This window comes from Papio anubis, chromosome 12 (genome assembly GCF_008728515.1).
Source record: "Papio anubis isolate 15944 chromosome 12, Panubis1.0, whole genome shotgun sequence".
Taxonomy (NCBI): domain Eukaryota; kingdom Metazoa; phylum Chordata; class Mammalia; order Primates; family Cercopithecidae; genus Papio; species Papio anubis.
This window is the reverse complement of record NC_044987.1, coordinates 102,048,473-102,116,486: the sequence shown is the minus strand read 5'-3', so window position 1 is coordinate 102,116,486 and position 68,014 is coordinate 102,048,473. Positions and strand designations below refer to the sequence as shown.

The 68,014-nt window shown below is 54.1% G+C and overlaps 3 protein-coding genes across 13 annotated transcripts; 1 reads left to right on the top strand and 2 right to left on the bottom strand.

Annotated features, from left to right (window-relative positions):
- The first annotated feature begins 24,844 nt into the window (after positions 1-24,844).
- SLC39A13 (solute carrier family 39 member 13) lies at positions 24,845-32,841 on the top strand. Of its 7 annotated transcripts, XM_021925805.2 has the most exons (11): positions 25,057-25,460; positions 25,555-25,651; positions 26,422-26,730; positions 28,222-28,335; positions 28,631-28,752; positions 29,700-29,807; positions 29,897-29,986; positions 30,711-30,761; positions 31,056-31,188; positions 31,276-31,438; positions 31,571-32,841. In XM_021925805.2, exons 3-11 carry the CDS (start codon positions 26,430-26,432, stop codon positions 31,644-31,646), a joined length of 1,158 nt encoding a protein of 385 aa, XP_021781497.1. In that variant the 5' UTR covers positions 25,057-25,460; positions 25,555-25,651; positions 26,422-26,429; the 3' UTR covers positions 31,647-32,841. The 7 variants fall into 7 exon arrangements, with proteins under 7 accessions (XP_009184371.1, XP_031509309.1, XP_021781501.1 ...); XM_009186107.3 differs by lacking the exons at positions 25,057-25,460; positions 25,555-25,651 and adding an exon at positions 24,845-25,003 and having other exon boundaries at positions 31,056-31,184; positions 31,339-31,438; XM_031653449.1 differs by lacking the exons at positions 25,057-25,460; positions 25,555-25,651 and adding an exon at positions 24,845-25,003 and having other exon boundaries at positions 31,339-31,438.
- A 2,182-nt stretch (positions 32,842-35,023) lies between these two features.
- On the bottom strand, positions 35,024-42,442 carry PSMC3 (proteasome 26S subunit, ATPase 3). 2 transcript variants are annotated; one of them, XM_003909925.3, is made up of 12 exons: positions 42,177-42,442; positions 41,837-41,920; positions 41,088-41,213; positions 40,575-40,679; positions 40,397-40,459; positions 40,015-40,152; positions 39,107-39,250; positions 38,851-38,999; positions 36,640-36,736; positions 36,270-36,415; positions 35,366-35,447; positions 35,024-35,195 (listed from the first exon to the last, which is right to left on the bottom strand). In XM_003909925.3, exons 1-12 carry the CDS (start codon positions 42,249-42,251, stop codon positions 35,085-35,087), a joined length of 1,320 nt encoding a protein of 439 aa, XP_003909974.1. In that variant the 5' UTR covers positions 42,252-42,442; the 3' UTR covers positions 35,024-35,084. The 2 variants fall into 2 exon arrangements, with proteins under 2 accessions (XP_003909974.1, XP_009184365.1); XM_009186101.1 differs by lacking the exon at positions 42,177-42,442 and adding an exon at positions 42,090-42,165 and having other exon boundaries at positions 35,025-35,195.
- Positions 42,443-56,028: 13,586 nt separating this feature from the next.
- Positions 56,029-67,348, bottom strand: RAPSN (receptor associated protein of the synapse). 4 transcript variants are annotated; one of them, XM_003909923.4, is made up of 8 exons: positions 67,057-67,348; positions 66,101-66,439; positions 60,322-60,480; positions 59,663-59,761; positions 59,451-59,573; positions 58,981-59,034; positions 57,302-57,501; positions 56,029-56,312 (listed from the first exon to the last, which is right to left on the bottom strand). In XM_003909923.4, exons 1-8 carry the CDS (start codon positions 67,246-67,248, stop codon positions 56,240-56,242), a joined length of 1,239 nt encoding a protein of 412 aa, XP_003909972.1. In that variant the 5' UTR covers positions 67,249-67,348; the 3' UTR covers positions 56,029-56,239. The 4 variants fall into 4 exon arrangements, with proteins under 4 accessions (XP_003909972.1, XP_017803903.1, XP_009184362.1 ...); XM_017948414.3 differs by having other exon boundaries at positions 57,302-57,637; positions 67,057-67,347; XM_009186098.4 differs by having other exon boundaries at positions 57,302-57,454; positions 67,057-67,347.
- Between the last annotated feature and the right edge of the window lie 666 nt (positions 67,349-68,014).

Here is a 68,014-nt window from a genome sequence, read left to right as displayed (position 1 = left end):
CCGGGCGTGGTGGCGGGCGCCTGTAGTCCCAGCTACTCGGAGGCTGAGGCGGGAGAATGGCGTGAACCCGGGAGGCGGAGCTTGCAGTGAGCCGAGATCGCGCCACTGCACTCCAGCCTGGGCAACAGAGCGAGACTCCGTCTCAAAAAAAAAAAAAAAAAAAAAAGAGATCCAGAGTCAATAACCTCTGGAAATAGGCAGAATGTCCTCTGCCCTCTGGGCAATGCTAGAGTGTCCTCCCAGCTCCTCTTCCCGCTCCTCCCCCTCCCCAAGGACACCAGAAGCCTCATCCCCTTACATCCCCAGGGACCCGTGGTAATTCAAATTCTTGGGAATAGTAGGACCCAGATTCCAAGAACAGGAAGGGTTTGGTAATCCACAACCTCACAGTTAGTAGTTCCTTAAAAAGGAAAAGAAAAAAAGTTTTGAGCGCCTGGCACCATGCTGGGTGCTTCCACCCTATGATCTCACATCACCAAGAGAGCCATCCATTCAACTGAGGCCCAAGAGACGAGTGACTGGCCCAGGGTTGCACAGCATGTGCGGTAGAGAGCTGGGGCATGAACCCTGGCTGCTGGGGCTCTAGGAAGGGCTGGGTCTTCTGGAGAAGGAAGGAAGCTAGAGGAAGAATGGAGAGACTGAGAAGCTGAGGCAGGGAGCAGGGAGGAAGGGGAGGGGGAAAAGAGAGGAAAGGAAAGAGAAGCAAAATAACAAGATAAAAGGAGGGAGCAGAGAGAAGGGAGAAACTGGACAAGAGGTGAGGAGGCAGCATGAACCTCAGGCAAAAAAGAGGAGAGCAGGGCGAGGGAGGATGGAGGAGGAGGACAGAGGAGGGACAACGAGGAGGTTTTGGGAAGACAGGGACAGTGGCTGGCTGGAGGTGGCAGGACCCCAAAGCAGCACATTCCCAGCTTCCCCCTTCTGCAGCGGAGCAAAAGAGGGGCGGAGAAGGTCCCGTATTTGCAGGAGGTCACCAGGTGCATTGTGCTGGAATGTGGCTCCCTTTCATCCTGGTCACCAGGGAACTGGTTTGAAACCAAAAATCTTGGAAGCTCTAGGGACTGAAAAACAAAAACAAAAACAAAAATCATTTTTAATTATTTTATTTTTTGAACAGATAACATGTGCACATGGTACAAAATTCAAAAGGTAAAAAAAGGTAAACCACTGCCCAGCTCCCCTTCCACAGACTAGCCCACCTGTTACCTGATCTTGTGTTTTGGTCTAGAAATCGTCTACACAGCATGTAGCAGATATATTTTTAAAATTTTTACACGGAGGGGGGCACACTAAACATATTGTAGTAGCTCCCTTGTTTTTTTCCCCAATGTCCATGTCACACCCATGCAGAACTGTCTTGTCCTTTTGAGATTTTTGCATTTTCAGTTTTTGTGGGTACATAGTAGGTGTGTTTATTTATGGGGTACATGAGATATTTTGGTACAGGCATAAATTATGTAATAATCACATCAGTAGAGGCCGGGCGCGGTGGCTCAAGCCTGTAATCCCAGCACTTTGGGAGGCCGAGATGGGCGGATCACGAGGTCAGGAGATCGAGACCATCCTGGCTAACACGGTGAAACCCCGTCTCTACTAAAAAATACAAAAAACTAGCCGGGCGAGGTGGCGGGCGCCTGTAGTCCCAGCTACTCGGGAGGCTGAGGCAGGAGAATGGCGTGAACCCGGGAGGCGGAGCTTGCAGTGAGCTGAGATCCAGCCACTGTATTCCAGCCTGGGCGGCAGAGCAAGACTCCGTCTCAAAAAAAAAAAAAAAAAAAAAAAAATCACATCAGTAAATGGAGTATCCACCACCTCAAGCATTTTTCATTTCCTTGTGTTACCAACATTCCAATTATACTCTTAGTTATTTTTAAATACGCTATAAATTATCGTCGACTGAATGGCCGTATAGTATTCCACTATTTGGATGTACTAGGATATTTTTAAGTCATGAGAGACATCGTTCATTTAGAAGAGTAAATAATATTTATGTGCAGTTTAAAGAATAATTATAAAGCAGTCTGGCGCGGTGGCTCACGCCTGTAATCCCAGCACTTTGGCAGGCCGAGGCGGGCAGATCACAAAGTCAAGATATTAAGACCATCCTGGCTAACACGGTGAAACCCCGTCTCTACTAAAAATACAAAAATAAATTAGCCGGGCATGGTGGTGGCGCCTGTAGTCCCAGCTACTCGGGAGGCTGAGGCAGGAGAATGGCGTGAACCCAGGAGGCGGAGCCAAGATCGCGCCACTGCACTCCAGCCTGGGCGACAGAGTGAGACTCCGCCTCAAAACAAAAACAAAAACAAAAAAACGTTGCCGGAACCCCAGAAGAATCCCCAAATGTCCCTTACTTCCCTCTAGAAGTAACACTGTCCTAACTTTCTCGGTAATTTTCTACTTGCTGCTTTTCTTTTCTTTTCCTTTCTTTCTTTTCTTTTTTTTCTTTTGTTTTCTTTTCTTCTTTTTTTTCTTCAGACAGAGTCTCACCCTGTCGCCCAGGTTGGAGTGCAATGGCATGATCTTGACCCACTGCAACCTCTGCCCCCCAAGTTCAAGTGATTCTCCTGCCTCACCCTCCCATGTAGCTGGAATTACAGCTGTGTGCCACCACACCCAGCTAATTGTTTGTATCTTTAGTAGAGACAGGGTTTCACCATGTTGGTCAGGTCTCAAACTCCTGACCTCATGATCTGCCCACCTCAGCCTTCCAAAGTGCTGGGATTACAGGCGTGAGCCTCTTGCTTTCCTTTATAAGTATCCCTTATAGTTCACTATTTATTTTAATGGGTTTTAATCTTTATATTAAAAGAATCACAATGTAAATATCCTTTTGGGTCTTTCTTCTTTTCCCCACCATGTTATTACATGTCGCTATGGTCCATTTTCATTGCTGGATAGTATTCCAGTGTTATTTACTTACTTATTTTTTTGAGATGGAGTCTCACTTTATCACCCAGGCTGGAGTGCAGTGGCATGATCTCGGCTCACTGCAGCCTCCGCCTCCTGGGTTCAAGCAATTCTCCAGCCTCAGCCTCTCCAGTAGCTGGGATTATAGGCATGCGCAACCACTCCTAGCTAATTTTTGTATTTTTGGTAGAGACAGGGTTTCACCATGTTGGCCAGGCTGGTCTCAAACTCCTGACCTCTAGTGATCCACCTGCCTCAGCCTCCCAAAGTGCTGGGAATACAGGCGTGAGCCACCACACCCAGCGTTCCATTGTTATTTAACCAGTCTCTTATCAGTATATATATATTTTTGAGACAGGGTCTCGTTCTGCACACACAACTGGAGTGCAGTGGTTCTATCATGGCTCACTGTAGCCTGGACCCCCTGGGCTCAAGCGATCCTCCCACCTCAGCCCCGCCAAGTAGCTTTAACTACTTATTGATGGACATTTGAGTTGTTTCGAGTCTTTTGCTATTACAAATAAATGCAGTAATCAATAATATACGCTAATTTACATATATGCAGGAGGATGTCTAGGAGAGATTCCCGAAAGTTGAATTACCAGGTCAAAGGGCAGTGCATTTTTCATTTTTTAATTTTATGTATGTATGTATGTATTTTATTTTATTTTATTGAGATGGAGTCTTGCCCTGTCACCCAGGCTGGAGTGCAGTGAAGCAATCTTGGCTCACTGCAGCCTCCACCTTCAGGGTTCAAGTGATTCTCCTGCCTCAGCCTCCTGTAGTAGCTGGCATTACGGGTGCACACCACTATGCCCGGCTAATGTTTTTTGTGTTTTTAGTAGAGACGGGGTTTTGCCATGTTGCCCAGGCTGGTCTCGAACTCCTGGGCTCAAGCGATCCACCCACCTTGACCTCCCAAAGTACTGGGATTACAGGCATGAGCAACCACGCCCGGCCTGTATTTATTTTTTAGAGATGGAGTCTCCCTTTGCTGCCCAGGTGGTCTCAAACTTCTGTCCTCCAGCCATCCTCCTGCCTTGGCCTCCCAAAGTGCTGAGATTACACTTGTGAGCCACTATGCCCTCTGTGCATTGTTAATTTTGAGACAGATGATGGATAGACAGACAAGGTGGGTGCAGTGGCTCATGCCTGTAATTCCAACACTTTGAGAGGCCAAGGTGGGAGAATCACTTGAACCTAGGAGCTCGAGACCAGCCTGGGCAACACAGGGAGACCCTACCTCTAAAGAAAATTTCAAAATTAGCTTGGTGTGGTGGTGGTGGTGTGTGCCTGTGGTGCCAGCTACTCAGGAGGCTGAAATGGGAGGATTGGTTGAGCCCTGGAGGATGAGGGTGCAGTGAACCATGATCATGCCACTGCACTGCAGCCTGGGTGACAGTAGAAGACCCTCTCTTAAAAAAATAATAAGACTGGAAACAGATATTGTCACATTGCCATTAATAAAAGTTGTATCAGCCGGGCATGATGGCTCAGGTCTGTAATCCCAGCACTCCCCAAGGCGAGTGGATCTCCTGAGGTCAGGAGTTTGAGACCAGCCTGGCCAACATGGTGAAACCCTGTCTCTACTAAAAATACAAAAATTAGCTGGGTGTGGTGGTGCACACCTGTAGTCCCAGCTACTCAGGAGGCTGAGGCAGAAGAATAGCTTGAACCTGGGAGGCAGAGGTTGCAGTGAGCCAAGATGGGGCCACTGCACTCCAACCTGGGTGACAAGAGGGAAACTCCGTCTCAAAAATAAATAAATAATAATAAGAATAAAAGTTATACCTATTCACTGTCCTACCAGCCCTGCTAGACAGTGCAGCTTCCCAACCTACTAGACAAGTGGGAGACCCTGTAGGGGCTGGGCCCTGCAGAGTGACAGGGAGGCTGGGCAGGTCTAGGGTAGTGTGACCCTTTGCCCCTGCTGGCTGGGTTGCTGATAGGGGCAGGCCGGGTGCTAATGCAATCGCAAGGCAGGCGGGCAACAGGAAACTTGAGCAGGTGTCCTCGAAGCTGAGTCCACAGAGGGGAGCACGACCCCTGACCTCATAGATCCCTCAGCCTTGGCCCAAACGAGCTAGAAAATGAGGAAATGTCCCCCCACCCACTTTCCTAGCAACCTGTCCCCACAGGGTGTGACAGGGCATGTGAGAACACACAGGCCTCAGACCAAGAACTGGGAAAGTTGACCAAAAAGAGCTGAGCCTGTGGACAGAAATGGCAGTCTTGCAACTTCCTCTCATGGTTGAGACACTGGGAGAGGCTCCTTGGGCCCCAGCCAGGGTCACCTGGGCCCCTCTGAGCTCCCCAAGTTTTGCTGACAGCACTGGGCTGGCTCTTCGGTGTATTAAGGCCTTCAACAATGATTGACTTGGGGCCTCTGCGTGACAGGCAGCCCAAACAGGCAGGGCCCTTTATTCCCGCCCTCATGGGCCTGCTCTTCAGCAGGGGAAGACCATGATGAACTCATGACAGTGAGTGTCCCATTGCATGTTGGAAGGTGACACTCGCCATAGGAACAAGGGCACGCAGCTGGGTAAGGGGCTTGTGGTAGGGGACAGAGTGGGTGGGGACAGTTTGCAGCATTCATGAGAGTGGGCAGGGCAGGCTTCACCAAGAGAGGTGCATCCAGCAAACCCCGGAAGCAAGTGAGGGAGCGAGCCAGAGAGAATAATTCCGGGCAGAGGGACTAGTCAGTGCCAATGCCCCAGGCAGGAGCGTGAGCCGGGGATGCTAAGGAGGCCTATGGGGGCCCAGTCAGTGGCAGAAGCTCAGACAGGGCCAGTCAGGTCAGGTCATGGTATGGAATTTGGCTTTGACTCTAGGAAACGTGGAGTGTGTCGCAGGGTGTGGCCTCTCTTATTCGAATCTGAAGCTGGTGCCGTGGTACAGATGAAGAAACTGAGGCTCAGAAGTGGCCGTGACTTGGCACAGCGTGGCTTGGCCAATCCAGGGTGTAGGTGATGAGGCTCTCGCCCAGGTCTGCCTGAGACCTAGACCCCAGCCGTGCACCATGGCAGTGCTTCAGTGCCTGTGGGTGGTGACAGGCAAGCACTGGAGGGTGCCCGTGCTGGGCACTCACTCATCCCACCCTCATGTAAGCCTATGAGGCAGGCATTGTCAGTGCCATTTTGCAGATGACAAGTGCAGTTCCCGGAGGTGAGGGGCACGGCCAAGGGCACAGAGCCGGGAGGCAGGGCAGGAGGCCATCGTGGTTCTCAGGGCCCCTCGGGCCTGTGCCTCCGTGGCTGTCCCTATCTCGAGGTTCTCTGATGGATATTGCCCCACCTAAAAGTCTTCCTGAGCTCTCGCCTGTCCTCAAGCTGAAGCCCAAACCTCCAAGGCCTGTGCGGGAACCTCCAATGCCCGGAGTCCGGCCAGCCATTCTGCCTGTCCCCAGCCCAAGTGGACAGCCCCACCTCCGCCTCCAGCCAGAGGACAGCGCTCAGCATTCCCAGAACCTTTCTCAGTCTCCCCAGCCTTTGCGCGCAAGCCCACCCACTTCCGCACCCTCAGACCTCTGTCTTTTAAGAGCTTGCCTCCTCCAGGCTGCCACCCAAGACCACCTTTCCCCTAGATTCCCCCCACCGCTTCCCAGCTCTGCCTCAGTCTCTCATCCCACTCTGCCCCAGCCCCAGTGGCCAGGGGCAGCTAGACCTCCTCTGAACCCCAAATCCTGGCCAGCCCCCCACACCCTTGTCCCTGCTGACCAGTTCTACAGATGGGGCGCTCACCTCCCAGCCACATCACTCAGGCTTCGGCACCTCAAACCCACCGCCACCCACAGCGACTTCCTTCTGCTCACCACGGGCAGCACCACACCCCCCTGCGCGCTCACTGAGGACAGGAGCTGCCTCCCCAGCCCAGACCCTTCCCCTGTGGGGCCCCCTCCGCCATGCCCTGGCTCTGGGTTCCCCTGAGTCTTTCCCTGAGGATTGGCTGTGTGGCCTTTGGGTTAGTTCCTTCCCCTCTGCAGAGCTCAGATGCTCCAATTTTACAGCGCAGTCAACAGTACCCACTTCCCAGCATTGTCCTGAGGACTGAAAGAGATGGTCTGTGAAAGCCTTTGCTTGGTATACAGTAGGGGTTCAATAAGTGCACATTTCCTCCATTGACCTCCACAGATGCAGAGGTTAGGAGTGTGGCTTCGGAGACCCTGATTAGAATCCTATTCCTGCTCCTCATTCACTGTGTGGCTGACGGCAAGTCACTGATTTCTCAGAGCCTCAGTGTCCTCATCTGCAAAAAGGGAACATTAATAGAACATACCTCACGGAGCTGCATGAACTAGATGAGGTAGCACGTGGCTATCCGTGTGTGACAGGCCCTGCATCCCACCACAGGGAGCAAGTTCAGCCCTGTCCTCAGCCCTCCAAGCTCCCACCCTGGGCCTCTCCACCGGCGCCTCGGAGAAACAGAAATGTAGGGAGAAGCTCTGGAAGCTGGCAGAGGAGGCCCTGAGGCAGTGGCATCTTAGCCTCTGCCCCTGGACGATTCCCCACCTGCCTGGGGCCCCCGGGCTGCACTTTGCTCTCACCCTCCCTGTCTGAGAAACCAGCTCTTGGGCGAAAAAGCCAGCCTGGGAGAAAGGGCCTAGCTCTGGAGTAGGGACCCTGTGATAGGATGAGCGGGGCCCTCTGAAAAGACAAGGAAACTAATCATGACAGTTCCCACCATGGGCCCAGCACACAAGATCTTTACAATCGGGTTATCCATTTTACAGATGAGAAATGGGGCTCAGAGTGGACGCTTACACCTCCTCCAGGAAGAAGGGCCAGAATCAGGATTTCCACCCAGGCTCGAATTCCTCCCAAGCCTGTGCTCTCAGCCCAAGGCTGCCTGAGTGTGTGCCTTGAGCCCTTGGAACCAACAAGGGAGAGTGGGCCCGGAGGGGCCAGTGAGTGAGGAGCTGAATTCAGCTTTGAGGCTCTGGGGCCCCAGGCCAGTGCAGGGCTGCCCAGGGGTCCCGGGCTAGGGGTCGGGGGCAGCGCAGGGTGAAGGAGCAGGAGGCCTGGGCCTGGAAGGAGTTAACTGCGTGAGGGGCCCGAGTGAATCAGAGGCTCCGCAGGCTATGATGGAAATTCCCTGTGCATGGCGTGTGGTCACCCAGAAAAGGGAAACGGTGCTTTTCGGAGCAGGGGACGGCGGGGGCTGGAGCTAGGGAGCAGACACCAGCCTGGGTGGGGCTGGTGAGGCTATTGTGACAAAGGAGGCCTGGCGTCAAGGTCTGCTCAGGCCTTGGGCGGGAAGAAGGAGATGAGGAGCCGCCAGGCCAGGCCTGATTGTGCTACGGTGTGTCCATGGGCCCTGATGGATGAGTAGGAGTTCACCAGGCCAGAGGAACTGCTAGAGCCAAGGCACAGAGCTGTGACTCAGCATGGAGCCCATCCACCCTGCTTTTGCTGGCAAACTCATTCCTGTCCTTCAAGGCTCATCTCAAGTAACACCTCTCCCACCGCAGGCAACACTCATAGCTCCTCTGAGTCCCACTGCCTCGGTTTCCCGCTTGGAGCTCACAGGATTTTATGTTATCTGCCTTCCCTATAGGACTATGGTTCCACAAGGGCAGGGGCTGTGTCCCAGCTATAGAAACAGGTTGTGCCCAGCACAGGGCCAGCACCAAGTAGGCGCTCTGTATTTGTGGAATGACAATTTCGCAGAAGAGGAATGTGGGGCCCAGAGAGGTGGCACTCAGTCAGCCAGCTGGTGCGGCAGAGTGGGGCTCAGGCCGGGCGCCTCCTCAGCTGGGACTGGTCAGGAGGGAAGGAACATGGCAGGAAGATCCCTCCCCTGGGGCAGGGCAGGGGGAGATGGCAGGGGCCACCGGGCGCTGATGGCCAGGCAGGGAAGGTAACAGGTGGTGCTATGGTCCATGCCCTGCTTCCCCCTTGAGCTTCAGGCCAGCCCTGCTACTGCCCTGGTCACAGCGCTAGAAAACGTCTGCCCTCCCAGGAGGAAGATGAAGGTACAAGATGAAGCAAGGGGCAGTCAGAGGAAGAGAGAAGGACACTGGGTTCTAGATTTTCCCAGTGAAATCTAGAATCTCCAGACACTTTGTAGCTGCCTGAACTTGGACAGGGTCTCCCTGTGTTGCCCAGGCTGGAATGCAGTGGTGTGATCATAGTTCACCGCAGCCTCGAACTCCCAGGCTCAAGCAATCCTCCCACGTCAGTCTCCCCAGTAGCCGGGACTATAGGCATGCACCACCATGCCGGACTAATTTTTTTTTTTTTCTGTAGAGTCGGGGTCTCACTCTGTGGCCCAGGCTGACTTCCAACTCCTGGGCTCAAGTGATCCTCCTGCCTTGACCTCTCAAAATGCTGGGAATACAAGAATGAGCTACTGTGTCTTGCCCTTAATTTCCACTTCATGATGGAGAAAATGGAATAGGCTTGTTCTGAGGGCAGAATAAACTAACGGGTATAACTGTAAACCTCTGTACCGATGTGAGGGAGACTGCCCGTTAGCTGCAGTGGCTATTGTGTAGTCTGGTCTCTCCCTGGGGGCTGTGGCAGTACCATCCCACCAGCCAGCTCCTAAGCAGTGTTAGGCTCAGGCCCAGCATCCATCTGTCCCAGCTCCTCTGTGCCTGGTGAAGGCCTATGACCTGCGCCAGCCTGACAAGGGGGCCAAAACCCAACTTGGATGACTGAGAATGATGGCCAGGGCTTCCTGTCCAGAAACGTGCCCCCTGAAGGCCTCAGCTGCTACAGCTCCACCACAGCACCCCAGATTTCTGGGCCCTCTCGTGTCTGCTTGAAGGTCAAGGGCATCCTGAGAAGCTGCCCTCAGGCAGGGACCGGCGGCATGGAGGCGACCATCGGGGTTGGAGTGTTTCCAAGCATGAAGGGGAACTGAGAACTGTGGGAATGGGCTTTGTGTAGTTCTGGGTGGGCTGGGCCTCGTGGGAGGGGGCTTGCTCCCAAGAGCTCAGACTGATGGGGTCCTGGGGTGGAGAGGAGAGGGGCTCGGCAGAGGTGGGTTTGGGGTCACCATAGGGTGCTTGCAGGTCATCCAGAGTGGGCTGGCCAGGCAGTGGGAGGTGGGGGAGCTGTGCGGGGAAGGAAAGAGGAAGCCAAGGGGAGAGGGGGATGGGCTGCTGGGGATGGAGTGGGGGTGGGGGCTGGGGACCTGGAGCCACTTTGGCCGCAGCCACTTCGCTTCTCCCGGTTTCGGTTTGTAAATAGCTGTCGGCTCCGTGGGGTGGGATGGGCCTGTCCCTTCTGCAGCCTGTGTCCAGGGAAGCCCAGGTCTCAGGAGCTACAGATGCTCAAGCCCTGGATTTGGGGACCCCAGGAGGCCCACAGCCCGGTCAGCCTTTGCCTGGGTGGGTGGGTTCTGGGGGCCCAGTTCTGGGCAGTCCCAACCTGTGGTCACTGAGGTAATGCAGCTGGGCTGGGGGAGCTTTGGAACATGATGACTCGGCCACCCTGGCTTATTTATAACTGGGCCTCCGTGGCCAGAGCAGCTGCTGAGCCGCCAACTCAGCACTCAGGCTGGCCCAAAACACCAAGGCAGGCAACAGGACAGTGAGGGCCAGGCTGCCCTGACGGCCCCGCAGGCTGAGCCAAGGGGTCTTGAGTTCTCCAAGGCCTCTTTGGCTGGGACTGTGATGTGATGGGCGGGACTTGGGTTTTAGGGGAGCTTCTTGTGGAGCCGGCGTCTTGAACCTCCTGGACCAAAGGGATGGTTGAGCCCAGCCAGTGAATTGGCCACTCCCAGGGGGCACAGGGCTCGGCCTTCTCGAAAAGAGCCTCTTCCTCCCGAGGTCAGATGCTGTCAGCAAACTCGACCAGAAGCAAAGTCATCTCCCCTCCCCTTCTTGCAATATCAGCTTAAAAACAAAACACGACAGATTCGGAGAAAGGGCAGTTCGGGCACCGAAGGCCCGACCCCAGGCGGGCTGGCAGGTGGGAGAAGCATGGGTCTTTGCTGAGGCGCCCACGTCACCCCACACCAGCACCCACCTCCTCGGCAGCTGGGAAGGGCTGGCCCTGCCCCACCCTGCAAATCACCGCGTCGTCTTTGTGAGGAAGCGTGCTAGGCGGTGTCAGGCCCTTTCCCAAGGTTTGCAGGAATAAAGCCTCCTAAAAGCCTATTCCTCCCAGATCAGTGTGGCCTCTGCCGCCCCTGATTCCATCAGCACCCTGTCTGCCAAACGTGGGCCTGCTCCTCCCAACTCCAAGCCTTGCTCCAGTGTGGAACCCCCACTGGCCTTGCCTGTTCCCCTCTCTGCCAAGATCTACACCAAGTTCTACCTCCAAAGCCCCAGCCTCGTGCTGTCCCCAAAGCTTTGGCTCTTGGGATGCAAAGCCCAACGAATGTCAGAACCGGGGTGGGAATGGGCGAGGGGTTTTAGACCATGGATGCTGAGGTACTGCAGGAAAGAGGAAGGTGGGCCTAGAGAGGGAGAGATGGCGGTGGCACCTGGCAAGTGCAGAGCTGAGAGCAGAGCCACGTGCCCTGACTCCCTACCTAGCCCTCTCACCCCTGGACTTCTGACCTCCGGGACCACCTGCTTGGCCCCTTCCTCTTGGCGGAAGCTGTTAGGGAAGGGAGGGATGGTGGCCTGCTGTGGGGGAAACTCAGGCCACCACTGCCCGGGTCTGGGGCCTGGGGGTGCTGGGCCCACGTAGGCCCCTCTGGGCAGGGTCGGGGCACCCAGCCTGGAGCCGCCCGGGCTGCAGCTGCCCCTGTTTCCACATCGGCAGCAGCAAGGCCGGCGCCTGAGAAAACAGGAAGCGCCCAGTCACCACAGGAAGCATGTGTGCGCTGCCTCCCCACCCCCGGCCCATTGCAAAACGCCAACAGCCCATTACCACAGGCACCGCACAGCGGCCAGGAGAAACGCTCCGGCCACCAGGCCTGCCGAGGAGCCGGACACAGCCTCCGGCCCTCACCAGCCTGGGCCAGGCCTCAGGGGAATGTCCAGCCGCGGCCTGGAGGAGCCCGGAGTCCCCCAGGCCTCGGGCCTCAGCCTTCTTCTGGGCTCTCAGCCCAATCCCCAGGCCAGCCAGGGCCAGGCCTACTTTGGCCACCCTTAAATCAGAATGTGGGGTCAGGGGTCACAGAGAACCATTTCTCTGACCTAGTGTTTGGTGTCCAGGAACTCTGTGCCCAACCTTCACACCCTGGCAGTCCTCACTGAGGCCGTTGGCCCAGAGCCCGCCATCCCCCCAGACCCCTGGGAGCCGCCTGCTGCCAGGTCCACACCTGCCACACCCTCTGCCGGGCCCCAGCCCCTCTCAACAAGGACCGTGCTGGTCCCTGGGGGTCCTGCCCCACCTTGCCTTGGGGAGGCTTGGGCCCTCCTCCTCCCACCCTGCCGGCCCTCACTCACCTCTTGCTTCTGGTTCCCCAGGCCCAGCCCTCGGAAGGAGACGGGAGTCCAGGGAGGCCGAGGCCCGCTCCCGGGGAGGCCCGTGCTCCTCCAGCCCCGGGGACAGCAAGGAAAAGAGAAGAGAGCAGAGCATTTCATGGCTATAATAAATCAAAGGGGGAAGTCGGAGCAGGAGAAATAAGAAACTTCCCTTGCCTGGGCACGGGGACCTGCCAGGCAGCAGCCCCCGGGTGCCCCGCGGCCTTCCCTCCTTCCTCCTGCCTCCCTGGCCAGTGCCCAGATCTCTCTTCAGGCCTAGGTACCCCCATCTACCCAGAGACACCCGCCCCTGGACACCCAACAGCCCTCCTCACTGCGCTCCCCTGGCTGGCACCTCTCCACTTGGCCTCAGTTTCCTCTTAATTGGCACAGAAAGCCCTGGGTCATGTAGTCAGGCTGCCCAGCAGAGAAGGATGAAGACAGAAGACAGGCAGTGCCCCCTCTGAAACAAGGACCCTCAGTGGACAAAGGGTGGGGTGAGGTGTCCTGAGAACTCCTAGTGGGACAGTTGGAGCTGCATGGACAAACGTCTGGGAGCCAAGACGAGAGGGAGAGGCAGCAGAGTTCAGAGCAGAGATGGGGCCAGCCCCAGGCCGTGACAGCTGGCAGGCCCTCAACCATCAACCTCAACCATCCCTGAACTTCTCCCCAGCCAGACCAGGTGGCCTGGGGCCTGGGGCTTGAAGGGCCTAGAGGTCACCGTGGGGCATGAGATGTCCACAGCCTTGGGACATAACCCGGGTGTATCTTCTTGGAACATCCACTCAGGTAGAATACTGAGAGGGGAAGATGTTTTTAAGAAAGGGGAGGGAAATCCCCACACATTAAAGAGAAGGATGCAAACTTATATGATTTTTTAAAGATAAAATAAGGAATTTCAGGCTGGGCACAGTGGCTCACACCTGTAATCCCAGCACTTTGGGAGGCCGAGGCAGGTGGATCCCCTGAGGCGAGGAGTTCGAGACCAGCCTGCTCAACATGGTGAAACCCCTGTCTCTGCTAAAAATACAAAAATTAGCCAGGTGCGGTGCCGCATGCCTGTAATCCCAGCTACTCAGCTATTCGGGAGGGTGAGGCAGGAGAATTGTTTGAATCTGGGAGGCGGACGTTGCAGTGAGCCGAGATTGTGCCACTGCACCCCAGCCTGGGAGACAGAGTGAGATTCCCTCTCAGAAAAAAAAAAGGCTGGGCGCGGTGGCTCACGCCTATAATCCCAGCACTTTGGGAGGCCAAGGCAGGCGGATCACGGGGTCAGGAATTCGAGACCAGCCTGGCCAACATGGTGAAACCTCGTCTCTACTAAAAATACAAAAATTAGCCAGGGTGTGGTGGCACACGCCTGTAGTCTCAGCTACTTGAGAGGCTGAGGCAGGAGAATAGCTTGAACCCGGGAGGCGGAGGTTGCTGTGAGCCGAGTCCATGCCATTGCACTCCAACCTGGGTGACAAAGTGAGACTCCGTCTCAAAAAAAACAAAAACAAAACCAAAATAAGTAAATAAACAAATGGAGAAACGCCTAGCTCAGAAGTTTGCAATGAGGAACAAATGAGGCTGTGGAGTGGGGCCTTGGGGTAATTGTTTGGCCGGCAACATACTGTGGCCACCCTCTTGTCGCCTCCCTCTCGCCTGCCTGAGTTGGGGTGAACACTCCAGCTCCCTACTCTTCTCTGAGAACCCCCAGGGCCCCTCCCTGGCCTCCCTCTGGCCCTTCCTGACCCGGGGGAGTGCTGCAGCTGAGGCTCCCAGCCCCACCCTCAAGGGGCTCCCTCTCTGGGACAGAAGCCTTAGAGGCCTCCACTCCTACCCTGGGAGGACTCCCCACTTCTGCTCACACTTCATGCCCCTTACATGACATCCCCGCCCCCGCCCCAAGACTGCCTTAATAACTAGAGGTATTCACCAGGCACTCCACATACACAGCATCTTGTAATCCTTGACGCTGCAGGTGTTCTCATCCCCATTTCACAGATAAGGAAACGGAGGATCGGGGCGGACTGACAGGTGCAAGCTCAGCTGGCTAGAAAGGGGCATGGCTGGCCGGGCGCAATGGCTCACACCTGTAATCCCAGCACTTTGGGAGGCCAAGGCAAGTGGATCACCTGAGGTCAGGAGTTCGAGACCACCCTGGCCAACATGGTGATACCCCATCTCTACTAAAAATTAAAAAAATTAGCCAGGCATGGTGGCAAGTGCCTGTAATCCCAGCTACTCAAGAGGTTGAGGCAGGAGGCTGAGGCACAAGAATAGCTTGAACCCAGGAGGCAGAGGTTGCAGTTAGCCGATATCGTGCTATTGCATTCCAGCCTGGGTGACAGGGTGACAGAGCAAGACTCCATCTCAAAAAAAAAAAAAAAAAGTAAAAAAGGGGCAGCGCTGCGATGAGAACTCAGTTTTCCCGTGTGCCCATCCAGTGGAAAGCCCAGGCAAACCCTGAGGCAAAGCAGCATCTCTTTGGAAAAAGACTTCAAGCCTTTTAGATTCTCACTGCTGCCTCCAGGCCCATCGCCACCACCTCTTCCCAGCTCTCCTACCCCTGTCCCTATCTTCAGTTGTCCTGCTTCTCCTGGTCCAGGCTGGAGGATATAAGAGTTGAAAAAATTCCAGCCTCTGGTTCCCATAGGAGCAGAGAAATGGTAAAATCCAGAAAGGGAACGAGCCAGGCTCCCCTTGGCTCTCAGTCCTGGGCACGAACACGTAACAGTGAGATTTAACTCCCTGGGAGACAGGCCCAAAGAGGCATCATTCCTGGTAGTGAGAACTGAGTGCATCTGCACCAGACATTCCCACATTTAAATCTCAGCTCTGCAATGGAGAGACCACCCGCTGGGTGACAACATGAAAATGGGAGAAAATGCGTCTCTTGGCCTGGAGATCTCACAGGAGGGAAATGTGTTTTTTTTTTTTTCTTTTTCTTTTTGTGGAGAACGGGGTCTCGCTATATTACCCAGGGAGGTCTTGAACTCCTGGGCTCAAACTATCCTCCCGCCTCTGCCTCCCTGAGAGCTGGGATTACAGGCGTGAGCCACCGCGCCCGGCGGAAATGTGTTTCTAACAGCCATGAGCCCAGCCCTCCTTCACGCACCGGCTTGGTCCGGTAGGTATGATTATTACTCCCATTTCACAGACGAGGAAACCCAACACAGCCTTGCAGGGGATTGAACCCTAATCTTGTCTAACTCCAAGTCCCATGCACTTACGTATACCCGAGATCTCCTCCTTCCTTTTCTCCTAGGAGTTCTGTACCTTCCTATCCCGCAGGGTCGGGCCCTGGGTGGCAAGTTGAACCATGACTGGATGGGACTGGAGGGCTTGACCCTGCCTGGTTGAGGCTGCATTCCCCAAATACCTAACTGCCCTTGCTCTTGGTTGGGCTGAGGGACTGCTGCCTGGGCATTCAAAGAGTTGGGGACCAGCTGCAGCGGCACCTCCCTGCCATGTTGCCTTGGGTCACCCTGCCCTCTAACCTTGTTGGTGTCTGACTTACTTGGGAGAGGGATATAACCCCTTCCAGGGCACCTGCATGGTGGGGCTGGGACGCTAAGAAAGTTGCACTCGAGCTTCCTCATTGGCTCAGCTCCTTCCGAGGCCCTGGAAGGGGCCTTGGCAATTTTATTTTTGTTTTTTGGTGGTTTTTTTTTTTTTTTTTTTTTTAGATGAAGTCTCACTCTGTTGCCCAGGTTGGAATGCAGTGACGCGATCTTGGCTCACTGCAACCTCCGCCTCCCGATTTCAAGTGATTTTGCTGCCTCAGCCTCCCGAGTAGCTGGGACTACAGGAGGACTCCACCATGCCCAGCTAATTTTTTTTTATTTCATTGTATTTTTCGTATTTTTAGTACAGACAGGGTTTCACCACGTTGGCCAGGCTGGTCTTGAACTCCTGACCTCAGGTGATCCACCCACTTTGGCCTCCCAAAGTGTTGGGATTACAGGTGTGAGCCACCGCGAACGGCTGTTTTGTTTTGTTTTGTTTTTGTTTTTTGTTTCTTGTTTTGAGACAGAGTTTCACTCTGTCACTCAGACTGGAGTGCAGTGGCGCAATCATCTCGGCTCACTGCAACCTCTGCCTCCCGGGTTCAAGCGATTCTCCTGCCTCAGTCTCCGGAGTAGCTGGGATTACAGGCACCCGCCATCACGCCCAGCTAATGTTTGTATTTTAGTAGAGACAGGGTTTCACCATATTGGCCAGGCTGGTCTCGAACTCCTGATGTCAAGTGATCCGCCCGCCTTGGCTTCCCAAAGTGCTGGGATTACAGGCGTGAGCCACTGCGCCCAGCCTCAGCAATTTTGTATTTGTGACTTTGTAATCTTTTCCTTAAAGAGTGCCTCCCAAATGGTTTTAAGCTTCAGGCTCCACGGAACCTAGATCTGTCCCTAGGGTGCGGCGGTGGAAAGCGTTCCAGCCCCCTCCCACTTGCTTTTTGCATGCTGGCTCTGGGGCTTTGGGTGAAACGCCCCACTTTGCCATCTATACAATAGGGATGAATGATGCGATGCGACGTTCAGGGGACCCTCTGTTCAAAACTCGCCCAACCCACAGAGACCTTCACAAGCCTGCACTTGGTGCATCCCCAACAGCCCTGTGGGGAAAACCGAGCTCCTACCCCCATTTTCCAGCTGAGATAACTGAGGCGTGGAGCCCCGCTGCCTCTCGTCACTGAGGCGGAGTGAGCAGGCTGGAGCCTCATCCCCCATTGCTCCCTGGGGTCTCCTCCCGGGATGCCCAGCCTGGGTAGCAGGAGGGGGAACTCCAGGGTGCGGGGGCGCTCTGGGGACACCAGGGGCGGAGGCGGTGTCCCGCACTGTCTCACCGCAGGGCCGACCTCGGCCCTTATCTGCTCCGGCAGCTTCCGTCCCCCCAACCCCAGCCCCCGCCGCAGGCCCGGCCCCCGGCCCCGCCCCCCGAGGGCCCCTCCCCCGCGCCGCCCGCCCCCAGGGGAGCGCCCGGAGCTGCCCGGCTGCGGCCCAGTGGAGCGGAGAGGAGGCCCAGCCCCCCAGGTGGGCAGCCGGAAGTGATAAATAACCGAGGTGGGAGGGCACCATTGCAGTGAGGCCCGAGTTGCCCCGGGATGCTCTCCCCCAACCCAATAGGAGCTCCCCAAACTAAGTTGTGTTCGCCAAAAATGGGAGGGGGCCTGAGAAGGAAGAGGAAAGGGGTCCCTTAAGGCGCCAGGGACAAGAGAAACAGTGGGGTCAGTTTAAACAGGGTTCTGAGAGGCACACGACCTCCCCCCACACTAGGAATGCTAAGTGGCCTCCCTGGCACAGGTGTGGGGGGGAAGAGAGAAGCGGAGACACCTTAGAGAAAGTGAAAAGCAAGCCACAACTGGAGATGTCTGCGGAGTGCAGCGGGGGACAGCCTCAAAAATACATAAGGAACTCTTGCAAATCAAGGAAGAAGAAAATCAAGCAATCCAATATAAAAAATAGATAACACACACGGAGCGCAGGCATGTTAGGGCAGAGGAAACGAATTTGTTCAAATACCATCTAAGGGAGGCTCAACCTCACTGCTGATGAGGGCGATGCAAATTCAGACCACAATGAGATGCTATTTACACCATCTGAAGGGCAGAAGGGAACTGTCCTTCAGCCAGAGCTGGCAAGGAGGGGAGCAGCAGACCCTCCTGCATGTGGCTAGTCAGGGTGCAGCTCCAAATAGCCCCCCAGGGAGAGCAATCTGGCCTTATCTCATGAAGTGGAGGTACAGAGGCTGTCACCCACACATCCCCCCAGGCAACAAATCAAGATAAGTTCTCTGGCATGTGTGCCAAGAGACAGGGACAAAAATATTCACAGCTGCATTGTCCCTAATAGCAAAAAAATCCTGAAATAACCACAGGGCCCATTGATAAGAGAATGGATAAATTACAGTAGACACATTCGCAGGGTAGAGATCATTCAGCAGTGCAAGTAGGTGACCCACGGGTTCACCAATATCATGAAGGAATCTTTGCACCATGGTATTGAGTGGAAAAAGTCAGTCCCAGGAGATGGATACAGGCGGCCCTCTGTATCCCTGGGTTCCACATCCATGGATTCAACCAACCTCAGATGGAAAATATTTTGGGGAAAAAATAGATGGTTGAGTCTGTACTAAACATATACGACTTTTTTCTTGTCATTATTCCCGAAACAATACCGTGTAACAACGATTAACATAGCATTTACATTGTTTTCAGCAATCTAGAGATGATTTAAAGTATATGGGAGGATGTGGTAGGCTAAATATGCAGATATTTAATACCACACCGTTTTATATCAGGGACTGAGCATCTGTGGATTTTGGATTCTTAGGGGGTCTTGGAACCAACTCCCCTCAATCCCCGCCAGGATGCCAAAGGACAGCTGTCCTTACCCTTCTCATGAAGTTCAAAACCAAGCCAAGCCACATCTTTACAAATAACAATGTTCCTTCCCTCTTTCTAATACTTTTGTTATTAGGAGATGATATGATTACCCACATAAAAGAGTCTAGGCTGGGCATGGTAGCCCAAGCCTGTATTCCTAGCACTTTGGGAGGCCAGGAGTTCAAGACTAGCCTGGGCAACATGGCAAAACCCCATCTCTACAAAAAATGCCAAAAAAAAAAAAAAGAAAATAGCCAAGCAAGTGCCTGTGGTCCCAGCTACTTGGGAGGCTGAAGTGGAGGGATCACTTGAGCCCAGAAGGCCGAGGTTGTGGTCAGCGGAGATTGTGCTATACTCCAGCATGGACAACGGAGCGAGACTCTGTCGCAAAAAACAAAAAAGAAAAAGAAAAAAATATATATATATACATATATATCTCCACAAAAATATAAAATATCTAGAAGTAAACTTGGTAATAATTATGCAGAACCTACAGGAAAACAATTGTTAAAATCACTAAATAATGTAAAACCTTAAAACAGCTTTTTTTTTTTTAAGCCAACTCAAATGGAATATTGTCTAGGTATGCATATGTATGTCAGAAAAAGCTTTATCAAAAAAATAAAAGCAAGAGTCAGGCGTGATGGTGTGCGCCTGTGGTCCTAGCTTCTTGGGAGACTGGGGCGAGAGGATCATGTGAGCCCAGGAGCTTGAGACCAGCCTGGGCAACACAGAGAGACCCCATCTCTAATTTTAAAAAAAGAAAGAAAGAGGCCAGACTTGGTGGCTCACACCTGTAATCCCAGCACTTTCGGAGGCTGAGACCCGCGGATCACTTGAGGTCAGGAGTTCAAGACCAGCCTTGCCAACATGGTGAAACCCTGTCTCTACTAAAAATACAAAAATTAGCCGGGCATGGTGGCAGGTGCCTGTAGTCCCAGCTACTCAGGAGGCTGAGGCAGCAGAATCGCTTGAACCTGGGAGGCGGAGGTTGCAGTGAGCCGAGATTGCGCCACTGCTCTCCAGCCTGGGTGACAGAGCTAGAATCTGAGAAAGGAAAGAAAAAGAGAAAAGAAAGAAAAGAAAAGAAAAGGAGGAAGGAAAAGGAAAAGGAAGGAAAAGGAAAGAAAAAGAGCGATCATCACAAAATTCAGGTTTCCCTGAAGAAGGAGACAGGGAGATGGGATAGGGGACAGGTAAGGAAATACGTAAATCAACACAAAAATTAAACAGCCTTGCAGGGACCAAAAGGACAGTGCAGAACGCACAAGGATTTTACCCCAATTTGTGCACCTGAGACAAGAGAAGGGGAGGGGGAGACATGAAATTGATTTGGACAGGCTTTTATTAAGAGTAGAGGCAAAAGCTTGTTTTTTCTAGCAGCCCACACCTGGCAGGGAAAGAGGCCTGTGTATCCAAGGGACAAGGCTAAGGGCTCCAAAGACACACCAACACCCAGGGCCTTCAGGATGGACAGGTCAGGAAGGTTGCAGGGAGGAGAAGGCCTTATCAACAGGCTAGGTTTCAATCGACTGAGATGGCAAAAGGCGAAGGACATTCCAGGCCTGCCGAGGGTGGGGTGGGGGTGACAGAACTTGCCACAGTGGAGAGGCTGGACAGACAGTAGTGGAACTCAGCTGTTCATGGTGGAGCTGCTGGTGGCGGAGGAAGGGAGGAGAGGCCCTGTGAGGTCACTGGAGCATCGCCCAGCCAGGGCTTAGGATTCAGTAGAGAAAATACCCCAGGAACTCATGAGGAAGCTAAGGCCGCCCTGGAAAGAACGACTTGAGAAAGGACTGGGGTCAGGGGTTTCAGAGGGGCAGGCCTCCTTTGGAGAAGCTGAGCCTGTGGCCCTGGGGGAGCTGCTGTGCCTCTTTCTAGCTGTGACCCTGGGTAATGTGCTCACCATCCTGAGCCCCAGATGCCTTTCAATAAGAGACTGCCACCTGCCTGCTGACCCCCACGGGAGGAAGCCCTGTGACAAGGAGAAGTCCGGATTTCTCACTAGAGATCACACTTTGGAAGCATCCATCCCCAGCCCGTCTCTAGCCCTTGACTGCCAGAGTGGAGGGAAGGATGTCAAAGCATTGGCCATTGCCAGGTCAGCCAGTCTTGCAGGGGCCAGAGACAGATTCTGGGCATTGAAGTGAAGTCAGAGAAATGGATCTGTGGCTTCCCGATCCCAAACACCTCTCAGCCACTTAGAGCCACGCAGGACCCAGGCCCATCCAGCTCTGCTGAAGTTTGTCTGTCCAGCACTTCAACCCAGGAAAATCCTATGGCCTCCAAACCAACTGATAAATGTGTCAGAAAACACTCATTTGTGGCCGCGTGGGCATGGTGGCTCACACCTGTAATCCCAGCACTTTGGGAAGTCGAGGCGGCAGATCACCTGAGGTCATTCGAAACCAGCCTGGCCAACATGGTGAAACCCCGTCTCTACCAAAAATAAAAAATTAGCCGGGCATGGTGGTGGGTGCCGGTAATCGGGGGACTGAGGCATGAGAATCACGTTAACCTGGGAGGCGGAAGTTGCAGTGAGCCGAGATCGCACTGCAACACAGCGAGACTCCATCCCAAAAACAAAAAAACAGGCCGGGTGCGGTGGCTCACGTCTGTAATCCCAGCACTTTGGGAGGCCAAGGCGGGCGGATCATGAGGTCAGGAGATCGAGACCATCCTGGCTAACACGGTGAAACCCCGTCTCTACTAAAAACACAAAAAATTAGCCGGGCGTGGTGGCGGGTGCCTGTAGTCCCAGCTACTCTGGAGGCTGAGGCAGGAGAATGGCATGAACCTGGGAGGCGGAGCTTGCAGTGCGCCCCCCTCGCCCCCCTCCGGGGGAACAAGGGAAAACCCCATTTACAAAAAAAAAAAAAAAAAAAAAAAATTGTTATATTCACTTTTGAATTTTCTCTTCTGTTCCCTTTATCGTCTTTCTAAACAAAACAAAAGAATCTTATTGTCTTAATCACCAAGACACCAAGAGCTAGGCCAGAGAGAGACAGAGAGAGAAAGACAGAGAGGCTGGATGTGGTGGCTCACACCTGTAATCCCAGCACTTTGGGAGGCTGAGGTGGGTGGATCATTTGAGGTAAGGAGCTCAAGACCAGCCTGGCCAACATGGTGAAATCCCATCTCTACTACAAAAATTAGCCAGGGAGTAGTGGCCTGTGCCTATAGTTCCAGCTACTTGGGAGGCTGAAACCAGAGAATTACTTGAGCCTGGGAGGCGGAGGTTGTGGTGAGCCGAGATCATGCCACCGCACTCCAGTCTGGGTGACAGAGTGAGACCCTCTCTCAAAAAAAAAAAAAAAAAGAGAGAAAGGGAAAGATTTTGTATGGTGAGATTTTCATATATCTGAGATGAGATTTGATATAGCTATGCAATTTTACACATTGCATACATGTGATCATACACATCTTTTTTTTTTTTTTTTTTTTTTTTTTAGGGACGGTGTTTTTTTCTGTCGCCCGGGCTGGGGTGCAGTGGCCGGATCTCAGCTCACTGCAAGCTCCGCCTCCCGGGTTTACGCCATTCTCCTGCCTCAGCCTCCTGAGTAGCTGGGACTACAGGCGCCTGCCACCTCGCCCGGCTAGTTTTTTGTATTTTTTAGTAGAGACGGGGTTTCACCGTGTTAGCCAGGATGGTCTCGATCTCCTGACCTCGTGATCCGCCCGTCTCGGCCTCCCAAAGTGCTGGGATTACAGGCTTGAGCCACCGCGCCCGGCCGCATACACATCTTTTATTTATTTTTTGAGACGGAGTTTTGTTCTTGTTGCCCAGGCTGGAGTGTAATGGCGTGATCTCGGCTCACTGCAACTTCTATCTCCCAGGTTCAAGCGATTCTCCTGCCTCAGCCTCCCAAGTAGCTGGGATTACATGGATGCGCCACCACGCCTGGCTAATTTTGTATTTTTAGTAGAGTGGGTTTCTCCATGTTGGCCAGGCTGGTCTTGAACTCCCAACATCAGGTGATCTGCCCGTCTTGGCCTCCCAAAGTGCTGAGATTACTGGCATGGGCCACCATGCCTGGCCACATATGGCCATATACATCTTTCAATGTGTTGTTTGCATTATGTTAAAGTGTTAACATTTTTTACATTAGTTCTTCCCACCATAGAATCCATAATATCACTTTAATGTGTTATCTATGTTTTTTATGTATTCATTATACATAGACTTACATATACTGATACCTTTAATCACATATACATATACAATGTTTCTTTTTGTCATTATTTTAAAATAGTCTCTTACAAAATAAAAATAGGGGATCATATTAAATATTTCTGCATCTCACTTTTCTCATACACCTGGAAACTGCTGCAGATCTAATTCAGCATTTTATTAATTTGTAAATTTTTTTTATTTCTTTATTTTTGAGATAGGGTCTCACTCTGTTACCCACACTGGAGTGCATTGACAAGATCAGGGCTCACCACAGCCTTGACCTCCCGGGTTCAAGCAATCCTTCCACCTCAGCCTTCTGAGTAGCTGGGGCTGCAGGTGTGCACCACCACACCTGGCTAATTTTAAATTTTTTTGTAGAGATGGGTTCTCAGTTTGTTACCCAGGCTGGTCTGGAACTCCTGGGCTCAAACGATCCTCCTTCCTAGGCCTCCCAAAGTGCTGGGATTACAGATGTGAGCCACTGGGCCTTAGGAATCCGATGGGAATTCCAGGCCAGGTGGGAGGAAAGGCTAGTGCATTGGCACCAAGTAATGTTTCTGGCTGGGTCTTGCCCATTCCCTTCTTGGGTGGCCAGGAGCCCTCAGCCGCCAGAGGCAGGAATGCTGACTGTGTTATTGTGAAATCATTTGCATATTGTGAAGTGCTCTGCATAAGATGGGAGTGCTTTGCATACAGGGAGGGGGGCATTTTAGAAGTCCTAGGGCAGGATCCCTGAGTAGCTTTCTTTGCCAAGAAACTAACCCAGGGATTCCATTTTGGAACTCAGGGAGGGAACAGAACGTCCTGGCAGTTGTATGGGCCCGGTGGGATGAGATGGACGGAAAGCTTCAGAAGACAAGCTGGGCCACCAGGGAGAAGTTGGCGGTCTAAGGAAGGTCAACACTGCAACATGAGGTGGGACAGGCACCAGAGGCAGCCCTGAGAGCTGAGTCTGCTCTCAGAGCCCCAGCAGAGGGGAAAGTGACAGAGCAAATGGTTGGAGCTGCCACGGGAGGCTGATGAGGGTCAGAGACTTAGAGACCTGTACTCGGTCGCTATCTCTGCCCAAGAGAGTACTCACATGCCCCTTCCTGAATCTTCTCCTACAGTGGCTGATTTCCAGAGAATACAAAGTGGAAACGCCAAGCCAGACTCCCACTGCTGTTCAGGACCTAGAAGTGAGAAGTGGTATCACATACTCTGGCTTCAGGACACCCAGGCTTGAATCCTGACTCTGCCATCTGTGCCACTGTGTGACCCTGGGCTAACAGTACCCACCACAACGGGATAAGATTCAGTGAGATAATGCGAGTGTATAGCACATAGTAGGTGCTCAGTAAATTGCGATTATAAGAACTGCCATCCAGTGTTTGCTGCCCTAGTCTAACCAAAGAGGTCAGGTCTAGCTTCCTCCAGGTGAGGGGAGCACAGAGTCCTCGCCTCCCAGGTTTGGAGTTCCCATCAGCAGGGTCCAGCCACCATGCATTGGACCCCAAAGGGTTACAAGCCCTGGAGACAGTGGCCTGAGGTTCCCAGCGAAAAACCAAAGCATAAAAATAATTCGATGAGTAAGAATAAAATTCCCTCTTCTGAGGTTCCCGGGGCCAGGCCCCTCCCTGCGGCAGACACTTCCCCTTTCCCTTGCTCATGGAGGAGCCAGGCCGGGCTGACTCAGAGCAGGAGCGCACAGCCGTCCTCCCAGCCCGACCTGGGCGGAGTGGTCTGGCGGCAGGGTGCGCCCCCGTGCGGCCGTGGGCAGACTGCGGCCCTGGACGGGAAGCGGCGGCCAGATCCGCAAGCCCCGCAGCTCGGCCGATCGCGGTCCCCGCAGAGCCGCCGCCTCCGTCCCTGCCCAGCCTGGCTGAGCGCGGTGCGTGTGGCGCTCCCACTTCCTACCGGCCCTCCCCTCCGACCCGCAGCCCGGCCCAAACGGAAGTGCGCCCTCTGCCCGGGTCCCCCACTGCCGCGAGGCGGAAGCGCCCTTCCGCCGCCACTCCCCCCGGCCCCGCGGCACGCTGCGCCTCGGGTTCCGGACAGGCCCCTTGTGACGTGGCCGCGCGCCGGGGGCGGCCCCGGGCCGGGGGGCCGGGCGGCCGGGCGGCCGGGCGGGGCAGAGCCTGGGCGGGGCGCGGCACCGCAGCTGGATGGCCGGGGCCGCCCGGAGCGCCGCCGCCGCAGCCGCACGGTGAGTGCCCGCCGGACCCTCGGGGCCCGCGTCCCGGGCGTGGCGGACCCGGCCGATCCCTCGCCCCGTCTGACTGGTCCTCATCAGACCTGGGCCGGCTCCCAGGACCCAGGAGTCAGGCTTCCCCACCTCGGCCTCCTCTCCCTCATCGCTCCGCGCCCCGCGCCCCATCCCTCCCTCGCTGTCCCCTCAGCGTCCCACCCGCCTCTCTCTGGCTCTCTCACTCTCTCCTTTCCTCTCCCCTCGGACTCTCAGTGTATTCTCTCCCGCTAACCGGTAGTCCCCTCACCTCTGCGTGACCGCCTCGGCCTGGCCCAGTCTTGCCTGTGGTCCCCAGTGGAGCTCCGGTGGCTTCATCAGTATGCCTGATTAGTTAAGGCCTGGAGGTCCTAGAGATGGGCATCTCTGCCACCACCCAGAGGCAGCTGCTTTCTTCCCCTCCCATCTCCATCAGAAGGTGAGGAAACTGAGGCAGGGACGTCACTAGCTCAAGGTCACAGCCAGCCTGAGGCAGGGCAGACCACATTTAAACCTCATGCCCGAGTTTCCAGATGGAACTTCTCGCTTGGTTGACTCACGTCCACATCCTGTGATCGGCCGGCTGGGCACATTCCTGCTACAGGGAGCTCCAGGCCTTCCCTGGCACAGGCAAGGCTTCTGCGCCTTCTCATGCACATCCACCTGCACTTTCAGGCTTACCTCGCCCTCACAGCTGAGGCAGGTGATATTGATCCCTGTCCTGCAGATGAGGGCACTGAGGTTCAGACGGGGAGGGGGCTTCAGAGATTTGCCCAGAGTCACACAGCTCAAAGTGCAGTGTAGAGTTCACCGCGGGGGCTCTACAGTCTGCTCTCTGCATGGGAGAGGCATCCCCTGGCTAAAGGCTCCTTCTTCATCAGCCCCACCTCCTGTCGCTGTCAGTGCCCCAGGGACATTGGTCTCATGTCCTAGGAAGAAGCGTGGATGGTCTTGCCCTGGCTCAGCTGCTCAGTTTCTCCACGTGTGTCTCTCTGAATCCACCCCATGCCCTTAGAAGGGGAGCCTCAGTCTCTGGGGTGTCGCGGGCGGCAGAGCCTCCCCTGGCAGCCAGAGATACCAGACTGGGCCGGGCCGCCGGTGGCTGAGGAGAGCCAGCCAGCGCCTCACCCTGTCATTAGGGAAAGTTTAGCCTCAGGCGGAGGTGCTGACACAGTCTGGAGCTGCTCAGAAGGAAAAAATACGCGGTGATCGGGAGTGGCGCGTGGAGACACAGGGCCCCATTGCTGTGCACCGAGCATTTGGATGCTCAGACGCTCTGGCAAGGACAGCAGGAGGGTGGATGCCAGGGTCCCTTGGAGGGAGGAGGGAGGCGCCACGTTTCCTAAGCAGGTGTGCGGCCAAGGCTGGCAGCTCATGTAGGTGGCCTTTGTGTTTTTCAGTACGTGGCATGCCTGGATGTCCCTGCCCTGGCTGTGGCATGGCGGGCCCAAGGCTCCTCTTCCTCACCGCCCTTGCCCTGGAGCTCTTGGGAAGGGCTGGGGGTTCCCAGCCGGCCCTCCGGAGCCGGGGGACTGCGACGGCCTGCCGCCTGGACAACAAGGAAAGCGAGTCCTGGGGGGCTCTGCTGAGCGGAGAGCGGCTGGACACCTGGATCTGCTCCCTCCTGGGTTCCCTCATGGTGGGGCTCAGTGGGGTCTTCCCGTTGCTCGTCATTCCCCTAGAGATGGGGACCATGCTGCGCTCAGAAGGTGGGTGGCTCTCCGATGGCGCCCAGGGCTGGCCAGCATGTGGGAAGCACGCTGCTGCTCTTCTTAGGAGACCCCGGGTCACAGAGTGTCTGAGATGGAGGGAGAGGATTGAATAGAACTTCTCCCCTTGGTACTCTCAGGAGTCATCTAGCCAGGGGTGGCTGGTTCTGGCTTCCCCAGGAAGCTATGAGCACCTGGTAGCAGGGCCTGCCCCTGGGGAGGGGGTCCAGGAGATGGGGATGTAGGCACGGGTGGGAGCTTTGCCCTGACTACCCTTTTGTACCAGGAGCATGTACTGCCCGTTTATAAATAACGTAACAAAACACGCAGGAGAGCTCTAGGGAGCTGCTAAGAATGCATGTGCCTATCCCCCACCCAAGAGGGATGGACCAGGGCCCTGGGAATCTGTTAGAAACAAGCATCCCAGAGGCTGGTGCTGCCTGCTGGATGCTCAGGAATCATTCACTTACCAGATAGTTACGCAGCAGCTCTGTGCCAGGCACTGAGCTGAGGGCGGCTGTGACCCTGCTCGGGCGACAGTCAGGCCTGTGCTCACCCTTCAGAGCAGCCCTGCGAGGTCAGTGCAGGGAGCACTTGGATTATTAGTTCCATTTTACAAGTGGGGATGCACAGGCACAGAGAGGTTCTTTGACCAGCCCAAGGTCACCCAGCCAGGAAATAGCAGTTTCCCCTGGGATCCCACCCCAAACTCAGCTGCCTCTGTCCTCTAGGCCTCAGTTTCTCTATCAAGCCAAAGGGTTGGACATGGCTTTCAGGCAGGCGACTTCCAACTCTGGATGCTGCAAGTCCCCAAATCTCTGCCACTTTTCTGAGAGTGACAGCAGCTGAGAAAAATTCCCACTTATTGAGCACTTGCTATACATATTGTCATTTAATAAGAGCCCATAAAAGGCACACGACTGTAATCCCAGCAGTTTGGGAGGCTGAGGTGGGCAGATCACCTGAGGTCAGGAGTTTGAGACCAGCCTGGCCAACATGGTGAAACACCATCTCTACCAAAAATATAAAAATTAGCCGGATGTGGTGGCACGCACCTGTAATCCCAGCTACTTAGGAGGCTGAGGCAGGAGAATCGCTTGAACAGAGGTTGCAGTGAGCCAAGATCACGCCACTGTACTCCAGCCTGAGCAACAGAGTGAGACTCTGTCTCAAAACAAAAGATAAAATAATAATTCCCATAAGACCCAATTTACAGATGGAGAAACTGAGTCTCCAAAGTCATCTGCCAAGGTCACCAGCTAGTGGGTTGGGAGCTGGGACCTGTCAGCTCTTCACCATGATGTGGTGGTGGCCCTATGGGCATTTGGCAGGGTGTGGTGTTTCTGCTGTGAGGTGGGGGGCCCAGGAAGAGCAGCCACCCATCTCCAGCCTTCTGCAGGCCCAGGAAGAGCCCAGTGAGTGGAGTGGGATGGAGGTCAGGCCAGGAGCTCCAGCGGGTCGGCCCCCAGATCCCACATCTCTCCCTTGTAGCTGGGGCCTGGCGCCTGAAGCAGCTGCTCAGCTTCGCCCTGGGGGGACTCTTGGGCAATGTGTTTCTGCACCTGCTGCCCGAAGCCTGGGCCTACACGTGCAGCGCCGGCCCTGGTGAGTGAGGCCACAGGCCAGGGGCAGGACGGTGCCAGGAGTGGGGGCCTGGTGCCCACGCCCAGGGATGGCCAGGATGACCAGGAGAGGGATTCTGGGTATCTGGCAGGAGCTTGCCTGGGAGGGAGGGAGGGAGGGTCATCATCCCGGTCTCAGGGCCCTGGCCCTAGTGGGAGTTCTAGGCCCCAGCTGCCCGACCCACCCTTGTCACTGCCCTGGTGCCCTGGATGAGATCCCATTCCAAATGGCCCCCTCCTATGGCCCTGGCTTGGCCTGGCCTTGCCGCCCCCTGCAGGTGGTGAGGGGCAGAGCCTGCAGCAGCAGCAGCAGCTGGGGCTATGGGTCATTGCTGGCATCCTGACCTTCCTGGCGTTGGAGAAGATGTTCCTGGACAGCAAGGCGGAGAGGACCAGCCAGGTGGGCCCCAAACCCAAAGGCCTGGATATATCAGCCTCTGTTCTGTGGTGGTGCCTGGGGCCTGGAGGCCCAGGTTCTGAGTTGAGCCCTGAAAAGAGGGGTCTCCTGGCCCTCCCCTGGGAGCTGCGGGAGGCTGGGCCACCTTCCTTGGGAGTGACAGCATTAGCCCCTGATGTAGCTTGTTCTGGTAGCCTGATGGTGACAGCAGTTGGGGAAGGTTTGTTGAGTTTGGGGGCACCCAGCTGATAGAGTAGCAGAGAATTCTAGCTACCAGAAAAAGAGGAATCCTGTCTTTTTTTTTTTTTTTTTTGAGGCGGAGTCTCGGCTCCACCATCACCAGGCTGAAGTCCAGTGGTGCAATCTCGGCTCCTGCAACCTCGCCTTCAGGTTCAGCGGGATTCTCCTGCCTCAGCCTCCCGAGGCTGGGACTGGTGGCGTGCCGCCATGCCCAGCTAACTTTTGTATTTTTAGCAAAGACAAGGGTTTCACCATGATGTTTTCCAGAGATGGTGATCTCTGACACCGTGATCCCACCACCTCAGCCTCCCCAAATATTATTATTTTTTTTTGAGACAGAGTCTTGCTCCGTCACCCAGGCTGGAGTGCAGTGGCATGATCTCGGCTCACTGCAACTTTCACCTCCCAGGTTCAAGCGATTCTTCTGCCTCAGCCTACCGAGTAGCTGGGACTACAGGCGCGCACCACCACGCCCGGCTAATTTTTGTATTTTTAGTAGAGGTGGGGTTTCACCATGTTGGCCAGGCTGGTCTCAAACTCCTGACCTCAGGTGGTCCATCTGCCTTGGGCTCTCAAAGTGCTGGATTACAGGCATGAGCCACTGCGCCCGGCCCCCTGTCTCTCTTTTTCCATCTCTCTCTCCCCTTCTGTCTGCCCTGGCTGAGTGGGGGGCATCTAATGTCACCTCTCCCTCCTTCTCCTGGCCCTAGGCCCCCAACAAAGACCCCACTGCTGCTGCCGCTGCGCTCAATGGAGGCCACTGTCTGGCCCAGCCGGCCGCAGAGCCCGGCCTCGGTGCCGTGGTCCGGAGCATCAAAGTGAGTGGCCTGCTCAGGGCCCCTGCAGCCGTACAGCCCTGAGTGGCCAGTCCCACTCAGCCCTGCCTCCTGCCTTCCCTTCTTCCCAGGTCAGCGGCTACCTCAACCTGCTGGCCAACACCATCGACAACTTCACCCATGGGCTGGCTGTGGCTGCCAGCTTCCTTGTGAGCAAGAAGGTGAGGGGCTTGGGGCTGGTAGGGCTCTGGCGATTCTGGTGGCAGCCATGTGGACTCCGCCTGTGTCTGGAGTCTCTGCTTCTTGCCCCTCCATTGCCAGCGCCCTCATCTAAGACCCTCATCCCCATCCTCCCTGCTGCTGTCCTGGCCGCTACCGTTCTGATCCTGAGCCCCTGGTCTGTTCCTGTTCCTAGCACTCCTTGTTGGGTGCCTCTGTCAAGCTGCTAGGCGTGGACCCTGCCTGCTCCTAGATGCTTCTTCCTCCACCTCCTCCCTCTGGCCTCTGGCCCAGGGGCGGCCTACTCTGCAGCTGGCCGAGCTCCTTCCCACCTCACACTGTTCCCCCTGCCTGGAATGTTCTCCCGCCCACGCTTTGAGCAGCTGACGACTCATCCTTGGGGCCTCGACTTACGTGGACTCCTCCACCAGGCCTTTGCTGACCTCCTCATCTAAATTTGGTCCCTGGGCCTGCTCCCCCGGGCACCCTGTCCATCCTTTCCTTCCCAGCGCCTGTGAGTGTGTGAGTCCTGTCTCTCCCCTCTAGACCGCTAGCTTCGTGAAGGCAGGTTCCTTGTCCCCTTTAGTCACTGCTGTATTTCCAGTGGCCAACACAGTGCCCACCCAGGGCCAGCTCAGAGCAGAGTAAACCTCTGTGGAATGAGTGGGCAAGTGGGGTGCCCAGGCCTCAGCACAGACCCTGCAGCCACGGCTCCCCTCCCTGCAGATCGGGCTCCTGACAACCATGGCCATCCTCCTGCACGAGATCCCCCATGAGGTGAGCGCTTGTAGGGCAGCCCCCAGAGGCCCAGGCCCCCACAGTACCCATGGTCAGCATGAGTGTGGAGCTCAGGAGGGCTTGGGGGTGGGCCTTCCCAGTGTGGCACTCTGGGGCTGGGCTGTGAGGGCCGGAGCTCCTCACCCCAGCAGCCTGCAGCTGCCATCTCTGCCATACTCAGGATGAGAGTCCCAGGGGCAGGGTGGGGAAGGGCTCAGTGTGTGTATTGTACCTGAGCACTCAGGGTATCAGGCCCTGCTGGGGCGCAGGGTGAACCTCCGGACCTCCCTTCAGGTGGGCGACTTTGCCATCCTGCTCCGGGCTGGCTTTGACCGATGGAGCGCAGCCAAGCTGCAACTCTCGACAGCGCTGGGGGGCCTGCTGGGCGCCGGCTTTGCCATCTGTACCCAGTCCCCCAAGGGAGTAGGTACGGGCGTGGTGGGTGGTGGTGGCGGGTGGCATCGGTAGAGGGTCACCAGCCAAAGGATTTGGCTGCCTCACCGCTGGTCCCCAGGCCCGGGAGGCAGGGAGAATATGCGGTGCCCTGGGTGCCCAGTCGGGTGTTCTCCCGCTGCAGAGGAGACGGCAGCCTGGGTCCTGCCCTTCACCTCTGGAGGCTTTCTCTACATCGCCTTGGTGAACGTGCTCCCTGACCTCTTGGAAGAAGAGGACCCGTGGTGAGTGACCTGTTGGCGGAAGAGGACTGCCACTCACAGGGCCCTTAAGAGGCTCAGGGGGGAGGGGCTCCTGGCCGCTGCCTGCTCCTCCCTGCCCATGCCTCCACCATGAGCCCCGTTCCCTCCCCACAGGCGCTCCCTGCAGCAGCTGCTTCTGCTCTGTGCGGGCATTGTGGTGATGGTGCTGTTCTCGATCTTCGTGGATTAACCTTCCCTGATGCCCTGACGCCCCTGCCCCCTGCAGCAATAAGATGCTCGGATTCACTCTGTGACTGCCTATGTGAGAGGCAGAGAGGGCGAGTGCCTGCGAGAGAGAATGAGCCTCCCACCAGACAGGAGGGAGATGTGCGTGGATGTGTGTGATGTGCACATGTGGCCAGAGGCGTGTGTGCGAGACCGACACTGTGATCCCTGTGCTGGGTCCGGGGCCCAGTGTAACGCCTGTCCCCAGCCATGCTGTGGTTACCTCTCCTTGCTACCCTGTCATCTTGCACCTCCCGGAGTGAGCAGCGAGGAACAGCAGCACTGGTCCCAAGCAGAGGCCTTGCCCTGCTGGGACCCCGGGAGTGAGAGCAGCCCAAGGATCCCAGGGTGCAGGGAGCTCCGGAGCTGCCCACCTCCTGCTGCCCCCTCTGCACACGCAGCCAGTCCCCAGGTGGCCTAGGGGCTAAGGCTGGGGCGGCTTCTCTCCCTTTTCCTGGCCCTTCCTTTCCCACCTCTAAACCAAAGAAAGGAGAGGCAGGTGCTCGTGTACCCCAGCCCCACTCAGCACTGACAGCCCTCAGCTTCTAGCAGTGAGCTGGGAGGCACTTCCTAAGACCCTTTCCTCAGGGCTGCCCGCCCTGGGAGCTCATTCCTGGTCAACACACCCTGGCAGCACCAGCAGCTCATGTCACCTCCGGCTGCCAAACAGCAGCCTGCTGGGCAGGGAGCAGCCGCAGGCCAGAGAGGCCTCCTGGTCCAGCTCAGGGACGCTCCTGCCAGCACAGGGGCCAGGGACTCCTGGAGCAGGCACAGAGCGAGCCCAGGCTGCTCTCCCCAGCTCAGGCCCCTTTCCTTCCCCACTAGGGTTGGGGTAGGTGGGGGCGGTGAGGGCTCCGAGTTGTCAGCGCTCAGGAATGTGCTCCGGGAGAGTGCTGAAGCCATAATCCCCAAGCATTTCCCTTGGCTGACGCCCAGGTACTCAGCTGGCCCACTCCACAGCCGGGCCTGGCCCTGCCCTTGACCATGGATGTTTTCAGAAGTGGCCATCGAGAGGTCTGGGTGGTTTTATAGCAACTTTGCTGTGATTCCGTTTGTATCTGTAAATATTTGTTCTATAGATATACAAATAAATATTATCCACACACTGGCTGCCTTGGTTCTGCACGGCCTTCCATGGCCACGCAGGGCCTTCCTCAATGCCACTGCCAGTTGCCTGTCTCTGAACTGTCACCCCTGCAGTGCGTCTCTGAACATTCCATGTCTTCCTGGCTTCTTATTCCAATAGACGGAGCACCTATACCAGCCTGGCCCTGTGCCATTTTAGTCCCTCACCACCAACTCCAGGACGCTGTCCTTCTTTCTTTTGAGAGTCTCACTTTGTCACCCAGGCTGGAGTGCAGTGGCACGGTCTCGGCTTACTGCAACCTCCACCTCCTGGGTTCAAACAATGACTCCTGCCTCAGCCTACCAAGTAGCTGGGATTACAGGCACCTGCCACCACACCTGGCTATTTTTTTAATATATTTTTAGTAGAGATGGGGTTTCACTATATTGGCCAGGCTGGTCTTGAACTCCTGACCTTGTGATCTGCCTGCCTCAGCCTCCCAAAGTGCTGGGCTTACAGGTGTGAGCCACCACACCCAGTTAGGGTGCTGTCCTTATTTTATAGAACTGCAAGCCACAGCATTTTCCCTACCTGCCCCCCATTCCCCCTCACTGAAAATGTAACCAGGGAAGGAAGCTCCAGCCACAAAGTCATCTCCAGGTTTGGCCTCAAATTAGGCTCTCATTTGCTTAAAAAAGAGAGGCCGGGTATGGTGGCTCATGCCTGTAATCACAGAACTTTGGGAAGCCAAAGATCACAAGGTCAGGAGTTCGAGACCAGCCTGGCCAATATGGTGAAACCCCCGTCTCTACTGAAATACAAAAATTAGCCAGGTGCAGTGGCAGGTGCCTGTAATCCCAGCTACTCAGGAAGCTGAGGCAGGAGAATTGTTTGAACCTGGGAGGCGGAGGCTGCAGTGAGCTGAGATCGCGCCACTGCACTCCAGCCTGGGTGATAGAGCAAGACCCCGTCTCAAAAATAAGAAAAAGAAGAAAAGATAATATGGGACCCTTATTCAAAACCACACACCCTCTCTTCTGAAGGTGTGGAGTATAAGAACACCAGGCACAGGGCGCCGCTTCCCCAGTCCTGTCAAGAGAATGTGGGTGGGGGTGCCCAGTCCACCTCTTCCCTCCCAGGCCAGCCAGGACCACTGTCAATAGTACACTGGCTGGGATCTGCAGTCTGGGCGGTGTCATGGAGCGTGGGAGAGGTGGACATGAAACCCCAGTGACGTCCTTAGCTCTCAATATTTCTAACAGCAAAACATTTTAAAATGATAGTATTTGCTTCGCCTAGCTGCGACACATCCTGTAGGATAACTGTCTCAAGGATCCAGTGACTCCTGGCCTCAGATCCAAGGAATGAACCACAGCCGTCCTGGCCAGCTGCCCCCCTCACCTACGCAGGTGCTCAGGGCTGCCAGCCAGGGTGCCAAGCCCTGCTGGATGGCAGACAGTGTGTGCGAGCATCACGGCCCACTGGGAGAGGCCGGGGGCCCCATTTTGGAGATGAGGAAGCCAAAGCACAGTGGGTGTGGTCCCTGTGGGGGAACTTGGGTGTCATGGTCAGGAGCAAATGCCGTCTGGTTAGAAGAAGGAACAGGAATGCAGGACTGGGGTTGACTGAGTCCAGGGCAGGGGACAGAACCAGAAGCACGTCAGGGGCTGTGCTGCTGGCCTCCTGAGGCCGGGGCTGAGGAGTCAGTGGGAAGCCAAGCAGGGCCACCCAGGGAAGGCAAGGGGCCGGCTAGAGTGAAGAGACGGCCGAACTGGGGGAGGGGAGCACATCGTGACAGATCAGTCGTAGAGGGGCTCCCAGTGGATCCTGTTCAGGCTCAGTTTCTGGCCAAAAGACAGGGACAGAAAGAGCTAAGGGGGCGTCTGGAGAAACAGGGCCACGAAAGGAGGGAGGAGGCTGAAGGCCTAAACCCAAGCCTGGCTTTACCAGGAGGCAAGGACTGGTGCCAGACACCAAAATGCCAAAAGGGAAAGGGTGGCTTCTATCTAGGTCCTCTATGCAGGAACTGCAGGCCCATGAGCCTCTGAAAGCTCAGAGCAGAGCGGTGCTCAGGGAGAGAGGGCTCTGAAGGGGCATGAAGGCCCAGGCAGCAGCTGCAGCACCACGCACGGCACCAGAAAGCCTCACCCTGACCAGTGGTGTGGGGCCCACGGCTGTCTCAGGGTTTCCAGGCTGCAGCACCTGAGGAAGGGGCCGCCTGCACATGCCCCTACTCCTCCAGCCAGAGCCCAGGGAAGGCAGACAAGCAGCGGCAGGGACCCTAAACCATCTTTTATTGCGCACTTCAGCCGTGAGACCGGGGCTGGCCGGCGCGCCCTAGGCGTAGTACTGCAGGTTGGCTTTCTTCTTGGCCTGCACCTCCAGGATGCCTTCCATGTAGTCCTCGTGGGTGAGCTCCGTGGCACCCCTGCGCAGTGCGATCATGCCCTACAGCCGGGACAAACAGAGTCTAGGTCTGAATGCCTGAATGCCTTCCCTGGCTCCCTGAGGCTCAGACCTCTTCCCCCAGCTGTCTCCAACAGTCAAATGCCCCCATCCTGTCCAGGGAGGGGGCAAGAAGGCACAACGCGACGCACCCACCCCGCCTGACCACTCACCGCCTCCACACACACAGCCTTGCACTGGGCCCCGTTGAAGTCATCTGTGCAGCGGGCCAGCTCCTCATAGTTCACGTCAGGACTGGGGAGAGAACAGATACCACAGGCTCAGTGGCTCATGCAGAGTGGGCAGAGGGGCCAAATGTCCTCCCCTGGCCCTGTCAAGCAACAAAGTCAAGTCGCCCTGAGATCAGAGGCGAGTTCCTTACCCAATCAATGTACCTTGTTCTCTTCTCAGTACAAGATGTGGGGGACAAAGGGAGGAAGTTCATGCAGGTTATACCAGGTTATTTCTAGGGTCTTTTGAGCTCTGGCCTTCTAGAAATCTGCATTTGAGACTCCAGGGACTGACGTGGCATGAGGCAGGGGAGCAGGGGGATGTGGGGACAAAAGATGGTCTCCCAGCTCAGCAGGCCCTGCTGTCCTCATCCTGTGCCCAGCACTGTGCTTGACACTGTCACATCTAATCCTTGCCACAACCCTGTGAAGTCGGTGCTATCATCCCCAAGTCCCAAATAAGAAGTGAGGCTGAGAGGGCATGCCACCTGCTGAGAGTCATACATATCTGAACTCAAGTCCATCTGGCCCCATCCATGCCTGGCCTGTGCTCATGGGCTGAGGTGTGAGGCAGGGAAAATGAGTGCCTCCAGCCTCTGTGCCTTCAGATGAGGGGTGAAGTCTAAGGAGCAGAGCACCCAGAATTATGACCTGGGCCCTGGCAAGATGCTACATCAGGCAACTGGAGAGAAATGGAGGGTGGGGTGTGGAACGGTGCTGTGTGTGCCTGCGGCCGGGCAGGTGGTGGTGGTGGAGGCTGGGGAAGCTCAGTACAGAGACGCGCGGCAGAGACATCCTCCTCCTGCGCCTGTCCAGGTCTCCGTGCCCTGCCTGTGCCCCTGCTCACCTGACGTTCATCTTTCGGGAGTGGATCTGCATGATTCTGGCTCGGGCCTCCTCGTTGGGCATTGGGAACTCGATCTTGCGGTCCAGGCGCCCCGAGCGGAGCAGGGCGGGGTCCAGAATGTCCACCCTGTTTGTGGCTGCAATTACCTGAGGAAGAGAAGCCACAACTTGAACAAAGGAGCAAGGTGCTCCCAGATGGGCAGACACGGTCAAAAAAGGCAGAGAGGCAGCCCCCAGAGTGCAGGTGAGACACATGGGATGTTAAAGACAGATCCCAATTCTCATTCCAGCTCCACCACTCGCTAGCTGGGGGCCTGACAGCTCCTGACCTCTGAGCCTCATCTTCTTCGCCTGGGAGTGCTAATACTTACCTTAACTTGGGTGTTGGGCTGGAAGCCATCCAGCTGGTTCAGAAGCTCCAGCATTGTCCTCTGCACCTCCCGGTCCCCAGCCTTCTCACTGTCAAAGCTAGGGCACAGGAAGCCCAAGATGCTGGTGAGGGCACAGCTTAGGCAGAGCCCTCCCCTCCTCTACCCCTTGGAAGCCTAACTTAACCTGTCTAGGGCAGGGAAATGGCTCACTCTACTTGGGGCCCCCAGCCCGGGGACTGACACATAAAAGGTGTCATTAATTGTTGGCCACATTCAGAGACTGAAGAGGCTCCTGGAATCATGTGGTGGACTGAGGATAAAACAGTGAGCAAGGCTGGGTGCAGTGGCTCACACCTGTAATCCCAGCACTTTGGGAGGTCAAAGTGGGCAGATCACCTGGGGTCAGGAGTTCGAGATTAGCCTGGCCAACATGGTGAAACCCTGTTTCTACTAAAAATACAAAAATTAGCTGGGCGTGGTGGCAGGCACCTGTAATCTCAGCTACTCAGGAGGCTGAGGCAGGAGAATTGCTTGAGCCTGGGAGGTGGAGTTTGCAGTCTGCTGAGATCACGCCACTGCACTCCAGCCTGGGCAACAGAGCAAGACTCCATCTCAACAACAACAAAAAAGCAAAACCAGCCACTGCTTGCGCTGTTACTGTGACGAATGTGCGCTTGCAAACTGAGTTAACTCTTAGAAACACAGGAATCTGGCCCAGCCTTGGACAGTGCTGTACAGGAGAGTCCAGGCAGGCATCCCCGAGGAAGTGTCCCTGAGGCTGAGATCTGAAGACTGAAAGCACACCAACTGGGCAACCAACCAGTGGAGAACAGGGTAAGAGCCACAGCGGGCCTGAAACACAGGAAACACTGTGGCAGGAGTCCAGAGCAGGGGAGGCGGGAGACAGGCATGAGATGAGGTTGGAGGCGCAAAAGGGCAGCACACGTTGAGCCTTGCAAGTCCGGTGTTTATCCCAGGGAGCAACAGGAAGGCCCAGGAAGGGTTTTTTTTTTTTTTTTTTTTGAGATGGAGTCTCGCTCTGTCACCCAGGCTGGAGTGCAGTGGCACAATCCTAACTCACTGCAACCTCTGCCTCCCGGGTTCAAGTGATTGTCCTGCCTCAGCCTTCCGAGTAGCTGGGATTACAGGCATGTACCACCACACCAGGCTAAATTCTTCTATTTTTAGTAGAGACGGGTTTCACCATGTTGGCCAGGCTGGTCTCGAATTCCAGACCTCAAGTGATCCGCCCGCCTCAGCCTCCCAAAGTGCAGGGATTGTAGGTGTGAGCCACGGCGTCCAGCCAGGAAGGGTTTTTAACAGGATTGGTTTGTGTCAGGGACCACTGTGGGTTCACGTGAGCAAGGGGGCCAGATTCCTGCTTTGGCATTTTTTGTTTTCTTTTTTTTTGAGACAGAGTCTTGCTCTGTCACTAGGCTGGAGTGCAGCGGCGCGATCTTGGCTTCACTGCAACCTCTGCCTCCCAGGTTCAAGCGATTCTCATGCCTCAGCCTCCTGGGCAGCTGGGACTACAGGCGCCACCACCACCCCTGCCTAATTTTTTTGTGTTTTTAGTAGAGACGAGGTTTCACCATGTTGGTCAGGCTGATCTTGAACTCCTGGCCTCAAGTGATCCGCCTGCCTCAGCTTCCAAAGTGCTGGGATTACAGGCATTTTTTTTTTTTTTTTAAGACAGGGTTTCACTTTGTCACCCAGGTTGGAGTGCAGTGGTGCCATCACAGCTCACTACAGCCATAACCTCCCAGGCTCAAGCAATCCTCCCACCTCAGCTCCTGAGTAGCTGGGACTATAGGTGTGCACCACCACGCCTGACTAATATTTTTATTTTTTTATAAAGACAGAGTCTCCCTATGTTACCCAGAGTCTCCCTATGTTGCTCAAACTCCTGGGCTCAAGTGATCCTCCCACCTCGGCCTCCCAAAGTAGTGGGATTACAGGCGTGAGCCACCACGCCTGGCCCAGATTCCTGTTTTGAAAGGAACATGCTGGCAGCTATGGGAATGAATGGTTGGGGAAACAGGGAGGCCATTGATCAAGAGTTAGGAATCTGAACCTCAAGAGCTGAGGAGTCACCATCCAGGAGCAGGAGGGGATACAGGGTGGGAAAGAACCACAATTTAGCACAACTGAGAGTCCACCCCTTCCCTCCACAGCCACAGAGATTGCTGGGGATCCTTGGCCCTCCCTTACCGCTTGGTGCCGATGGCATCCAACTCATCAATGAAGATGATAGAGGGCGCTTTCTCCTTGGCCAGGGCAAAGGCGTCCCGGACTAGCTTGGCACCGTCTCCAATGAACATCTGCACCAGCTGGGGGCCAGCCAGCTTTAGGAAGGTGGCCTGGAAGGAAAAGGTGGTAGGGTCAGGTCAAAGGCAGACACTTGGAGCCCATCTGGTAGAGTTTCTGCTCCTGCCCACTTCCCCCGCATCCCTCCCAAAGTACTCACCTTAGTCTGTGCGGCACAGGCCCGGGCCAGGAGGGTCTTCCCTGTCCCTGGAGGCCCATACATCAGCACCCCTTTAGGAGGTTGGATCCCCAAGTTCTCAAACTTCTCCTTGTGATTCATTGGCAAGACAATGGCCTCCACCAGCTGCCAGGAGGAAGTCCTGGGTGAGGAGATGAAGCCCTGAGGGCTCCTACAGCCCAACCCTTCGTGGCTCCAACCCCAATCTGAATCCCTCCCACTCTAACTCGGGGACGTGCCCACTCCTTTCCCCGTATCAAGAGGACACAGAACGCTCATCCCCACCAAGGCTGGCTATGGACTCTCCAGGAACAAGAGTATATGGCAGAAAGACACTGGGCCAGGGGCCGGGAGCAGTGGCTCACGCCTATAATCCCAGCACTTTGGGAGGCCAAGGAAGGTGGATTGCCTGAGGTTGGGAGTTCAAGACCAGCCTGACCAACATGGAGAAACCCTGTCTCTACTAAAAATAGAGACTCTGCTAAAATTAGCCAGGCTTGGTGGCGCATGCCTGTAATCCCAGCTACTCGGAAGGCTGAGGCAGGAGAATCACTTGAACCTGGGAGGTGGAGGTTGCAGTAAGCCAAAATCGCGCCATTGCACTCCAGCATGGGCAGTAAGATCAAAACTCCGTCTCAGAAAAAAAAAAAAAGATGCTGGGCCAGAAACCAGGAGCCTGAATTCCAGTCCTGGCTCTGGTCTTTCTGTGACCCTGGGGAAGGCATTTAAACTCTCTGGGCTTCAGTCTCCTCACCTGTCACATGGCAGCCCTCCCTTCCTCCCTAGGTTGCTATAGGGATAAAAGACACATTAGGGAGATGAGCTGCATCAATGGCGTGGGGAAACTGAAACGCTGTTGAGGCTGCTGGCAGCTGCCGTGCCTCCCTTACCTCTTGGATCTGCTTGTCCAAGCCCCCAATGTCACTGTATTGCTCCGTGGGCCTCTCGTCCACTTCCATGGCCTTCACCCGCGAGTCGTACTCTGTGGGCAGCGTCTCCAGGATCAGATAGGAGTCTTTGTTCACACCCTAAGGACACAGCACAGGGCCTTCAGATTTGGCCCAACTCAAGGGCTACCCAATTGGCTGGTAACAGGTGTCTGCAGAGGGGAAGACACAGGACTGGGCAATACAAGAATCAAACAGCAAGTAGACAGGATCCCAGACTCTCTGAGTTGTTCTGCCGAGATTCAGAGCCAATAGTGACCTGGGGCGGGCGCAGGGGCTCAGCTAGTCACCAGAAAAGCACTGCCTGGGCTCAGGCCCCACTCACCACCAGGTCTCCTGGCTTTAGCTTTTCAGCATCCACCAACCCAATCACAGGAAGGAAGTACGTCTGTGGACAAGTTACAGGGGCAGTCTCAGTTAGTGTCCTCAGGGAAGGCTCCCTAGTCCTGTCCCACATCTGCTCCTCACCCTCCTCCAGTCTCTTATTGCTGAGCCATGCTCACCTGTCGTGTAGAGGTTTTGATCACAGCACACTTGCCCTTCCTCTGGGAGTCCAGGTCAATATTGGCACCATCCTCCTCTTGGTCATTAGGATCAACATCTAGGAGCTGGGAAGGAAAAAAACTCAGCCCCTTGAACTCCCCAAGGCCCAGTGCTTCCTAAGTCAGTTCCTAATCTCTGCAGGGCTGGCCATCCCTACCTCCCTCCTCCAATAGCCCTGAGCCCAGCAAAGGTGGGTGCCCCTGCTAAGCCCAGGGATTGATCTCTGTGTAGGTGCTCCTCCTCTGCACAGGGCTCATCTACCCCAGAGGAGACATAACTAACAGAAAAGGAGACATGTGAGACTTCCAAGGCCTTTGCAGGCCCCCATCTCCCCATGAAAGTGCCCCAGAAGGTGTAGCTCTGACATGCAGTTTGGCCTCAAAACCTCTACCCACTCTTTCCCTAGCGGCCCCACCCCAGGCTGTCCCCAATCCCCGCTGACTCTCTCTCTTCCCCTCCACATACACACACACCTCGATGACGTTGGAGACAAGGTACGGCAGGGTCTTGTTCACTTTGATTTTCTCACTGTTCTCTTTGATCTTGTCCTTCATGGCTTGGAGTTCATGGGTGACTCTCAACACTTCACTCTTCATGATCTGAGATGAGAAGGGGAGGAGGAGCAAATATAAGCCCTGGTACAGCTTATGCTAGAGCCCTGTAACTGGTGAGGTCCAGGGTGCCCAGGGGACCCTCCCACATCCATTCATCCAGTTCTGAGGCTCTCTGAAGGCAGAGTCTGACTGTGTCCACATCCCGTATAAGTCGAAACAGGAGGCCAGTGTGGAAACCTCCTTGTGAAATAGTGGTAGTATTGGAATAAAAGCAGGCCTCCGAGACAGGCAAATATAGGTTTTAGGTTCTGCCTCTTAGTAAGAACTGGGTGCTTTATCGCAGTACAAACGTCTCTGAGCCTCAGTTTACTCATCTGTAAAACAGGGATTTTACTAAAAGTAGGATGCTTGAGAGGATTATTCCCAGTTATCACTGGGAAAGGCAATCTGATAACTTCTCATCTCAGCCCAGGTCTCCCACCACCCCCTGACTGTCTTCTTGTCCCTTTTAAGGCTTAGTTTTCTTTCCTCTTTTCCTGGTCCGAAGGGGAAGCCTGAGTCCTATGTCTCCCCCAGGGTGCCGGAGAAGGAAGTAGGAGAGGCGACTCGGATCGCTGGGGCCTGTCCTGTAGGGAACTCCATCGCCCGCACAGGAGCTGTGCACCCACCTTGATCTCACTGTCCAGCAGCCGTGTGCGCTGGATGATCTCCTCCGTGGACATCTTGAGCACCTCCTCCCCAATTCCATCTTGCTGTAAAAAATTATTTGTTTATTTATATATTTACTTTTACTCAGGACAAGCATCCCTCGTTCTCCGAACCCACTCACAGCCTCAGTTTCCACGCCCATAAAGCCAAGATGAAGGAGTCAGGACCCCTGCCCACATCCCAAACGACCCCGTCCCCGGGACCGGGCCAGACCTTGACCCCCAGCCACCTCCTTCCCTCCTGTCAATGGCGTCTCCCTGCGGGCCCTGTTCCCGGACCGCCAGGTCGCCCGGTGCCCACCTCGGCCTCATCCCACACGGTCGCCATCTTCTCCTGCCGAGTCACTGGACTCTCGAGATTCGGCGGCAGATTCATTTCCTGGAGGAGCCGGCCGAAGATGGGACCAGGCGGGAGCCGCAACGGGAGATTAATACCGTCTTTCTTAAGGCCTTCTCTTGGCCAGTGGAGAACCTCTCCCCGCAAATCCCGACTCCTGACCGGACCAGCTCCGGCCGTGCTGCCAAGCAGCGAATCTGCCTCTCCGATTCCAAAGACCAACCCCTGGCCACAGGCCCCGCCCCCGCGGCCCGTGAAACGTTCCCTCCCGCGTGCTATTTTTGCCGGGCGCGAGAGGTGGGGCCGCTATTGGCCGACACGCGCGTTGGGGGCGGGGCCTAGGTGTAAAACCGGAAAGAGACGGAGAAGGCTGGGATCCGCGAGGGCCTTTGGGAAATGTAGTTTTTAATCTGGCCAGTGACAGATGCTTGCGGAGGTACGCATTCAAACTCAGACCATGACCCCGCTAGGAATAAGGGGATTTACACAATGACACTGCCTCCCAATTCATAAACGACATATGCCAGCCGTGTGCAAAGGGCCAAAAAGGCAAGCCACCTCAGACCGCATTTTTACAATTATTTAAGTACAAGCTGGCCACCCAGGGAATCATTAACCAGCTTTAAAGAGAAATCGCTGCTGCTCCTAACCTCAGAGCAGGCTTCACGGAATTGTCCACGTGGGAAGAACTCAATTGACCATCAGCCTCTACGATTAAAAACACTATGACTAGGGCCGGGCGCGGTGACTCACGCCTGTAATCCCAGCACTTTGGGAGGGCGTAGGCGGGCGGATCATGAGGTCAGGAGATCGAGACTCATCCTGGCTAACACTGTGAAACCCCGTCTCTACTAAAACTACAAAAAATTAGTCGGGCGTGGTGGCGGGCGCCCGTAGTCCCAGTACTCGGGGCTGAGGCAGGAGAATGGCGTGAACCTGGGAGGCGGAGCTTGCAGTGAGCGGAGATCGCGCGGCTGCACTCCAGCCTGGGCAACAGAGCCAGACACCGACTCAAAAACAACAACAACAACAAAAAAAAACTTATGACTCGTGTCTGCAATTGTTGTTTTCTCTGCCCATGGTTAGTAATTTCAGTGAGCAGAGCGGGTCTCCGGATCATGGGAGACTCATTCGTTGTACCCTTGTCTCGACTATTTTTAATGATCTCTCTTTATCCTTTGAGGTGAGCCCCAGAGCCCTTTTAAAAGGAACACCCTCTTAACTTTGATGAAAATCTGTGCAGTCGTTGTCTTTGTTTGTTTTTTGTCTTTTGAGATGGAGTCTCGCTCTGTTGCCCAGGCTGGAGCGCAGTGGCGCCATCTCTGCTTACCGCAACCTCCACCTCCCAGGTTCAATGGATTCTCCTGCCTCAGCCTCCCAAGTAGCTAGGATTACAGGAGCCCACCACCATGCCCGGCTAATTTTTGTATTTTCAGTAGAGACAGGGTTTCACCATGTTCAGTAGAGACAGGGTTTCTCAAACTCCTGGGCGTAAGTGATCTTCCTGCCTCAGCTTCCCAAAGTGTTGGGATTACAGGCATGAGCCACTACACCTAGCCTTTGCAGTAGTTTTTTTTGGAACACGGTTGAAAGCAGATTTTTTTTTCTTTAAATAACAACATGTACAGCTGCTCAGTCAGGCTGACAAAGCGTCTCCTCAAGTAACAGTGTTTTATTCCACTCTCTCAACAAGCTTGCCTTGTGGACAGATTGAATTACCATTCTCAACTTTAAATAAGCACAGGGAGGCTCAGAGAGGTTAAGTGACTTGCTGGAGGTCATTCAGTGAGTCACTGTCAGCACTAGGACGGCTGACCCCAAATTCTCACTTTGAGTCGCCCGACAGAAGCCAAGAAACCCACAGGGGAAAGAGACTGTCCGATCTGTGCTGCCCCATCACGCCTGGGTCAGTTGGGTCCCATTCTGGGGCCTGCTTTTGGAGGTCCTGACAAATAGGAATATGTTTAGAAAGCTTCCAGCCTGGGCCTAGGAGGGATACTGAAGGGGTGGCCTGCCCCTCCACGCCTGTGGGACTTTCTCATTAGGTGGAACGAGAGACTTGAGAAAAGAAATGAGACACAGAGACAAAGTATAGAGAAAGAAAAAGTGGGCCCAGGGGACTGGCGCTCAGCATACAGAGGACCCACGCCGGCACCGGTCTCTGAGTTCCCTCAGTATTTATTGATCATTATCTTTACTATCTTAGAAAAAGGGAAGTGACAGGATAATAGGATCATCGTAGGGAGAAGGTCAGCAGTAAGACATATGAATAAAGATCTCTGTGACATGAATAAGTTTAAGGAAAAGTGCTGTGCCTTGATATGCATATGCAAGCATCTTCATAAACCTTTTTAGTGCATGAAGAGCAGCATTGCGCTAGCAAGTCCCACCTTTCGCCCTAAGGCGGTTTTCTCCTTTCTCAGTAAACAGAACATATAATCGGGTTTTACACCGAGATGTTCCATTGCCCAGGGACGGGCAGGAGATAGATGCTTTACTCTATCTCAACTGCCAAGAGGATTCTTTCCTCTTACACTAGTCCTCCTCAGCACAGACCCTTCACGGGTGTCAGGCTGGGGGACGATCAGGTCTTTCCCTTCCCACGAGGCCATATTTCAGACTACCACATGGGGAGAAACCTTGGACAATACCTAGCTTTCCTAGGCAGAGGTCCCTACGACCTTTGGCAGTGTACGTGTCCCTGGGTACTTGAGATTAAGAGAATGGTGATGACTTTTAACCAGCAAGCTGCCTTCAGGCGCTTGTTTAACAAAGCATACCCTGCACAGCCCAAAATCCATTAAACCTTGAGTCACCACAGCACATGTCTCTTGCAAGGACAAGGTTGGGGGTAGGGTCACAGATTAACAGCATCTCAAATACAGAACAAAATGGAGTCTCTTATGTCTACTTCTTTCTATATAGACACAGTAACAGGCTGATCTCTCTTTCTTTTCCCCACAGATGCAGACATTCTCCCCTTAACCAACTTTCAGGTAGGCTCCTCTGAGCCCTCTTTTTTTGACTAGGCCTTGTGGGCTATCGTTCATCCCTGTCATCAGCCTGTCTAACCCCGTTTACACAAAAATCCTGCTAGTCAGTTTAACGGAATCCCCCCACCCCGATACCTCATCCCTCTTGATATGTGATCCTGGTCCTCATTTATTCTTCAACTTTGAAGTATAAGTTCCTGGCCTGCTTTTTTTTTTTTTTTTTTTTTGAGATGGAGTCTGGCTCTGTCACCCAGGCTGGAGTGCAGTGGTGCAATCTTGGATCACTGCAACCCCCGCCTCCTGGATTCAAGCGATTCTCCTGCCTCAGCCTCCCAAGTAGCTGAGATTACAGACACCCACCCCCACGCCCAGCTAATTTTTGTATTTTTAGTAGAGATGGGTTTTCACCATGTTGGCCAGGCTGGTCTCAATCTCCTGACCTCATGATCCTCTCGCCTCCGCCTCCCAAAGTGCTGGGATTACAGGCGTGAGCCACCACACCTGGCTGTCCTTGGCCTGCTTTTTAACAAGAATCCTGTTAGGCCATTTTAGCAAGAATCCCCCTACTCTTGATACTTCCTCTTAGTAATTTTCAATCCACTGACCCCTTCACTTTGCTTTCATTATAAATTCCCAGCTGTGTTTGCTCTATCAGAACTGAGCTCAGTTCTATACTGCAATCTTTTTCCTAATCCCCAGAGCCAGTGCCGGACCACAACCCGGTGGAATGTGAAAGAGAAGGATTGACCCACCTGGATTTTAGGACTGTTCTAGGCTGAATGTCTCATTGTTTTTCTTTTTTTTTTTTTTTGGAGACAGAGTCTTGCTCTGTCACCCAGGCTGGAGTGCAGTGGCATAATCTCAGCTCACTGCAACCTCTGCCTCTTGGGTTCAAGTGATTCTCCTGTCTCACCCTCCCAAGTAGCTGGGACTATAGGCATCCGCCACCATACCTGGCTAATTTTTGTATTTTTAGTAGAGATGGTGTTTCACCATATTGGTCAGGCTGGTCTCGAACTCCTGACTTCAGGTGATCAGCCTGTCTCGGCCTCCCAAAGTGCTGGGATTACAGGCGTGAGCCACTGCGCCTGACCCTGAACATCTCCGTCTTTGATCCTGGCTAGAATGACAGGGATTTATTATCTTGGGAGCCCAGGAGTACGAATGTCTTGGGGAGATGGGAGAAAAAGGAGAAGAGTTTATGATGGTTCACTCTGCTCAAAAAGATTAAGGAAGTACCACGAGGTCAGTCCCAGCAAGGAGCTGGGAATCTGGGGCAGAGCATGCCCTCAGGGAGAAAAAGGTTGGCTGAATTAGGGGCCTCTGGTCCATCTGGGCCTCTAGAGAGAAGAGGTCTAGGCCAGGCCTAGAACAGATGTTTCTGTCTTGGCATCAAGCTGGGGAGAGCCACCAGGCCAAAACCCTGGAGTCATTCTTTGTTTCTGTTTGTTTGTTTTGAGACAGAGTCTCAGTCTGTCACCCAGGCTGGAGTGCAGTGGTGTGATCACAGCTCACTGCAGTCGCCACTTCCCAGGCTCAGGTGACTCTCCCACCTCAGCCTCCCAAGTAACTGGGACTATAGATGCACGCCACCACGCCCAGCTAATTTTTGTGGGTTTGTTTGTTTTGTTTTGTTTTGTTTTTGAGACAGAGTTTCACTCTTGTTGCCCAGGCTGGAAGGCAGTGGTGCGATCTTGGCTCACTGCAACCTCCACCTCCCGGGTTCAAGGAATTCTCCTGCCTCAGCCTCCCAAGTAGCTGGGATTACAGGCATGCGCCACCATGCCCGGCTAATTTTGTATTTTTAGTAGAGATGGGGTTTCTCGGTGTTGGTCAGGCTGGTTTTGAACTCCTAACCTCAGGTGATCCACCCACCTTGGCCTCACAAAGTGCTGGGATTACAGGTGTGAGCCACCACGCCCAGCCGTTTTTGTGTTTTTAGTAGAGATGGAGTTTCACCATGTTGCCCAGGCTGGTCGCAAAATCCTGGGCTCAAGCAATCCATCAACCTCTGCCTCCCAAAGTCCTGAGATTACGGGCATGAGCAACTGCACCTGGAGTCACTCTTGACTTCTCTCTCCCCTCAGGGATGCAGGGCAAGCAAGCCCCAAGATTGGGGCTTAGCCCAGGAGGGTTCTTGGCTTCACCAAGGAAGGAATTCAAGGTGAGCTGGTGGGGTTAGGCAGCAACTTTTACTGAAGAGGTAGGGTACAGCAGCAGCAGAGGGGCCACCCCATAGGCAGCGTACCTACAGTAGCAGCTCAGAGGCAGTGTTGCACTCATATTTACACTTACTTTTAACTGTATGCAAATTAAGGGACATATAACGCAGACATTTCTAGAAAAAGGGTGGTAACTTCCAGGTCATTTAATTGTTGCCATGGAAAGGGGTGGTAACTTTCAGGTGTTGCCGTTGCCATGGCAATGGCAAACTGACAGGGCACACTGGTGGGTGTGTCTTCTGGAGAGGTGTCTCTGCCCCATCCCTGTTTTAGCTAGTCTTCAATTTGGTCCAATGTCTGAGCCCTGCCTCTGGAGTCAAGTCCCACCTCCTACCTCAACAGCAAATCCAGTCCACCTGGAAATCCCATTGAGTCTACCTTAAACATATATACAGAATTCAGAAATAGCAAGATCTGAATCAAAACTATCAAGTGGAGGGTGTGGAGCTTAGCGGGGCTTTTGGGGGTAAACAAGATTGTCCATGTGCTGAAATGCATAGTTAAGGCTGAGATGAAAATTCATTGGTTTTTCTCCTTTTGTATCTATTTGAAAATTTCCAAAACAAAAGATATACCTCCTCCTAATCCCCTTAAGTAGGACCATTTCTCACTCCCTCCAATGCCTATCACCCTGGTTCAAGTCACCATCATCTCAGACCTAGCTTATTATTACTATTATTTGTCGTTGCTGTTGCTTTTGAGATGGTCTCACTCTGTTGCCCAGGCCGGAGTGCAGTGGTACTATCTTGGCTCACTGCAACCTCTGCCTGCCAGGTTCAAGCGATTCGCTTGCCTCAGCCTCCCGAGTAGCTGGGATTACAGGCGCATGCTACCATGCCTGGCTAATTTTTGTATTTGTGGTAAAGATGGGGTTTCACCATGTTGGCCAGGCTGGTCTTGAACTCCTGACCCCAAGCAGTCTGCCCGCCTCAGCCTCCCAAAGTGCTGGGATTACAGGCATGAGCCACCGCGCCTGGCTACCCCTAGATTATTGCGGGGCCTTTCCACTGGTCTCCTGGATTCTACCCTAACCATCCTGTGATGGTTAATTTTGACTGGGCCATGGGGTGCCCAGGTGTTTGGTTCAACATTATTCTGGGTCTTTTTGTCAGGCTGTTTTTAGACAAGATTGACATTTAAATAAGGAGACTGAGGAAAGCAGGTTGCCCTCTCTAATGTGGGCGGGCCTCATCCTGTCAGTTGCAGGCGCGAGTTGAACAGAAAGGCTGACTCAGAGGGAGTTCTTCCTGCCAGATTCCCTTCCGACAGGCACAAAGGTCTTTTCTGCCTTCGGAGTTGAACTGAAACATTATTCTTCATGGGGCTTGAGCCTGACAGCCTTCAGAGGAGAACTACCCCATTGGCTCTCCTGGTTCTCAGATCTTCTGAATCAGGCTAGAACAAAACCATCAAGTCTCCTCAGTCTCTAGAACTCACCCTGCAGATCTAGGGACTTGCCAGACTCCATAATCACATGAGCCAAGTCCTTATACTACATCTCTTTATATAGCAGGTTGGTGCAGAAGTGATTGCAGTTTTTGCCATTAAAAGTACAAGCAACCAGGTGCGGTGGCTCACGCCTGTAATCCCAGCACTTTGGGAGGTCGAGGCGGGTGGATCGCCTGAGGTCAGAGACCAGTTTGAGACCAGGCTGACCAACATGGAGTAACTCCATCTTTACTAAAAATACAAAAAAATTAGCCGGGCATTGGTGGCGGGCGCCTGTATTCCCAGATACTCAGGTGGCTGAGGCAGGAGAATTGCTTGAACGTGGGAGGCGGAGGTTGCAGTGAGCCGAGATCGTGCTGTTGCACTCCAGCCTGGGCGACTAGACCAAGACTCCATCTCAAAACAAACAAATAAACACACACACACACACAAAAGTACAAGCAAAGAGATCCTACTGGTTCTGTTTCTCTGGACAATGCTTCCTAAAATCTATTGTTTTGAAAAACCCTTTATTTTGAAAAATGTTGAACATACAACAAAGTTTAAAGAATAGACAATGAACACCTTGTGCCTTTTGTCTAGATTTGCCAGTTGATAACATTTTGCCACATTTGACTTTGCTCTCTCTCCCTCTGTGTGTGTACACACACATATTTATTCCCAAACCATTTCAAAGTTAAGCTACAGGCTGGGCGAGGTAGCTCATGGCTGTAATCCCAGCAGTCTGGGAGGCCAAGGCAGGAGAATCTCTTGAGCCCAGGAGTTTGAGACCAGCCTGGGCAATGTAGGGAGAGTTCATCTCTAAAAATAATTTTAAAAAATTAGCCAGGTGTGGTGGCACACACCTGTAGTCCCAGCTACTCAGGAGGTACAGGCAGGAGGAACACCTGAGCCCAGGAGGTCAAGGCGGCAGTGAGCTATGATCGTGCCACCACACTCTGACATGGATGACAAAGAATGTCATTTCTGTCCGGGCACAGTGGCTCACGCCTGTAATCTCAGCACTTTGGGAGGCCGAGGTGAACAGATTACTTGAAGTCAGGAATTCAAGACCAGCCTGGCCAACATGATGAAACCTCGTCTCTACTAAAAATACAAAAATCAGTGGCGTGCGCCTGTAGTCTCAGTTACCTGGGAGGCTGAGGCAAGATAATTGCTTGAACCTGGGAGGCAGAGGATGCAGTGAGCTGAGATTGGGCCACTGCACTCCAGCCTGGGCAACACGGCAAGACTCTGTTTAAAAAAAAAAAAATCAAAATAACTTCCAGACTTCATGACACTTCACCTCTAAATATTTCAGCCCGTGTCTCCTAAAAACAAAGATATTCTCATACATAGCTACGATACATTGGTAGTATAACACACAGTCGGCCAGGGGCGGTGGCTCACGCCTGTAGTCCCAGCATTTTGGGAGGCCAAGGCAGGCAGATCACTTGAGGTTGGTATTTGAGACCAGTCTGGCCAATATAGAGAAACCCTGTCTCTACTAAAAATACAAAAATTAGCCGGGCATGGTGGCACATGCCTGTAATCCCAGCTACTCAGGAGGCTGAGGCAGGAGAATCACTTGAGCCCTGGAGGTAGAGGTAGCAGCGAGCCGAGATCGCACCACTGCACTCCAGCCTGGGTGACAGAGGGAGACTCTCTCTCAAAAAATAAATAAATAAATAAATATATATATATGTGTGTGTGTGTGTATGTATACATATATATATAGTCACACCCAGGGAATTTAATATTGATGCAATAATATCCAATATATAGTCCATATGAAAATGTCTTAAATTATTCCCTAAACATCCCTTATAGCCTTTGAAAAAAAAAAAAAATCCAGGCCAGGCGCAGTGGCTCACGCCTGTAATCCCAGCACTTTGGGAGGCTGAGGTGGGTGGATCACGAGGTCAGGAGATCAAGACCATCCTGGCTAACACGTTGAAACCCCGTCTCTACTAAAAATACAAAAAATTAGCCGGGCGTGGTGGCAGGCGCCTATAGTCCCAGCTACTCGGGAGGCTGAGGCAGGAGAATGGCGTGAACCTGGGAGGCGGAGCTTGCAGTGAGCCCAGATCATGCCACTGCACTCCAGCCTGGGCGACAGAGCGAGACTCTGACTCAAAAAAAAAAAAAAAATTCCAGTATCATTGGCCAGGTGTGGTGGCTCACGCCTGTAATCCCAGCACTTTAGGAGGCCAAGGCGGGTGGATCACCTAAGGTCAGTAGTTCGAGACCAGCCTGGCCAACATGGTGACATCTCATCTCTACTAAAAATACACAAAGTTAGCTAGGCATGGTGGTGGGCGCCTGTAATCCCAGCTACTGGGGAGGCTGAGGCAGGAGAATTGCTTGAACCTGGTAGGTGGAGGTTGCAGTGAGCTAAGATCACGCCACTGTACTCCAGCCTGGCTGACAGAGCGAGACTCCATCTCAAAAATAAAATAAAATAAAATATTTAAAAAATTTTAAAAATACAGTATCAAGGGTCACATGATCCATTTAGTTGCCACATCTCTTTAATCTCCTTTATTCTAGAACAGTCTCCCAATCATTTTGGTCTTTCATGGCCTTGGCATTTTTGAAACACTCAGGCCAGCTGTCTTGTATCACATCTGTTCTCCACATAGCAACCAGAGGAATTCTTGTAAAGCCAAGTCAGATCATGTCACTCCTCTGCTCAAAATCCTCAGCAGGTGCCTGACTCGCCAGAGCAGGAGCCAGAGTCCTTCTCAACGCCTTCGTGTGTTCACACCACGCTCTCCTTCCGCCTCCACTTCTCCTCCTTCCCTCCTGCTCACTTACAGGTCTCCCTGCTGCTCCTGAGCACATCAGGCAAGCTCCTGTCTTGGATTCTGTTCTCTAAGAGAACGCTCTTTCCAGGAAATCTGCTCAGTTCAGTCTCTCACCTCCTTCAAGGTTTCACTCACATGCCACCTTCTCAATGAGGCCCAGCCTTTTTTTTTTTTTTTTTGACAGGGTCTCACTCTGTGGCCCAGGCTGGAGTGCAGTGGTGCCATTTCAGCTCATTGCAGTCTCTGCCTCCTGGGCTCAAGTGATCCTCCCACCTCAGCCTCCCGAGTAGCTGGGATTACAGATGTGTATACCATCACACCCAGCTAAGTTTTGTATTTTTAGTAGAGACGGGGTTTCACTGTGTTGCCCAGGCTGGTCTCAAACTCCTGACCTCAAGTGATTTGCCTGCCTCCACCTCCCAAAGTACTGGAGTTACAGGCATGAGCCACCACATCCAGCCTATCAGTGCCTTTATAGGAAGAGGAAGACAGAGGGAGGGAGGGAAAGAGACAGGGTGGGGAGACAGATCACCTGAGGTCAGGTGTTTGAGACCAGCCTGGGCAGCATGGCCAAATCCTGTCTCTACTAAAAATACAAAAATTAGCTGGGTGTGGTGACACGTGCCTGTAATCCCAGCATTTTGGGAGGCTGAGGCAGACGGATCACTTGAGTCCAGGACTTCATGACCAGCCTGACCAACATGGTGAAACCCTGTCTCTACTAAAACTACAAAAATTAGCCGGGACCGGTGGCACATACCTGTAATCCTGGCTACTCAGGAGGCTGAGGCAGTGAGCCAAGATCACGCCACTGCACTCCAGCCTGGGAAACAGAGTGAGACTCTGTCTCAAAAATAAATAAATACATAAAATAAAGAGAGAGAGAGAGAGAGAGAAAGCTGGATCTTGCTGTCACCACAGGAGCACAGGGGGAAAGTCATGTAAGAACACAGAGAGAAGGGCAAGTCAGGAAGAGAGGCTTCTTGAATTTTCTGGCACCTCGATCTTGGATTTCCAGTCTCCAGAACTATAAGTTTTAGTTGTTTAAACTACTCATCCTAAGGTGCCTCGTTATGGCAGCCTGAGCTGAGACAATCATTGTTACTCATTATCAGTGGCCACTGGGAGCCCATCCAAGCTGGCTCCTGTGTCCTTTGACTTTTCCTCCTCATTCTTTCAACTCCCCTTGCTTTCTGGCACAAAATAGCTGTGGCTCATCTTATACTCTCCATGACCCAGCCCTGGAATCAGGCCCTTAACCAAAGAGCCTTGGTTCCTTGTAGTGAAATGCGGTGTTTAGAAGCCAAGCCCTGGGTGCTGGGTGAGCTCATTGCTGTTGGCATATCACTGCGCCCAGGCTAGTGGACACACATACATTTATAACTATATTTATTTCTAGGTCTATCTGTATATTTTGAAGTCCATGAGTTCACACTGATTCCTACAATTCCAATTCAACACCACAGGGCCCACTCTGGTTCTCTCCCTTTCCATATTTGTAATTCTCTCCTTCAACAGTGAGAAAGCAGCCGGGCACAGTGGCTCACATCTGTAATCCCAGCACGTTGGGAGGCTGAGGCAGGCGGATCATGAGGTCAGGAGATCAAGACCATCCTGGCTAACACAGTGAAACCCTGTCTCTACTAAAAATGCAAAAAATTAGCTGGCATGGTGGTGGGCACCTGTAGTCCCAGCTACTCAGGAGGCTGAGGCAGGAGAATTGCTTCAACCCAGGAGGCAGAGGTTGCAGTGAGCCAAGATGGAGGCATTGCACTCCAGCCTGGGTGACAAAGCGAGACACCATAAAAAAAAAAAAAAAGTGAGAAAGCTGCCTTCCACTGTCCTTAATCTACTTACTTTTTTTTTTTTTTTTGGAGATGGAGTCTCACTCTTGTTGCCCAGGCTGGAGTGCAGTGGTGTGATCTCAGCTCATTGCAACCTCCACCTCCTGGGCTCAAGGGATTCTCCTGCCTCGGCCTCCCAAGTAGCTAGGATTACAAGTGTACACCACCACGTCCAGCTAATTTTTTTCTTTTTTGAGACAGAGTCTTGCTCTGTCACCCAGGCTGGAGTACAGTGGCGCGATCTTGGCTCACTGAAAGCTCCACTTCCCAGGTTCACACCATTCTCCTGCCTCAGCCTCCCCAGTAGCTGGGACTACAGGCGCCTGCCACCTCGCCCGGCTAATTTATTTGTATTTTCAGTAGAGATGGGGTTTCACCATGTTGGCCAGGCTGCTCTCAAACTCCTGACCTCAAGTGATCCACCTGCCTCGGCCTCCCAGGGTGCTGGGATTATAGACTGTGAGCCACTGCACACAACCTACTTACTTGTTTGATCTACCACCTCTGTGTACCCAGTGTTCCACTGCCACTCCCTTCCACACACAGAACCCTCTTCACTCCATCCTGGACCTAATGCCCCCTGCCAGGATGCCCCAAATCATGTGCATGGCCTATTCGCTCTACTCAAGCTCTGATGCCTCACACAAACCTTCACCAATTTGGATGCCTCTTTGCCCTGGTGAGGTCCCAGTGGCCCACATCAGGCTGTCCCACCTTGGGCTCGGTCTCTGACACTTCAAAACAACCCAACCCCATGTGTGGATTCCGTCCTCTCTCCACACAGGTTCTGACCTCTCACCCCAGGCCCTCCCCTGTGTGGACACTCTTCAGCCTGCTTAGACTCCCAACACCTCACACCAGGTCACCCCTCCACACAGATACTTGTCTTGCTCTGTCCCACTTAATGGTTTTAAGACTGGTTTAGGGAAGGGGATGAACATGAGGAAGAGGGACCAGGCTCTATTCTTTTCTTTTTTGAGATGGAGTCTCGCTGTGTCGCCCAGGCTGGAGTGCAATGGCACAATCTCGGCTCACCGCAACCGCCGCCTCCCTGGATCAAGTGATTCTCCTGCTTCAGCCTCCCTAGCAGCTGGAATTACAGGTGCCTACCACCACGCCCAGCTAATATTTCTATTTTTAGTAGAGGCAGGGTTTCACCATGTTGGTCAGGCTGGTCTCGAACTCCTGACCTCAGGTGATCCAACTGCCCCCCTCGGCCTCCCAAAGTGCTGGGATTACAGGCGTGAGCCACTGCCCCTAACCTCTACTCTTATTTTTTTTGAGACAGAGTATTGCTCCGTCCCCCAGGCTGAAGTGCAGTAGTATGATCTCGACTCACTGCAACCTCCGCCTCCCAGGTTCAAAAGAATCTCCTGCTTCATCCTCCCAAGTAGCTGGGACTACAGGTGTGTGCCACCATGCTGACTAATTTTTGTATTTTTTTTTTTTTTCTAGAGACAGGGTTTTGCAGTGTTGTCCAGGTTGGTCTTGAACTCCTGGGCTCAAGTGACCCACCCACCTCGGCCTCTCAAAGTGCTGGGATTACAATCAGGAGCCACTGCACACAACCAGGCTCTACTCTTTATTGTTCCAAAGAACTTATCACTTTATATGAGTCTGCTAGGACTGTCATATCAGGCAGGTGGGGCCTTTGGGAGGCAATTAGGTCATGAGGGTGGAGCCCTTATAAATGGGATTAGTGCCCTTATTAAGGGACTGCACCTAGCATGGTGGTTTTCGCCTGTAATCCCAGCACTTTGGGGGCCGAGACAGGTGGATCTTTGAGGTCAGGAGTTAGAGACCAGCCTGGTCAACTTGGCGAAACCCCATCTCTACTAAAAACACAAAAATTAGCCAGGCGTGTTGATGCGTACCTGTAATCTCAGCTATTTGGGAGGCTGAGGCAGAAGAACTGCCTGAACCCAGGAGGCGGAGGTTGCAGTGAGCTGAGATCTCGCCACTGCACTACAGCCTGCGTGACAGAGTGAGACCCTGTCCCAAAAAAAAAAAAAAAAAAGCAATGCAATGCAGACAACTTGCTTGTCCCTTCCACCACGCAGGAACACAGCAAGAAGATTCCATTTGTGAACAAGAACGTGCACCCTCACCAGACACCCAATCTACAGGTGACTTGATCTTGGACTTCCCAGCCTCCAGAACTGTGAGACATCAGTTCCTGTTGTTTACAAGCCACCCAGTCTGTTTCGTTACAACAGCCCAAATGGACTAAGGCTTCAAACATGGGAATGTGGGGGGACATGATTCGTCTATAGCAGCTTCCCACCAGGCTTTCCAAACTGCGTGTTTCCTGTTTATCATATACCCCCCCACCCTCTGCATGTCAGCTTCTCACTGCAGGGATCGCGTCTCTGTGGCATCCCAGGTTCCTGGAGGGACAGCTGGAGGCCCTTGTACCCATGTGCAGAGGAAACGCTTGCGTCTGAGGAAGCTCCCGTGGGGAGCCTCACTCCCACTCTCCCCACTCCTCAGACCTTGGGCATGGAAAGTCGGAATCCCTGGGACCAGGTACAAACAGTTTATTTTTCTATGAAGAGCAAAGTACAAAGAGGCAGGGAGGGGAGCTGGGCACAGGGGAGCAGCCGTGGGCAGGTCCTAAGGCCCTGGCTGTGGTGAGGACATGCTGGCAGCTGCCCCAGGAGTAAATGGGTCTCCAGTGCACAGTGGAGAAGGAGCAGGAGCGGCGAGGAGGAAGCCCACACCTGCTGCCGGGAGTCACACAAAGCCAGGCTTCATGGATGAGCGGCGGCAGTTGGGACAGCTCCGGGTCCCGTTGTTTTGCAGGCACCTGGGGAGGCAAAGGGCCCTGTCCACTCCCGAGGCCTGTCCTTCCCTCCGGGCCCTGGGCCCTCTCTTCCTTGCCTGCCCTCTGCAGGGGCTGGGACACATCCTGGTGGCTGTTCAGCAGCAGTGGAAGGGAAGGGAATGGGGCAGGCTCCCACTGCACTCTGCTTGCCCCTCTCCTCCTCTGCCCCAGGGACCTCCAGGGCAGAGCATGGGCTGGGAGTTCAGAGGATGGGATGGAGCCATACCCAGGGCAGGTCTGGCCTGGATGTCTGACCTAATGACCTTTGAGGGGCCTCTCTGACTTCTCTTTGAGGATTATGATAAGAATGGCCACAGATCTCAGCTCCCTGCAGCCTCTGCCTCCCGGGTTCAAGTGATTCTCCTGCCTCAGCTTCCTGAGTAGCTGGGATTACAGGCTCCCACCACCATGCCTGGGTAATTTTTGTATTTTTAGTAGAGATGGGGTTTCACCATGTTGGCCAGGATGATCTTGAACTCCTGGGCTCAAGTGATCTGCCCACCTTGGCCTCCCAAAGTGTTGGCAAGACAGAGGTGAGCCAAAACGCCTGGCCAAGGTAAAGTGTTTGCTATTGGCCAGGCGCGGTGGCTCAAGCCTGTAATTCCAGCACTTTGGGAGGCCAAGACGGGCAGATCACGAGGTCAGGAGATCGAGACCATCCTGGCTAACACGGTGAAACCCCGTCTCTACTAAAAATATACAAAAAACTAGCTGGGCGTGGTGGCGGGTGCCTGTAGTCCCAGCTACTCGGGAGGCTGAGGCAGGAGAATGGCGTAAACCCGGGAGGCGGAGCTTGCAGTGAGCTGAGATCCGGCCACTGCACTCCAGCCTGAGCGACAGAGCGTGACTCCGTCTCAAAATAAAAAAAAGTGTTTGCTATTAGTATTATTGCTGTGATTAGGCCAGCTGGGCCCTAGAGTGCCCCGCAGAGACCTTGCCCACCCCTGTCCACCCCCCGCAGGAGTCCCCACCTGAGGTGGAAGATGTGGGAGCAGGGCAGGGCCTGCAGCCGGCTGTTCTTCTCGCCTATGGACTCGCCACACAGGCCGCAGTAGAGCTCCGTCTCCTCCACACACTCGTGGAACCTCACGACATGCGCCCGCAGTTCCCGCTGCAGCCCTTTGCTGCGGTAAATGCTCTCGCTCAGACAGTGCAGCTTGAGCTGGCTCAGCTGGGGCCCGCGGGAGTGGAGAGTGGCAGTGGGGGATGAGAGCAAAGTCAGTGCAGGCAGGCTCCAGTCTCAGCCACTTCCCTGTCTTCCTGATGGACCTCGGGAAAACGTCCTGCCCTCTCTGGGACCTTGCTTCCTTTCATGCAGAATGAGGGGGTGGGGGAGATCAGAGGTCTTCACCCCCCAGAACTGCCTGGAGACCCCATGTTTTTGAAAGATTTTATGACCAAACCTGGCACACAGACTCTGTAATACTTTGCGGCAGGGCGCCGTGGCTCATGCCTGCAATCCCAGTGCTTTGGGAGGCCGAGGCAGGTGGATCACCTGAGGCCAGGAGTTCAACACCAGCCTAGCCAACACAGTGAATTCCCATCTCTACTTAAAAATACAAAAATTAAGGCCGGGCGCGGTGGCTCAAGCCTGTAATCCCAGCACTTTGGGAGGCGGCGGGTGGATCCACGAGGTCAGGAGATGAGACTATCCTGGCTAACATAGGTGAAACCCGTCTCTACTAAAAATACAAAAACTAGCCGGGCGTGGTGGTGAGAGCCTGTGTGGTCCCAGCTACTTGGGAGGCTGGCGGGAGAATGGCCTGAACCCAGGAGAAGTAGGAGCTTGCAGGCGAGATCGCCACTGCACTCCAGCCTGGGGAGACACGAGACTCGTCTCAAAAAAAAAAAAAAAAATACAAAAATTGGCTGGGTGTGGTGTGGGGTGCCTATAATCCCAGCTGCTCCAGAGCCTCAGAGGCAGGAAGAATCACTTGAACCTGGGAGGCAGATGTTGCAATAGCTGGGATCATGCTATTGCACTCCAGCCTGAGACATGAAAGTGAAACTCCATCAAAAACTAATTTTTTTTTGTGAATAGTCTGGCTCTGTCGCCAGGCTGGAGTGCTGTGGCGGATCTCAGCTCACTGCAGCCCGCCTCCAGCCGTCTCCTGCCTCAGCACCTCCTTAACTGGACAAGCTCCCTCCTAGCCAAACTGAACCCCAATGACACAAGCCAGAAGCAGGGTTTCCTATGACGCCAGGATGTCTCATTCTCCTGACCTATGATCACTCAAATATAGAGATGAGCTTCATTCCCCAGCCTCCATATTTTTTCCGAGTGGGTCTCACTATGTGGCCCAGGCTGCTCTCAAACTTCTGGGCTCAAGTGATCCTCCCACCTCGGCCTCCCAAAATGCTAGGATTATAGATGTTAGCCACCGTGTCCAGTCCACTGTTAGGAGTTTTAATCAACAGCAGGAAGCTTCTGAGGAATTCTGCTATGCTCCAAGCTATGAAACTCCTGCCCTGCCCTCAGGAGTGCTCTCTGTGTGGCAGAGAGAGAGCCAGGGTATGGGGTTGGCTGCAGGCAGTTCCCAGGATCAGGAAGTGCTCATGATGGGAACGGGCTCAGGAAGGCCTTTCCCCAGACCCAAGTCCCCCACTTGGGCCCCTGACCCCAGACCCAGGACACAGAATCAAGTCTGACCTTGTTCCCCACCTCCTCGGCCAGATCCTGGGCTCTCTCGATGACGTCCAGAGCCTGGAAGGTGAGCACAGGCCAGGGCTGCGGGCAGAGCTGTCTGATAGGCCTTGCTCACAGGGAAGCACGGGGTAGGGGGCAGGCCTGGGGAGGGTGACATGGCAGCTGCCCTGTGTGTGAAGGCAGCAGGAAGGGCCTAGGGCATAGTCATAGGGGCTGTGTGGGCAAGTGACCTCCTGCTTCAGTTTACCCAGCAGCCTGGGTTCCAACCCCAGCTCCAGGCCTTTACTAGCTGTGGGTCCCAGGGCAAGCGATGGGCCTTCTCTGAGCCCAGAAAATGACCAGGAATGTCCTGGCCTCGTAGGATCAGAGTGAGGCTGACGTCAGACGAAGTGGCTGAAAGAGCCAGCTGACCTGCTGGCCCCAAGTGGGGAGCGCTGGGAGGGCTGAAGGGTGTGGGAAAGGCCCGACCTCACCTTGTCCAGTGCCTTTCTGGCTACCCAGCACTTGGCCACACCCAGCAGCGCCTGCACTTGCCCCAGGCGGTTTCCGATCTCGGTCATGATGCTCATGGCAGAGTCATACCTGGGGAAGGCTGTCTGCAGAGCCAGGTGGGGGATGGAATCAGACGGCATCAGGCCTGTGCCCCAGTCCCCCGCCCCCAGCCCCTGCATCCCGGTGACCTCACCTCCAGGTCCCCACGGCTCCGGTGGATGTCAGCGAAGCAAAGTAGGCAGAGCGCCTGCAGTGGCCGGTCCCCATGCTGCAGTGCGATCTTCATAGACTCCTGCGAGGGAGGCCAGTGGCTCAGGCCTGCTCCTCTGCCATCGCCATTGGAGTGCCCTCCCCTCAATGGGCCTCTCTGAAGGGACAGCCCAGGGAAGCAACATCCTCAGAGCCTAGCGAATCTATCATGGTGCTGAGGCCTCACGCGCCGAACCACTGAAGTCACAGCACCCAGCTAGGTGGGTGGAAAGTGAGGCTCATAGAGAAGTAACTTGATTGGAGTCACCCGGTAAGTGACAAAGCTGGGATGTGAACCCAGGTCAGTGGGACTCCAGAAACTGGCCCTGTACCATCTCTACCCTTCAAAGTACCCCATATAGGGTGTTGGGGACAGAAGGACGCCCCCTTCCCTGCAGATGGATTGGAAGAGAGTGGGGTTTGGGATGAGGCTAGGGGACAAATGTTTCCTTCAGGGGCTCAGCTATAGAGAGGGTGGGCCAGGGGCAAGCCCTGGGGGGCCTCCGGGGGCTGATTTGGAAGAAGGAGGCCCTGCTGTCCCAGGCCCCAGTCCCTGGCCCACACCACCTCATCACCCACCTGCCCCCTTCCCCGCCGCCCCACCTCACAACACTCCATGGCACTGCCCAGGTGGCCCAGCAGGCGATAGGCCACGGCCATGTGGTACTGGCTCATGGCCCGATACTTCAGGCTCCAGCCTTTGCCATAGTCGTTGACGAGCTCTGCGGCTTTGCAGGGGAAGAACAGGGCTTTCTCGTAGTCCTGCAGGGGACGTGGGATGGAAGGAGGCAAACTGAGTGGCAGAGGCTGCCCCAAGTCGAGGGCTCCTGGGCCAGGCTTTTTTTCTTTTTTTTTTTTTTGAGACGGAGTCTCGCTGTGCTCCCAGGCTGGAGTGCAGTGGCGTGATCTCGGCTCACTGCAAGCTCCGCCTCCCGGGTTCACGCCATTCTCTTGCCTCAGCCTCCCAAGTAGCTGAGACCACAGGCGCCCGCCACCACGCCCGGCTAGTTTTTTGTATTTTTAGTAGAGACGGGGTTTCACCATGTTAGCCAGGATAGTCTCGATCTCCTGACCTTGTGATCCACCCGCCTTGGCCTCCCAAAGTGCTGGGATTACAGGCTTGAGCCACCGCGCCCGGCCTGGGCCAGGCTTCTTTAACAGCAGGTAGGGGCGGGGGGGGCCCAAGTGTCTACTCATTCATTGTGGCATCCAGGACAAGAGTGGCCCAGGTAGAGGGAACAGCCAGTGCAAAGGTGTGGGCTCCGTGGACTCAGGGATTCTCATCTGGTCTGTGATGCATCCCAAGAGCCTAGCACAGTTCTTGGTACTTGGTGGATACACAATAAATATTTGCTGAGTGAATGAATAAAAAGACAAGAAAATACAGTTGGCTTCTCTTTTCTCCCAATGCCAAACGGACTCCTCAGCTTCAGAGATGCACAGGGACGGGAGATACCAGGTCCCTCCACTAGAGCTTGCCTGCTGGCACCCAGAAGCAGGTGTTCACTGAAGCTCAGTGGCAGACTGGCAGCACAACAGGCTCAAAGAACATCAGACAGATTCAGCGAGGTGACGCAACCATTGGCTTGTACTTTCTCCTCAAGCATCGAAATGCCTTTTCTACCTGCCCACGGTCAGCTGATGACCTGGCCTCATTGCTCCAAGAGGAAAAGGAAGAAAATCAGGGAGAAGCTCCTTCCCCTCCTGTCTCCACCAGATCTCCCACCTCCGCACCTCTGCTCCCACGCTCCCTGCTTCCTTTCCTGTCACTGTGGAGGACGGCTCCTGTTCCCATCAAATGCCAGCCCCCGATGAGCAGTCTCTGCATCGTCAGGTTCTCTCTTTCTACAGAATCTTTCCCATCCACGTGCAAACATGTCTGGCATTTCTCATCTCGTTTAAAAAATAAAAACTGGGCCAGGCACAGTGGCTCAGGCCTGGAATCCCAGCACTTTGGGAGGTCAAGATACGAGGATCTCTTGTGCACAGGAGTTTGAGAATGGCCTGGGCAACTTAACAAGACCCCGTCTCTACAAAAATAAAATCAGCTGTGCATGGTGGTGCATCCCTGTAGTCCCGGCTACTCAAGAGGCTGAGGTGGAAGGATCACTTGAGCACAGGAGGCCAAGGCTACAGTGAGCTGAGATTGCACCACTGTACTCCAGCCTGGGTGACAGAGGTAGACTCTGTCTCACAAAAGAAAAAAAAAAAAAAAAAGAAGGAAAGAAAAAAGAAAACGAACCCACCTTCTCTTGACCTCATTTCCCTTCAGCTAAAGCTCCATTTCACTGTTCTTTTTCAAGGTAAATCTATTTGATCTTTCACTTAATATTTAACAAGCAGCTCCAAGTTAACACGACCAAAAGAGAAGTGTCAATAACCCCAATAAAAACCTTTTCCTAATACGCCTTATTACGTACTTTTAAATTTGAAGCCATATAAATGTTTTACAGGTTAAAAAAATTAAATTGAATTTGAAAAATATCTAAAAATAGAAAATGGAGGTCAGGTGCAATGGCTTATGTCTGTAATCCCAGCACTTGGGGAAGCTGAATTGGGAGAACAGCTTGAGGCCAGGAGTTCAAGATCAGCCTGGGCAACATCGCAAGACCATTATCTCTACAAAAAATTTAAAAATTAGCCAGATGTGGAAGAATGTGCCTGTAGTCCCAGCTACTCAGGAGGTTCAGGAGGGAAGATCGCTTGAACACAGGATTTTAGGTTACAGTGAACCGTGATTGAGCCACTGCACTCCAGCCTGGGTGACAGAGGAAGACCCTGTCTCAAAAAAAAAAAAAACAAAAAAAAAACAACTAAGGCTGGGCGTGGTGGCTCACGCCTGTAATTCTAGTACTTTGGGAGGCCGAGGTGGGCGGATCACAAGGTCAGGAGATTGAGACCATCCTGGTTGACATGGTGAAACCCTGTTTCTACTAAAATACAAAAAAATTAGCCAGGTGTGGTGGCACGTGCCTGTAGTCCCAGCTACTTGGGAGGCCGAGGCAGGAGAATCACTTGAACCTGGGAGACAGAGGTTGCAGTGAGCCGAGATCACACCACTGTACTCCAGCCTGCAACAGAGTGAGACTCTGTCTCAAAAAAAAAAGTAAATAAATGTCCCTAACCGTGTGTCATATTACTACAACCACACACACAAAATAATTATTTTGGCTGGGCGCGGTGGCTCACGCCTGTAATCCCGGCACTTTGGGAGGATGAGGCGGGCGGATCACAAGGTCAGGATATAGGAACCATCCTGGCTAACAACGGTGAAACCTGTCTCTACTAAAAATACACACACACACACACACACACACACACAATTAGCCGGGCATGGTGGCGGGTGCCTGTAGTCCCAGCTACTCAGGAGGCTGAGGCAGGAGAATGGCGTGAGACCACCTGGGAGGCAGAGCTTGCAGTGAGCCGAGATCGCGCCACTGCACTCCAGCCTGGGCGACACAGTAAGACTCTAAAAAAAAAATTATTTCAATGACTTTAGAACAAAAGTACTCAGTTTACCCACAGTGGGATATATATTTATTATAAAAACAAGGCTGGGCATGGTGGTTCATGCCTATAATCCCAGCACTTTGGGAGGCCAAAGTGGGCGGATTACCAGGTCAAGAGATTGAGACCATCCTGGCCAACATGGTGAAACCCCGTCTCTACTAAAAATACAGAAAATTAGCTGAGTGTAGTGGCATGCGCCTGTAATCCCAGCTACTTGGGAGGCTGAGCCAGGAGAATTGCTTGAACCTGGGAGGTAGAACTCGCTTGCAGTGAGCCAAGATCGAGCCACTGCACTCCATCCTGGTGACAGAGCAAGAGTGTCTCAAAAAAAAAAAAAAAAAGCCAAAAGAACAGCAAATAAATCTTAAACTTCATTCAGTTGTCTTTATTTTCTAGAGTTATACTGGTATTGTCTTTTGGAATTATTTTATGTATTTTGTAGAGTAAAGCAAATATTTAATTATGTTGTTAGAAACTAAGATTTTTCGTCTAAGAGAAAAGACAAGTTGACAATAAGTTAAGGGGAGCTCCTGAAACATTAGATTTGAATTGGAAATACCAGTATAAACTTCAGTTGTTCTGGTAACTGAAAAGATTTAGAAGCATGGACATCCCACTAGCAATGAGCACCCCATAAGCCCACACTTGTGGTTTTTTTTTCCCTCTCACACAGGGTCTTGCTCTGTTGCCCAGACTGGAGTGCAGTGGAGCAATCATGGTTCACTGCAGCCTGAAACTCCTGGGCTCAAGTGATCCTCCTGCCTCAGCCTCCTGAGCAGCTGAAACTATAGGTGTGAGCCACCATGTCTGGTTCATTTTTTAACTTTTGTGCAGTTGGGGTCTTGCTATGCTGCTCAAGCTGCTCTCAAATTCCTGGGCTCAAGCAATCCTCCTGCTTAGCCTCTCAAAGTGCTCAGATTATAGGCATGAGCCTTGACAAATTAAAAAAAAAAAAAAACTAGGCCGGGCGCGGTGGCTCAAGCCTGTAATCCCAGCACTTTGGGAGGCCGAGACGGGCGGATCACGAGGTCAGGAGATCGAGACCATCCTGGCTAACAAGGTGAAACCCCGTCTCTACTAAAAAATACAAAAAACTAGCCGGGTGCGGTGGCGGGCGCCTGTAGTCCCAGCTACTCGGGAGGCTGAGGCAGGAGAATGGCGTGAACCCGGGAGGCGGAGCTTGCAGTGAGCCGAGATCCGGCCATTGCACTCCAGCCTGGGGGGCAGAGCGAGACTCCGTCTCAAAAAAAACAAAAACAAAAACAAAACAAAAACAACAACAACAACAAAAAAACTGTTTGTAGAGGCTGGTCTGGAACTCCTGGTCTTGAGCGATCCTCACCCCTCAGCCTCTCAAAGTGCTGAGATTACAAGTGTGAGCCACCATGCCCAGCTTACTTTTCTTCAGAATTAAAAAGGTTTTTAAAAACCCCTGTCCCGCCCTAGTCCTATCTCATCTCACTGAATGGCTCCCCCTTACATCTGCTTCCGAAAAACAAAGTCCTGGCTGTCATCCTTGGTGACTCATTTCCACCCATCCCGGCTTGGATCCATCAGCATTTATCCACTTACTAACTCCAAGATGTATTAAGCATCGACTGGGGCCAGGCATTAAATCCCCCATGCACCAAGCACGGCACAGATACCTGAGTGGAAAGGGAACAAAAATACCCAGGGTCGGCCGGGCGTGGTGGCTCACGCCTGTAATCCCAGCACTTTGAGAGGCCAAGACGGGCAGATCCCTGAGGTCAGGAGTTCAAGACCAACCTGGCCAACATGGTGAAATGCCATTTCTACTAAAAACACAAAAATTAGCCGGGCATGGTGGTATGCACTTGTAGTCCCAGCTACTTCGGAGGCTGCGGCAGGAGAATCGCTTGAACCCGGGAGGCGGAGGTTGCAGTGAGCGGAGATGGCGCCACCGCACTCCAGCCTGGGCAACGAGAGCAAAACTCCGCCCCTGCCCCACCCCCCGACAAAAAATACCCAGGGTCAGAACCTGAAGTCGCTGACCCTATCAGTTCCTTCACAGCTGACCCTCCTCCTCTCACCTCTCTACCTCCACACAGACCTGAGACACACCTGACAGCCATGGTGGCCTCTGTCCTTCCTGGAACATTCCAGGAAACATTCCAGGGTGCCTCCCCAGGGTCCAGCTTGCTTTTAGGGGTTCCCCCATTTTTGCCTAGAATGTTCTCTCACCAGATTTCTGCATGACGCCCCCTCTCTTCTTCAAGCCATCAAACATCACCTCCGCGAGGCCCTCCGACCACCGTGTTTGAAATTATGACACCCCCACACCCAGTGCTGCCAGCCCTTTGCCCACTTCGCTTTCTCCTAACCACTTGACTTCCTGACTGTGGTGATCGTCTTTCTTCCCCAACTAGAACGGAACCCTGGTGAGGACGGGGACTTGGCTGTTCTACTCACTGCTACACCCTGGGCCAACAGTCTTGGGATATGGTAGATGCTCAATAAAGATTTGGTGACTGACTCCATACAACCCCACTGTAAGGTGAGTCCTACTCTCCTTCATTTTACAGATCTCTCCCAAGGTTCAGAGAGGAGAGGTGACTTGCCCAAGACCACACAGCAAACATGGTAGGGCAGGCTGCTGGCCTGTCCTCACAGAGGAGCCTCCCATTATTCCTCCAGGAAGTCAGACAGATCAAGGTTTGAATCCTGGCTCTGCCCTTGCTGGCCTCCTGGCCAAGTTGTTACCTTCCTGGAAGAGCCTTTTCCCTCTCTGATTCTCACTTGCCTCAGCCCTCCCTAAAAGGAGGGCTAAATGAGGTAGTGCTACAGGGTGTGTGCCTCATGAGAGGGGAGCCCCAAAACCCTCCACTGCTGTCCCCCTGGGGCGCAGGCCCACCTTGACCTGGGCATAGAAGCTGCCCAGGCTGCAGCACACGCGGCACTCGAGCATGGCGTCATCGTTGTTGTGGGCGTAGCGCAGGGCCTTCTCGAAGCTCTCCAGGGCCTTCTGGAAGACGCTGAGGCCCAGGAAGGCATTGCCCATGCTCAGGCTGACCTGGCCTCCGAGCTGGGCACCTGCCCTGGTACCAGGCAGCCCAAGGCAGGTCTTGCAGTAGGAGATGGTCTTGTGAAACTCGCACAGCTTCTCGTTGCTGCGGGCCAGGTTCAGGTAGCTCTCCAGGAGGAAGTCGGCATCCTCCAGCTCGCGGGCCGTGTCGATCTGGACCACAGCGAACTGTACACCGCGACGGTGGGCAGGTGGTGCTCAGCCTGGACTCTGAGCCTTGGACCCCAGCCTGCACTGCAGACTCAGACCTGGAGGCCCCATACCCACTCCCCAGCCTCACACCCAAAGCAGCAGATCTCAAATATTCAGACCCAGAGCTTCTACCCGTCAGCCTCAGCTACCTTCCCTACACTCCAGCCTCACCTCCCAAGCTCAGGCTCGCAGCTTTCACCTTCTATCCCAAGCCTCAGATCTGGAATCTCCACCACCCACCCACCCCCAGCCTCAACCCTGGAGCCCACACCCCGCCAGGCTCAGATACAGAACAGCAGACAGGAAGGCTGAAACCTACACTGGGCTTGAGACCCACGAACACTCGACCCTGAGGCCAGAGAACCTCAGTCTCAGAGACTCGGGCACTGCAGTTCAAGGCCACAGGCCTGAATCTGACGCCAAGACTCAGCATCTAAGAGCCACAGCCTTAGATATAAATTCAGAGCCTCAGGCCCCGGCTGCCAGCCTGTGGGACACAGGGGAGCCCGAGGAGGCTGAGAAGGGACTGGGGAGCCTGGGAGACATCCAGCCCCAGCCTGACCCTCGCACGCCCCCAGGCCGGGTACACCCACCTTCAGCATCTCCTTGTATCGGCCCATCTCTGAGTGGGCCGTGACCAGGCAGCCCAGCACGCGGAAGCGCCCCATGAGGTCCGAGCTCTTCTCCAGCACCTTCATCCACACCTGCAGTGCTTTCTCTGTCTGGTTGGACTGATACAGCTGGAGCCCCTTTTCGATCTGCTGCTTGGTCTGGTCCTGCCCCATGCTCCCCAAGCCCTGTGCCCCACGTGGGGTGACCCCTCGTGGCTCCGTGCCTCTAGGCACTCATAGCACAGGAATCACAGTGCCGGCTGCCCCCTGAAACCTGGGAACAAAAGCAGCATCGGGTGGGAGCAGGAGTGGGGCCTGGATGGAGAGCAGGCGCCACCCTGGGAACAAGGCTGGTTCAGTCCCTGTCCGCAGCTGTCCCTGCCAGTTGGGGCCACGTGGCCTCTGAGGAATGTCAGCAGCAAGGTCACGCGGGCCTCTGCGCACCCACTCGCGAGCTGGGACGTGGCTTCCCTGAACATACAGGCATCTTGCCACCTGGGCACCCCCTTGGGCGTCCCTGCGGCACCTCCAACACTGACTCTGACCGCCCTGGCAGCACGGGCCCTCCCAGCAGCCTCGCCAAGGGGCCAGCTCCAGCAAGTGGGCAGGCCTTGGGCCAGAGGTGCTCGGGGGAAGGAGAGCAAGGCTGGACCTGCAGGTCTGGGGAAGCCAGGTGAGCGCCCAGCCCTGCTTCTCCCCCATCAAGACACCCCCCACCGCAGCCTCCCTGGGCTCTGTTCCTGAAATTCACTGAGCACTGTGGGTCACTCATTCAGGCCCAGGCTGACACCATTCAGCGCCTCTCACCTTAGAGAGTCTGGGAAAGGCCTCCAGCTGGTGAGAGGCCTGAGCTCTAGCCTGGCTTCCTTCGAACTCCCAGTGGGACCCTAGTCAAGTGACCTGGCACCGTGGCCTGAAGGGAGGAATGGTACCTAGCTCA

Bases quoted from the DNA above. Each gene is read 5' to 3' on its own strand.
- RAPSN (XM_017948414.3), bottom strand. From the start codon at position 67,248: ATGGGGCAGGACCAGACCAAGCAGCAGATCGAAAAGGGGCTCCAGCTG. The intron at 66,440-67,056 runs GTGGGTGTACCC...CGCGGTGTACAG, and splicing joins GATACAAGGAGATGCTGAAG to TTCGCTGTGGTCCAGATCGA. The intron at 56,313-57,301 runs GTGGGGACTCCT...TTGCCTCCCCAG, and splicing joins TCCCACATCTTCCACCTCAG to GTGCCTGCAAAACAACGGGA.
- SLC39A13 (XM_021925809.2), top strand. From the start codon at position 26,430: ATGCCTGGATGTCCCTGCCCTGGCTGTGGCATGGCGGGCCCAAGGCTC. The intron at 28,336-28,630 runs GTGAGTGAGGCC...CGCCCCCTGCAG, and splicing joins CACGTGCAGCGCCGGCCCTG to GTGGTGAGGGGCAGAGCCTG. The intron at 29,987-30,710 runs GTGAGGGGCTTG...CCCTCCCTGCAG, and splicing joins GCTTCCTTGTGAGCAAGAAG to ATCGGGCTCCTGACAACCAT.
- PSMC3 (XM_003909925.3), bottom strand. From the start codon at position 42,251: ATGAATCTGCCGCCGAATCTCGAGAGTCCAGTGACTCGGCAGGAGAAG. The intron at 40,680-41,087 runs GTGTGTGTGTAT...TTTCCTTCCCAG, and splicing joins TTGTCTCCAACGTCATCGAG to CTCCTAGATGTTGATCCTAA. The intron at 36,416-36,639 runs GTAAGTATTAGC...TCTCTTCCTCAG, and splicing joins AGCCCAACACCCAAGTTAAG to GTAATTGCAGCCACAAACAG.